The sequence below is a fragment of the Hemiscyllium ocellatum genome, chromosome 12 (assembly GCF_020745735.1).
Source record: "Hemiscyllium ocellatum isolate sHemOce1 chromosome 12, sHemOce1.pat.X.cur, whole genome shotgun sequence".
NCBI classification, from domain to species: Eukaryota; Metazoa; Chordata; class Chondrichthyes; order Orectolobiformes; family Hemiscylliidae; genus Hemiscyllium; species Hemiscyllium ocellatum.
This window is the reverse complement of record NC_083412.1, coordinates 62,048,654-62,111,166: the sequence shown is the minus strand read 5'-3', so window position 1 is coordinate 62,111,166 and position 62,513 is coordinate 62,048,654. Positions and strand designations below refer to the sequence as shown.

General features: G+C 39.6%; 1 protein-coding gene across 1 annotated transcript; it reads right to left on the bottom strand.

Moving 5' to 3' along the window:
* Positions 1-9,555: 9,555 nt before the first annotated feature.
* On the bottom strand, positions 9,556-45,968 carry casr (calcium-sensing receptor). Its single transcript, XM_060833098.1, has 6 exons — positions 45,772-45,968; positions 34,245-34,551; positions 30,279-31,175; positions 16,719-16,949; positions 13,715-13,838; positions 9,556-10,986 (listed from the first exon to the last, which is right to left on the bottom strand). The coding sequence occupies exons 1-6, from the start codon at positions 45,966-45,968 to the stop codon at positions 9,575-9,577; spliced, it is 3,168 nt and encodes a 1,055-aa protein (XP_060689081.1). The 3' UTR covers positions 9,556-9,574.
* Between the last annotated feature and the right edge of the window lie 16,545 nt (positions 45,969-62,513).

Here is a 62,513-nt window from a genome sequence, read left to right as displayed (position 1 = left end):
ATGCAAAATACTTGTTTAGTATCTTCCCCATTTTCTGTGGCTCCACACAAAGGCCACCTTGTTGATCTTTGAGGGGCCCTATTCTCTCCCTAGTTACTCTTTTGTCCTTAATGTATTTGTAAAAACCCTTTGGATTCTCCTTAATTCTATTTGCCAAAGCTATCTCATGTCCCCTTTTTGCCCTCCTTCTTAAGTATACTGTTACTGCGTTTATACTCTAAGGATTCACTTGATCTTTCCTATCTATACCTTACATTTGCTTCCTTCTTTTTCTTAACCAAACCCTCAATTTCTTTCATTGTCCAACATTCCCTATACCTATCAGGCTTTCCTTTCACTCTAACAGGAATATACTTTCTCTGGATCCTTGTTATTTCATTTCTGAAGGCTTCCCATTTTCCAGCCATCCCTTTACCTGCGAATATCTGCCCCCCAATCAGCTTTTGAAAGTTCTTGCTTGATATCGTCAAAATTGGCCTTTCTCGAATTTAGAACTTCAACTTTTAGATCTGGTTTATCCTTTTCCATCACTATTTTAAATCTAATAGAATTATGGTCGCTGGCCCCAAAGTGCTCCCCCACTGACACCTCAGTCACCCACCCTGCCTTATTTCCCAAGAGTAGGTCAAGTTTTGCACCTTCCCTAGTAGGTACACCCACATATTGAATCAGAAAATGTTCTTGTACACACTTAACAAATTCCTCTCCATCTAAACACTTAACACTATGGCAGTCCCAATCTATGTTTGAAAAGTTAAAATCCCCTACCATAACCACTCTATTATTCTTACAATTGGCTAAGATCTCCTTATAAATTTGTTTCTCAATTTCCCTCTGACTATTAAGGTCTGTCAGAAAGATTAGGAGCTTCAGAATACAACATCTATTTCTGTCACACACTTTAAAATCTCACATTTCAGAGAACAGTCTCAAGACAGTAAAGAGCATCAGGAAAGCAAAGGGACAATTAAGTTCAAAAATTCACTATCAGGTACAGAGCCTGAGAGTTACTAGAGATGAATCCTAAAAAGAGAGAGTGAAGAACGGTGAGGTTATTCCCTTTGGTCGATAGAATAGAAAAGCAGATTTTTGAAAAAATAATGTGTGGAACTTGGAAATGTTGATGAGCTGAGAGATTTGGGTGCACTTTTACAGAGAATATTAGCATGAGATACATCAACCAATTAGGATGATGGCCTTTTTTGCCTTTAGTGCAAGGGGATTTGAGTACAAGAAAAAAGAGGTCTTGTTACATTGCACAGGGTTTTAGTGAATTCACACCTGAAATACAATATCAACTTTCTGTTGTTGAGGGTTATTAATGTTCCATTTCTGAACACAGTTAAGGCTGAGATGGACAGATTGTTAGTCTCTCAAGGAATCAAGTGACATGGGAAATAGACAGGGAAGTGGAGTTGCAGTCCAAGATCAGTTATGGTCATATTGAATGGTGGGACAAGCTTGATGGGCCTTATGCTCTATCCTTGCTCCTATTGCTTGTGTTCTTATAGTTTTAACTTTAGATATGATAAACTTCCATGTAACTCGACTCATAGCATTATGTAATATCTTATAATCAACAGCATTCTTTATCTTTCATTGTTGATTGTCCAAGTAAAAACAAAATGTAAAGCATTGCAAATACAGCAAACCTACATTTAAAAATAACACATAGCAGGCCAGCCAGCTCCTCAAGAAAAGAAAATTTCATGTTTCAGACAAGAGTCTTTTGAACAAGAAATATTTCAAGGAAGGATATTTGTCTGAAGTGTAGCCTATATTTTCTGACCGGAGCTATCAGCATGAGACCAGCAGCACAGCAGTTGAGAGTCCCTTGTTTGCGTATTGCTAGTACAGTTTGGGGCAACTCAGTGAGAATTATGAGCGTAGCAATAACTAGGATCAGCTGATACAGAAATAAGTAACAGTCTTCTGTTGCAAACAGGTCTGAGATTGCAAATATTAATTTCTGAATTTGGTAGGTGCTTATTTAGGGAGTTATTGCATTTTCTACAAGCTACAGTAATTGCTCCTCATTGTTTCTGTTGAAGTTTGGGTACTAGCAGAATTTCAGTTCTGTCCACCTATACCTTTTTAGCAGTTAGGAATTCTCAGGATTAATAACAGTGTTCGCAACTGGCACACTGCAGTGAGCCATTGCCATAGAGGAGTAGGAGTATTATAATATGCAGCAAAGGACACTCAGTGTTTGCTGCATAAGACCCGGCAGCAATTGTTATAACTGGAGATATCTTTCCTGTGTCACAAACTCTGCCTCAGAGACTTAACTCTTTCTTCTCCATGTTTACATAAACTCTCTTGAACAAGACTTGGAGGAGCTGGTTTTGGACTGGGGTGGACAAAGTTAAGAATCACACAACACCAGGTTTTTTTGAAAGCACTAACTTTTGGAGTGCTGCTTCTTCTTCAAATGGTTCTTCCCAGAAGAAGCAATGCATCAAAAGGTAGTGCTTCCAAATCAACCAATGGGACTATAACTTGATGTTGTGTGATTTTTAACTCTCTTGAACAAGTGTCTGTCCCCAGCGTATGTCAATTAATCAGCTTTCCTTTGTTTCTACTTCTTCAGGCTAGTATTCATCATCTGAGTGAAAACATCAGCATTAATGAGCACACCCCATCCTGTGTGATTAACCTTCATGAATAACAATGTGCCATTTTATTGCACAGCGTATATGAATGCAATATTTACAAAGTTCAAACAATCAGTCTGTTATTTTCTAACATTGTATATGACCTGGGAGCTGACACATACCTTACCATCAGCAATTCTTAAACACCTTCTAAAGTTTACTTGAGGACATAGAGCAACAGAAGTGATTGTACAGAGGCATCGTGGCACTGAATGGACCCTCATTTCATGTCACCTTAGGCAATTTGGTGGTACTTTATTTGTGCTACTGTCCTGAGAGACAGCAGTATAATGTAGCCACGATCACCAGCAAGTCTTTTGGTCTTCATCATAATTTTCCTCTGCCTGAGCCATCCTTTGCTGTGGGAATCTGTCGGACAGAAAGGCTGAAAATTACCCCTTGGCATTAAATAAAGACAGAAGTGGGCAGAGGTTAATCTCTGTACAGTGCTTCACAGTGATGCTGCGATAACAGCAGAAGCTCAGTCAATAACCGGATTCTGGAAAATACCATTACCTCCCACTTCCCAGGATAAAAGCTACATTTCTTTCCAAAAGCCAGATGGCCTTTACCCTGAAGTGCAGCGTACTTAATGTTGGAAAAGGACTGTCTGATACTGTGCATAATAGAATCATTTTGTGCAAATTTACCCTGCAAGAAAATAGAGGAAATGAACATAAAGATAACAGATTGAGAGTGTGTCACAATTCACAAAGGAGTACTGAATAAAAGATGTGGGGATATAAGATTATTAAATTGGCACAAGTTGTCTCAGTCTCATAGATGTATGCAATTTTTAGGCAGCTATAGTTCAAGGTGCTGAATTAGAGACCCTAATGATCTGATTTCTCTGCACAGAAGCTGCCAGACCTGCTGAGCTTTTCCAGCAATTTCTGTTTATGTTTTTGAATTGCAGAAAAGTTGCTTAAAAACGTTGTTCTGTTTCTTGGGGTGGGCAAGTAAAAAAAAATTGACCTGCTAAGACAGAAATTGTAGCAATAGTTTTAGAAAGAGCAATCAGTAATTTATCTATTCTAGTGCCCGTTTTTATGCTCTTCAATGTTTTCTTGTCTGAGGTCTGCCTGGTGAGAGGAGGACACATGTCAACCATGAATTAATGTTATGAAGCTTCCAAGTTATAATTCATAGGAGGTGTAAGTACAATTGCGACCTCACATTATCATTGGAAACTTGACATGGCTATAACTATGGTCCTCTGGAAATTAAAAATGAAATGATTTACATGGTACATGCTTAGGTTTAAGGTCTGCTCTTAAGGAACTACAAGGGAATTCACAAATGTAACCCTGGTCATTAGAGTCATAGCGTCAAACAGCACAGAAACAGACCCTTTGGTCCAACTAGTCCATGCTGAATGTAATCCCAAACTAAACTAATCCCACCTGCCTGCTCCTGGCCAATATCCCTTCAAACCTTTCATATTCATGTACTTAACCAAATGTCTTTTAAATGTTGTAATTGTGCCCACACCAACCATTTTCTCAGGAAATTCATTCTATATGCGAACCACCCTCTGTACAAAAGATTTGCCCTTCACATCTTTCTTGATCTCTCTCCTCTCACCTTAAAAATGTGGCCCCTAGTCTTGAAATCCCCCATCGTAGGGGAAAAAAAACATCTACCATTAAGCCTATGACCTCATGATTTTCCAAACTTCTATCAGGTTTCACAAAAGGTTGGAGGATCTGAGCTACTGGGAGAGGCTGAACAGGCTGGGGCTGTTTTCCCTGGAGCTTTGGAGGCTGAGGGGTGACCTTATAGAGGTTAACAAAATTATGAGGGGCATGGATAGGATAAATAGATAAAGTCTTTTCCCTGGGGTCAGAGAGTCCAGAACTAGAGGGCATAGGTTTAGGGTGAGAGGGGAAAGATATAAAAGAGACCTAAGGGGCAACTTTTTCACGCAAAGGATGGTGTGTGTATGGAATGAGCTGCCAGAGGATGTGGTGGAGGCTGGTACAATTGCAACGTTTAAGAGGCATTTGGATGGGTACATGAATAGGAAGGGTTTGGAGGGATATGGGCCGGGTGCTGGCAGGTGGGACTAGATTGGGTTGGGATATCTGGTTGGTATGGACGGGTTGGACCGAAGGGTCTGTTTCCATGCTGTACATCTCTATGAATCTATAAAAGTCATTTTTAAAGAAGGAAAAATGATAAACCGGGTAATCTAGGCACAAACAGATAAATGAACCTCAGTCAAGATTCCTAAATGAATATCATGAGTCATTGATTCTAAAGAAGAAAGCTGATCAAAGAATACACAAGTGAACAGTGGTAGAAAAAAATTCAAGTGCTCCAAAATGTTTTGATTCTTATAAAAAACTATTTGTCAATAAATCTGTATTTAATATATAGTTATCTAATTACCAATTTTACACATTTAATGTTGAAAATACAATTTGCATTTATATAATATTAACAATTTTTTTTGTTACAAAGTCATTACGTGTTCTTATAAGTTTCAAATATAAATGCATGGAAATAATTTCAGCTGCCAATGTTTGTCATAACTTCACATGGCTCAAAATTCTCAAACTCTACTTTTCCCCTGGCTAACCTCATAATGGAAGAGACACAGTTTCACTATCTGATCATGTATTTTAAACAAGCATTATCCAATTGCATAGAATTAATGTACTTCAGTTTCATCTTCCAACTCAGCTTGTCTCATTGCGGCATCCATTCTGTCACATCCTACAGATCTGAAATTGTCAATCTGCAGAAACAAAAAAAACAGACTTTGCACATCATATAAACTCTAGGTGAAAGTGATAGGGGATAATTTCAATTTTATGCCATTTGTCACTGTTGCCTCATCAATCTTATAATTGCCAACTGTTCCATTAATTGGTGTCATACCCCTTCATTACTAACGCTTCATTAATGTTAAACTGCTCTATTCTGCTGTCTTATCGTTCTCACATTACCATTACTATTGTCACACTAATGTCACATTACTTCAGTATCAGACTGGCATTGATAGAACACCATAATTACCATTGCAATATTCTGCCTTTGAATCACCACTATCATTAGCTGCTATTCTGTTTCACCTTTTATTTCAATCTCACTGAATCACCAATGACTTATTATAGTCTCATGAGTCCTGACTTTCTCCCACACTCATTTGAAGGTTGCTGGGATGGCTGATGAATCCAATACCTGAAACGCAGGCTCTGCCAAGGAAAGGGCAAATACTACTGGAAGGGGTGAGTAAATGGCTTGTTTGGAGTTTTGCACGGTTCCTTTGATGCCTCGACTTTGCCACAGCACATTCTCAATGACATTATTTGACATATTCAGTGCTTTCTGAATGAACTTTACGCATTTTGGTCAGTTACATGTCTCAGTGGATATGTTTAACCCCTTCAGTGATGTTTAGAAAAAAACCCTAAAACATTTGTGATGTCCTCCTAGGGGTTTCCTGCCATGACCGAGTTATAAGTGGGGCAGTTGCTTTGGGAGTCTGATGGCAAGCATTCAAATGATATGTCCCTGCCAGCACAGCTAATTCAAAGTATTTAATACCTCTGTGTCCATGTTGGCTCAGGAGAAGACTTTGCTGCTGGATCACTTTTCTTGCTATTAGATTTGGAGGATCTTGCAAAGGCACAAATAATGGCATCTCCCAACTGTTTTGAAGTGCCTGCAGTACACAGTCCTAGTCTCTAGACCAACCAACCATAAATAAGGCCTTTTCTGATTTCACACAAGCCCTTGACTCTGTCAAGTATGAAGACTTTTGGAGTCATTTCCTCTGACTTTACTACCCTCAGAAATCAGTGTAGTCTGTGATGTACAAGGGCTGTACATCTCACCAATGGAACCACATCAATCCTATCTCGATGACATTTGCATTTGAACAAGGCTGTGATATTGTACAGAGTCACTTCTTTTTTTTTGCTGCAATATTACAACTCACCTCTAGCAAATTACCCACATGCATTAAGATCAGCTATAGAACAGAAAGTAAATTGTTCATACATTTTTACTGCTCACATTGCATCTTGCCATGAGATTTAATTCCTGGGCTCTCTGTACATCTTGATCTTCTTTCATGTTCTCTCTTCCTTTCTTGGTGTTACCGGCTGCTGATTATAGCTTTTTAAAGTGAGTTTTATTTTGCTATTGTCAGTATTATAATATCACAGGATCACAAATCTGTCTTAGCATCAATAAGTCAAAAGCAGCATTGGCCTTCATACTGGAACTGAAAAATAATTTAATTCATGTTGCAGGACTGTGCTGGTGTCGCAAACTAAAGTAATATTGCACTCCACATAGATGACTTTCAATTTTTTAGTGACTGAAAATGGCCATCAGTTCCAAAGCACTAATTCTTTTCGAAACACCAAATGTCATCTGTCAGTATGAATTGCAGTCATAGAGTCATACAGCATGGGAACAAACCCTTCGGTCCAAACAGTCTATGCTGACCATGTTCCCAAAAACTAGTCTCACCTGCCCATATCCCTCCAAACCTTTCCTATTCATGAACTTATCCAAATGTCTTTGAAACGTTGAAAGTCCACCACTTTCTCCGGCAGTTCATTTTCTCTGTAAAGAAAATGCTCCTCATGTCTTTTTAAAATTTCTCCTCTCACCTTAGAAATATGTCCTCTCTTTTGAAGTTCCCCACTGAGCAAAAAGACCCTTATCATTCACCATATCTATGCCCCTCATGATTTTATAAGATCATCCCTCAACCTCCTATGCTCCAGTGAAAAAAGTCCCCTGCCTTTCATCCTATTTTTGTACCTCAAACATTTCATTCCCAGCAACTTACTGGTAAATCTTTTTTGAACCGTCTCCAATTTAATAATATCTTTCATATAATGACCAGAACAGTACACTCAGTTCCCCAAAAGAGGCCTCAGCAACGTCCTGAACAACCTTAATATGACATCCTGACTTCTATTCTCAAAGGTCTGAACAATGAAGGCCAGCATGCTAAACACCTTTTAACCACCCTGTCTAACTGTGATGCAAATTTCAAAGTATTAGGTACCTGAAGCCCTAAGTCTCTTTACATTATCCATGGTCCTACCATTAATTATATAACTCCTGTCCTTATTAATGCTACACATTTATCCAAATTAATCTTAATCTGCCACTCCTCAGTCCATTGACCCAATTGATCAAGATCTCTTTGTAATCTTAAATAACCTTCTTCACTGTCCATTGTATCACCAATTTTGATGTCATCTGCAAACTTACTAACCTCTTAACTTCTCAACCAAATCATTTCTATAAATGAAAAGCAAAAATGGATCCAGTACTAATCCCTGGGGGACACCACTCATTACAGGCCTCCCTCTGTCTCCTTCTATAAAGCCAATTTTATATCCAATTGGCATGCTCACCCTGATTCTCATGTAATCTAACTTTATTAATTAGGCTAGCATGCATAACCTTGTCAAAGACTTTATTATAGTCCAAGTAAACAACATCAACCACTCTGCCCTCAATCTTTTTGGTTACTTCTTTAGAAAAAACTTAATCACGTTTATGAATCTTTTATACCTGGACCCAATATACCGGCCACTGCAACGGACAGCTGGAACTGACAACCGGAAGCGGCAGATTCAAACCATTACAAATGCCGGAGGAAAGATCACAGAAGCGCTTCACAGGAGGCTCCCAAGCACTGAGGATGTTACCTAGACAGGGGACGAAACGTCTGCAACACAAATTCCCAGCTCGGCGAACAGAACCACAATGACAAGCACCCGATCTACAAATCTTTTCACAAACTTTGAGTCCTTTTTCTCTCCAGAAAACGTATTTTATGCCTCTTGAACAATTTTGGTTTCCTCTTCAATGACTTTCCTTGGTAACTTAATCCACAATGGTATTACCTTGAAAATGGAAAAGTTATTTCTTCTCAATTCTACCTTCTTAATTATTTTGTCTGTGCCATCTTGGAAAATAACCGTTCAGCATTTCTCTTCATAATTTTGAAGACTTCAATATGATCTCATAAAAGTCACCTTTTTGCATAGAAAACAAACCCAACCTCTGCAGCGTCTCTTCATCATTTAAATTCCTAATACCCGGAATCAAATTTGTCCCTTCCTGCTCTTACAGCATGGATATTGTGGAAACACTAAATTACAACTGAATTAATAAATGTAACATGAGAACAATAACCATGGAAACACAGAATGATAACCCATTATCACTGATGACATTGTTTTGCTTCCAGAGCCATATTTCTACTAAAGCTCACTTCAGATGAACTTTAACACACTGCTGTTGCATTTCTGTAGCGTAACTGTCATGATAATGCTAAATAAACAACTTGTTACTGCAGCAGTTCTATAGCATGGGTGCAACTCATTTTTGTAATAGCATAAATTTCCTTGATGGATATCAAAAGATTCTCTGTGTTTTTGACAGGTCATCACTCATTATTTAATTATGTGGATTCCCTTAAATATATTGACCCAATATATCATCTTGCAAATATACAGAAATTTACACAATCACAATGTTAATGATCTTTCAAGTATACAGGGCTTTTTAGTCTCTGTTATATGGCAAGCTTTGAAAGAATAAAGATTTAAAATTGTGGATCCAGAGTCCATTCCAGTTAATGTGATTGTTTCATTCTGTTTATATCCTTGTGACATATTCTGAAGCATTACTGAAAAAATCCAAATGCAAGCTTCAAAATATGTATGTCATTCTTATAGAAAATCCAGGACTCTCCTGCCAGGACGAAGCTGCTCTTCTAATGTACCTCTCAGTTTCAACAATATTTGAATGTTCTGAACTGGGTAGTTTTCTAGGTATAATTTTGAATTTTCATTTCTGATGCAAACCAGAAAAAGCATAATTTACATTTTGCACCATAATTTACAAAAATCACTGGAACAATCTGAAATATTACATCGTTAAGAATTTATAGCATTATCTACAATGATGCCATCAACAAGGTTTCTTGAATTTATTGAAGTGTTGGAGGATATATCTTCAGTATTTTTGGCATGTTCTTTGCTACCATCCAATGACTCAAGAGTTCCTGATCCATTGTTTCCCATCGTCTTGCACCGTGTATCATTTCCTGTATCACAATTCTGAAGAGGGATCAAAACATTATGCTTCATCAAAAAATCATCGCTGTATTTGGCTTCCATTGAATTTCTCCTCCTCATGCTCCTGCTAACAGTTGCGTACCTTCCAGTTTCCTCAAAGCTCAGGGATAAAGTGACAGTTCCACTTCCAAAACTGACCTTCTGCTTGCTGCATCTCTGCATCTCCATGGTTATTTGCTCATCATGGGCGCTTCTGCTACAGATTGAAGATGTTGGAGAGGAGACAGTGGAACCACCAATACTATTAGACCTCTTACGAGACAAGGTGCCACGCCGCAAAGTTGCCTTTGCTGCCACTTTAAAAGCATGGGCAGCCGTACTACATCTCACTTCTTCAATTGTATTTCTTGATGGTTTAAACAAAATTATATAGCATTTGTTAAAATAAATGCATCCAAGTAACCCAAAACTTGATGCAAGAATAGCAATGACTTCTACAGCTGAAACAAATTTCCCATAAGTGCTGACATAAGCAGGAATAAATGAGATCCAGACTATGAAAAATATGAGCATACTGAAGGTAATAAATTTGGCCTCATTGAAATTCTCTGGGAGTTTGCGAGACTTAAAGGCAAAAAAGAAGCAAATGGCAGCAAGGAGGCATGTGTAACCAATGAGGAAACCAAGTGCCATTAATGAACCTTCATCACACGTAATAAAAATGATTTCATCTTCTAGTTCATGGTTTCTGTAGCTTGAAGGGGGTGCTGTGTAAAGCCAGATAACACAAGTAACTATTTGCACTAGAATACAGAGGAAAACAAGTAAGAATTGCAAATTGAGGCCCACCCACTTTCGATGGAGGCTGGTTGGGATCTTGGCCTCAAAGACTAATAATACACGATTTGTTTTCACCAGAATGCAAGAAATGCACAGCACGAAACTGATTCCAAAAGCGGGTTGACGCAATCTACAAGTCCAATCCTTAGGTTCTCCAATGAAGATCAATGAGCTGGAGAAACAGCAGATTAAGGAAAAGAGGAGGAGATAGGAGAGTTCTCTGTTAGTGGCTTTCACAATAGGAGTATTTCTGAACTTAATGAATACTCCTAAAACAAAGGAAGTCATCAGTATTCCTAGAATGGCAAATATTGTCAGGGCAATTCCAAAAGGTTCAATCCATGACAGGTATTCAATCTCCTTGGCTATGCATGACGTATGGTTCTCATTTGACCAGAAATCATTGGGACATTTTGTACATGCACTTGCATCTAAAGGAAGAGAAGAGATGACAAACATCGAGTATAGTTAGTTATTTCTTTGATACAATTAAACTTTCAAAGCATTAACTCTTTACTCAGTGCAAGAGTATATTCAGTCCAGTTTGCCTTGCTTTCATGTTATTGCTACCTTATCTAATCATTAGTGTAAGGATTACATTTCCTCATCTTTTAGCTGGGTTTTAAGGTTGAATAATATTTTAATGTGATTTAGTTGGTTCACCGACCACCTACTTGCATCACAATAATATCATTCACCTGCTCTTCGTTATTCACATTTTAATCTATAATAAGTTCTGCTTGGCTCTCCGGTCTGTCCTCACTAAATCTTCAAATGTTCTGCATCCCAATGCATTTATTGCAAATGAGTCATTTTTATTTACAACTTTATTTACAGTTCCTTGTAAGGCTTTTGTTTGTGTTTTCTGATCTCCACTTGTTTTATGTCTCAGTTTGTATTCTTTCCTTCTTTGACTCTAAGTTATCTGTGCATTTCACATCTGTTTTCTTCAAAGTTGTTAGTGTGATGAATCCTGGTATTTATAAGCTTTTTTAAATATTCTGCAGAAGCCAGCATTCTATGAGGAAGTAACATTAAGGCACACTCAGTTTCAAAGGGATGTTGCATTTGGATGTTCCAAAATAAATCAGTTACATGTAATTCTTCATAGAAATAAAGATGGTAGTGGTTGCACGGTTTTCAATAGGTCACTTAGAATAGTTCACTGGTCACTGAAGAGGAGCTCGTAGCTTATAAGCAATGGGGAAGTGAATGAGTTTGTGAGTAAGAGAAAGGAAGAGAAAGACAGAATCCGTGTTACACAATGCTGCTGGGAGTACAACTGAATTACATGGATTTTGTTTGTCAGGGCCTCAGTAAGACTTTGCACAACAGTTGAATGTCTCAGTGCTGTTAGGTCTGAAGAAGAGGTTCAAGGAGTTAATAGGGAACTAGAAGTCAAGTCAAGGTTCTGGAAATATCCCAGGAACTGTGGACATTTAATAAGAAGCAAAGTATCACTAGTACTACCACTTCACTACAGCTAAGACTGGATGTTGTAAAATACATAAGTTGTATTTGCTGGATGTGACTGAGCAAGATTAGAGCTGAGGAAAAAATTGAGAGGAGAAGCTAGATTTTGTTGAAAAGCTGGAGTACAGCCTGTGATGAAGTATTGGAGTGCAGTTTCTGGATTCCAGGGAACTATCGATTCAGGAAGGGAGAGTGATTGACCAGAACAGAACTTTCATTGAGGCAGCCCACAATGAAACTGAAGGGAATTGCAGGGCCAGATTAGCAGAAAAGAAGAAATGAAAAGTGAAGAATTCCTTGTTAAGTTTCATGAGATTTGATGACCAACCATGTCATCACTAATTTATGGGGGTAATTGCAGAACAATCCTGCATTGGTTACATTTGCTATTTTATGTGCACTATGGGGTGCTTAATCGCAGTCCATTACTCATATTTTACCGATAGTTGATTCTGGGTTTTAGAATATAAATTGATAGATTTAGATGCCATCTATCAACCCCTCAGAAAATGTTCAGGAAATGACATCACCACAAACCCCAGGAACCCCATCCAGGAGAAAGATATAAATAGAAAGCAGGAGACAACAGCTTTGCTTCACTTAGAGGTCGCCACTCATGTTACCGAGCCAGGTAATGAAACGTCTGGATATCAAACCTACAGCTCAGCGAGCAAACCTACACCCTCAACCTCAACCTGAGCTACAAACCTTGCAATATAAATTGTACATGCATTGCAGATTATATTACTATTCAAATGTTTATTGTTATTTATTAAAAACAAAGGAATCTTGTGGCTTTATTCCCTTTGTAAGTCCCCTGGAACCCCTGCTTTTATCCACTTTAATAAAGAGGTTACTAGTCTCCAGACAGCTCGTAACATAAATTTGTACACGAGAATAAAACAATGGTAGAATCTTTGGTTAATGTGGAGTATTCTGAAATAAATTCTTTAATTTTACTATATTTCTTCCCACCTTTAAATAATTTGTTTGGAACAGATTTATATACTTAAACAAACCAGCATAAATTTCAAGCGAGCAGAGTGCTTGCCCAGCTACAGCCCTGCATTAATATGACATTAAATGAGCTATAGATATTAATGGGTCAGGTAAGGTTAAATTTATAAGCCTTTATTTACATTCTGCAGAAGCCAACAGAATATAGGGGTCACTTTCACATTTGTAAATGCCTATTTTTCAGGTGCAGCTGTGTTTTATTTCTTCTCTATATACTTTGGTAGTTCTGTCATAAATATAAATAGCATTGCAAAAGCAATCTCCTTCAGTCCCTACCAAGGAGTTAAAGACTATTGGGGCCTTGCAGAAATATAGAGTTGAGGTTAAAATTAGACCCTAGATTAGAATGGTGCTGGAAAAGCACAGCAGTTCAGGCAGCATCCGAGGAGCAGTAAAATCGGTTAAAATTAGACCTGCCATGATCTTATTGAACGGCAAAACAGATGCAAAGAGCCAAGTGGCCTGCTCTTTTCCTTGTTTATATGTTTTCAATGTTCATAAATATATTTGCTGATCCTTGCAGAGATGTAAGTGCATGTCAGTTATACTATCTGCATTTCAGTTTACATGTTTCTGAAGGCAGAACTCTCTGAGATTTGAACATATATGCTGGACAGTTGTTTCAGTTACGGGCACATGTACAGTAATAAAACTAATAGTTTTGCTTACCACTTTCATCACTAAACTCTCCTTCTGCACATGCTACACACTCAAAACAGCAGGTAGGCTCCCCTTCAATTATCCCCTTCCTGGTGCCAGGCACACAATCACGACTGCAGTTTGAAAAAGGCACCTAGGAATGTAAATTTTAAAAAAAGAAGAAATATTGAAACATTAAGCAGATTCATTAAAATTCTTTCAGTCGAATTTATAATTATTGTGGGAAGTTCCCCATATAAATTCACTGCCAGGTTTTTTTCCCTCTATGGATCCATCACTCAATATTTAGTTTTTCCATCAAATTTCTTTCCATTGAAATAAGTTCTGACATATAACATTATTCCTTTGCAGCAGCTTTAGCTCTATTTATTCTGCAAGTAGATTAGGTTGCTATTCATATGTGACATTTGTCTATACGCAATTCCTTTGTAGTTGTAATTCAAAGCAACTGCCTGCATGTACATTTTATGTATATGCAATTTAGGCGAAGTTGAAATTGGAATTGTTCCATTCAATTCTGTATGTTCCCTATTGTTTTACCAAAAGTCTTCACAACCTGTCACTACATTGCTAACCAATATCGGAAACTCAGAAGTCAGTTGAGCTGCTGCTACGGATGTGGTTGTTTGTTAAAACTGTGAACAATGGAACTCTTGGTTGAAAGTACTGGTCAAAGATTCTTTTCTTAATCTTGGTAAATTATCTCCAAGTGGACTTCTACCATTGAAGAAAATTCTATAAATTAAATGTGGTGTTCACAACTTCATCTTACAATTTAGAGGCCAAATCAAGTATGTTCAATCTGGGAGTGATCAGTGCATTGAGGAAAACTGATGTGTTTTCAGATGATACTACAGAAGGGTATTGCATAGATAAGAAATAGGATGCAGTCAATGATAGTTTCTTGGGGGACAGTAATCATACCCTTACAGGAGGTGGAGAAGAATCCATTGTATGTGATCTGGCAAATATTAGATCAATGCGGAGAATGCGGGTAAGTGGAGTTGAAATGCCCATCAGCCATGATTGAATGGCGGAGTGGACTCAATGGGCTGAATGGCCTTACTTCCACTCCTATGTCTTATGGTCTTAAAATGCAACTAGATGAGAACAGCTCACCCAGCTGGATGACAGTGGAGAGGCTTCAGAGGAAGATGATGTGACCAACTGTGCTAAAAGCAACAGATGGATTGAGAAGGAGGTAGAGAGTCTGTTCACCTTTGTTGCAGTTACATATTATGACATTTGTCACTTTGATATGGTGATAGGACATAAACTTGTTTGGAGGGATTCAGACATATAGTCCTCAGAAATTGATTGAGGAGGTAACAACATGTTCTAGGTCTTTTGGAAGGAGAGAAATATTGGAGGTGGGATGATAAGTTGCAAGGATAGAAGGATCAAAGGTTGATTTTTGAGAAGAGAAGTGAAGGTGGAATATTTAAGTATCTGAAGATTGAGAAATATTCACCATGTGAGTTAACATGGAGATGAGCAGGGAAACTTGGGCACTCAGAGGTTTATTGAGAAAAAGGACCAGACAGAAGAAGGTGGATCTTGTGGATAACATAAGCTCAGAGAGGACATGATTGGAGACAGGAAAGAAAGAAGAGGAAAATGTGAGATCAGGGCTGGAGCATGGAAGAGTGTGAAAGGAAATTTGGCCTTTTGGACTCGAGTAAGGGAGGGAAGTGGCTGTGGCAGCTGATTTGATGGTTTCTCAGATTTGGTAATCAAGAAGTTTATGAGCTCTCATTTGTTGAAGGTTAGAGTAGAGGTGACAGGAAACAAAATTTGAAAAAATTGCAGAGGGGAAAATAAGTTGGGATTACTTTTGGATTCCAGGTTGATTCTAAAATAATAAACAGTATTAGGAGATGAGAGCAGAACTTAAAGGTGCTTCATGTCATCCAGTCAGTATTGAAAGTGAATGGCTAAACCAGGGAGCACAACCAGGGTGAAAGGTGATAATCGTTTTCATGGTTAAGAGGATTTCAAATGTCAAATGAACTGTAGAAATATTGTGTTGAATGGGGAACCAAAGGCTAAATATTTGAGATTTTGAGTTTGGTGTTGTAAGTGAGAGACAAAATAAAAAACAGTACAAACAATATATTATAAACTGTGTCTGAGTATTATCCCAGTCTGTATTATTAAATACTGATGTGGTTTGAAATTAACTTTCAACATTGTTTGGAAATATAAGAATAGTAAATTAGTAATATTATTAGTAGGAGCAAAACAACTAATTATATTTGAGAGGTAGTGATAAATATAGCTATTATACAAACAGCTGAATAGTAGACCAAAACTTGTGCATTGTTTTAAAAAAGGCACATTTTGTTGAAGCTTTTCATCTTGCATTCATCAGGACAGTTTGCAAGAATGCCTACTCTAACAGGTAAATCAACATCTGTACTACACAACAGGAGGGTGCTGATTGGTTGAGACATTGGTTCTAATTCGTAGAGACATTGTGATGGAGTATGCACCAATGATTATTGACAGTGACTGCCAGACTTTATTTAAATTTGAAACTGGACCTAATTTGTTTAAAATCTAAATAAAGGCTGATAGTTAGCTGGTTTAATGCTTTGGTGCATTCTCCACAAGAATGTTTCTACTATCAAAGTTCACTCACTAATCAGACAGCACTCTCCTCTCATTCTGTATAAATGTTGGTTTTTCCCCGTATTGGTATTCTTGCAAATTGTCCTGATGAGTGCCAGATGAAAAGCTTTGACAAAATGTACATTTATTTCAGCAAAATAGCTATTACATATTAATCTATTAACTAAAATGTATTCAGATATATTTTCCCTTGTATAGTGTTAAAAGGATAGCTATTTACTAGTCAACTATAGACCAGTGATGGTTCAGTAGAAGTATTTTTCTTTAAAGTGGCAGCTGAAGAGATATATTGCAACAATCAATGAAAATCATGAAATTTTACATTTGACAAATTGTGTATTGAACAAGAATAAAACAGAGGATTAAAAAAATGACCACGTACCACTTTTGAGAAACCACCCCACAAGATTCTCTTCTCATTTATGTTGAGTCTATCACTTGGTTTAGCATCTGCATTGTAGTTGCCAACTTCTTGAAACACTACAGATTCATCCTCATGGGACAACTGCCAATTGATAATGGTATAATTTCCTTTAAGGTCACCTTGATCATCAAAATCAACCTGCTCGCCCATGCTGTTTGTAAACTTCAAATGCAGCAGATGGTTGAGAACCTAGTAGACAATTAAAAGACTTTGTAACAAACCTTGCACATGTAATTCATTCAAGCACACTGGTCTGTAGTGTGGCTCCATATACTTTTTCTTAAAGTTTGTTTATTATGTTATCATGACAATGCTGAGAAGGAAACAAAGACAAAACAAATGAATATTAATAACTACCATTTGCCTCTCTCCTTTGCTACTGTCTTCACTGATGCCCTCTCAAATTCTTTACATCCCTCTGATTCTGTTTTATATTTGTTTTCATTTTGACTTCGTTATTTCTCTCTCTCCCTTAAAGGATCTGAGGTGCTAAAAACAGTGACTTCAATCAATTTGAGTAGACTCCTGTCAGGCTAACTTAAAGTTCAGATTTTATTTGATAAATAAACTGAAATGTATAAAGAAAGTAATTGCACACTTGGAATCTATGTTTCATTTAAAAAAACACAATCGTTTAAATAGAAAATGTGGAAGTTTGATGGCTAATTGTGAAGAATAAAAAACAGACTCTAGAAGAAATGCAGCAAAACTATATTTCCTTCAAGCAAGAAGTAAAAAAAGCAGATTCTGTCACAGCCTGGTCTCAGTGAATATTGTGCATAACAAACTTTCTAAATCAAACAGGGGATCAAAGTTTAAAAAAAGGGTAACGTAGGAAAAACAATCACATAATCAATATGTGTAATTTGTAAAAGTTATGAATTATTAGATTTCACTGTTTTGTGATTGATCCTGATTGGTGACAGTGAGTGGAGGAGCATGGACCACTCTCTCACTCCTTTGAATTTTCTTTCTCTGTAAGTAAATGGTAGCTATTGGTCCAGACATTTGATAATTTAGGATGGTTACCCAAACAGAGAGTGATTATTTGAACCAATTGTAAAAGTACTACAGAGATCTGGCTCCTTGGAAACTGTATTTCTATTTATGTAGGATTCTACAGGATAGAAAGCACAGAACAGGCCATTTGTTCCACCCAGTCAATACTAGTATTTACGTTCTACTTCTGCATCCTTCCAACTTTGATTTTCTAAATCTGACACCTTAACCTCCATTCTTTTCGAATGATTGTCTAGCTTTTTCTTAAGTGCATCTTTACTATTCACTTCAACCATTCCTTGCGATAGTAAATTTCATATTTCCAACACTCTCTAGGTAAAGAGGTTTCTTCAGAATTTGCTGTTGGATGTTTGGTGACCGTCTTTAGATTACATTTAAGGTGTGATTCACAGATTTCGTAATAAGTTGTGGGATTTAATTCATTACATCTTTCTTTCCTGGAAACTGATGGTTATTCATCTTACCATTAATCACTTCTTAAATAATACCCATTTAACTCTAAGGTGTTATCTAGAGAACATTCTATAGCATCATAACCATGGGTCACCTATGGAGATACCAAACTTTTTAATTAAAATGTATGTGTAATTCTTTAAACAGCTACATACAGCCAAAAATTGACAGCAATTGTAAATTCAGTGGCTGCCTTCAGAGAATGAATCTGAACTGCGTCTCTTATTTTTGTGTCTTTAAAGACTGGTCTGCAAGGAGAAAGAATTGTTGTTAAAACAGGGATTTAAAAGAACGACTGCACAATTTCACAGCAAGGAATTTGATTCCTATTGTGAACTCTGTTTCTGTGTCTTTAGGTTCCTGTAATGTACAGATGATCAGAAGCCAAGGAGTTGTTTATTAGTGAAGGTGATTGATTCTCAGCTGGCTTAGCAGATAGGAACTGGAAACAAGTTGCAGAAATGTAGACATACGGAGAGGGGAAGACTGTTGTTCTCCCCAACTGAAGCTGCCTGTTAGTTGCTATAAAAAAAATTCAGTTTTAACTTGAAGAAAACTAGTTACCTTTTCTGAGCTAGTTGTTGTAAGCTGTGAGTTTTGAATTGATTAATCCAAGACATTATTCAAATGAATCAGTCATTATGTACTTCTCACAAGCAGTTCCAGAGATAGAGAAAGACAACTGAAAATACCAAGTACCTGGCCAGCTGAAGTAGGATCACCTCAAATTCAGAACAAAGAATCTGACTGACAAAGAAACTGACTTCCATTTTTTATCTAAACTAATAATCTATTTTTCATATTTGTTTATCTGAGTATGTGTAAAGGAGGGATTTATTAGGGAATTAGTTTTAGTTAATAATATTACATGCTAATAGTTTATATCTAGTTTCTTGTAGCTACGTAAACTATTTATAGTAAATAATAATTCTTATTTAGTACAGAGACTTGATCTATGGCTAATATCAATCTTTGTCCAAAAATCATGTAAATTGGTGTACAATGCATACATTTGGTATGACTTGGGTAAAGTCGGGCTCTATTTACAATGCATTATCCCAGTGGATTGTATAAATTGTCATAACTGGCAAGTGTCAAAGAAGCTTCAAAAGGAGAACATTCACTATAAAGTGCGGCACAGTGGCTCAGCAGTTAGCACTGCTGGCTCACAGCACCAGGGTCCCAGGTTCGATTCCTGCCTTGGGTGACTGACTGTGTGGAGTTTGCACATTCTCCCTGTGTCTGCGTGGGTTTCCGTTGGGTACTCTGGTTTCCTCCCACAGTCCAAAGATGTGGAGGTTAGGTGAATTGGCCATGCTAAATTGCCCCATAGTGTTAGGTCAATTAGTCAGAGGGAAATGGGTCTGGGTGGGTTACTTTTCAGAAGGTTGGTGTGGACTGGTTGGGCCGAAGGGCCTGTTTCCACACTGTAGGGAATCTAATCTAAAAAAAATGGAAGCTGTATCCTCCTCAAGATAAATTTGCATTTCCTCCCTTTCAAGAATCACAAGGCAGGAGTTAAAAGAGTTTAAACCCTTTGAATATGTTAGCAGCTCAATACCGAGTGTGTAGACTAGTATGCTGTGAAGATCATAGCTCTGAGAACAGCCATTTAAATACCCCAGCACTACAAGTAATGCACAGGGAAAGGACTCTTTCACACTCTGAATGCTACCAGTCAGCTACTACTGAAAGTAATCAGAACAAAAGCATTTCAATCGATCTACAAAACTAAGAATCTTGAAATTGACTGTTCAGCTCCCAACCAAGGGTGGCATGGTGGCTTATTGGTTAGCTCTGCTTGCCTTACAGCACCAGGGACCTGGGTTTGATTCCACCTTTGGGCAATTATATCCTTGGAGTTTGCAAATGCTACCAGTAACATCCACTGTAATTGTGGTTCTGTTCGCCGAGCTGGGAATTTGTGTTGCAGACGTTTCGACCCCTGTCTAGGTGACATCCTCAGTGCTTGGGAGCCTCCTGTGAAGTGGTTCTGTGATCTTTCCTCCGGTATTTGTAGTGGTTTGAATCTGCTGCTTCCGGTTGTCAGTTCCAGCTGTCCGTTGCAGTGGTCGGTATATTGGGTCCAGGTCGAAGTACATATTGATTGAATCTGTGGATGAGTGCCATGCCTCTAGGAACTCCCTGGCTGTTCTCTGTTTGGCTTGTCCTATAATAGTAGTGTTGTCCCAGTCGAATTCATGTTGCTTGTCATTCCAGACGTGATGGTACAGAGAACATTTAACGGAGAATTCAGCACTAAGGTATACAGGAAAGCCACACACACAGACCAAGTCCTGAACTACGAAAGCAACCACCCCAACACACACAAAAGAAGTTGCATCAAAACACTATTCAAAAGGGCCACAACACACTGCAGTGCAGAACTGCAAAAAAAGGAAGAAGAATACCTATACAATGTATTCGCCAAAAACGGATACCCGCGCAATTTCATCAGCAGATGCCTAAGGGAAAGACAACGGAACGAGGACATGCTGCAACCCAAGGGACTAGCCACACTACCATACATCAAGAGCATTTCCGAACTGACAGCCAGACTACTGCAACCACTAAGACTCATAACAGCACACAAACCAATAGCCACTCTCAGACAACAACTCACCAGAACGAAGGACCCAATCATGAGCAAAACCAATGCAAGGACTGCACAAAACACTACATAGGACAAACAGGAAGACAGCTAATGACCCGCATCCATGAACACCAACTAGCCATGAAATAACACGACCAGCTATCCTTAGTAGCCACACACGCGGATGACAAATAACATGAATTCGACTGTGACAACACTACTATTATAGGACAAGCTAAACAGAGAACAGCCAGGGAATTCCTAGAGGCATGGCACTCATCCACATATTCAATCAATAAGCACATCGACCTGGACCCAATATACTGACCACTGCAGCGGACAGCTGGAACTGACAACCGGAAGCGGCAGATTCAAACCACTACAAATGGCAGAGGAAAGATCACAGAAGCACTTCACAGAAAGTTCCCAAGCACTGAGGATGTCACCTAGACAAGGGAAGAAGCATCTGCAACACAAATTCCCAGCTCAGCGAACAGAACCATAACAACGAGCACCCGAGCTACAAATGTTCTCCCAAACTTTGATCCACTGTAATGGCCACAATATTCGAGTAACCACTCTTCACAGAAAATTTAAAAGTTTCTGGGTTGCATAATTTTTTTACATAAAAATTTATTTATAATTTCTAATCTGTGTATGTGTTGTGTTCTTATTTCTTCTTGCAATTAGTAATGAATAAACTCACTATTTTTACCAACTCAGGAAAGCCTGGTTAAAGTGTCTCCTTTTAAAACTTAAGTTAGTGTGGGCCTGAGAGAGATGTATCCATAAGCAAAGACATTGTGTTAGTCTTGTTGCAATAAACTGAGGAGGCCGGTGAATACTTACTGGCACAATGCCAGGTTAATTTGAATGTAGTCTAATTACTGACTGCCCCTTTTAATTATAATCTGATTGTTCTTTTTAATTTTAAACTCTGGGTGATTCTGCCTTTCTTTTCTAATAACTCAGTCATCTGATCTAACCACGTGGTCTTTTCCTGCCTTTTGAGCATAAATGCTTCCTCAAGCCTGTCAGACTCAAAGCGAATGCAGATTTGGGGTGCAGCCTGATCAGAGCAATAGACAGTGTTAACATGTCAACATTAGACATTAAATGTGACATCCTGACTTGAGATGTCAAACACATTTAAGTTTGAGACACACTAGTCCACAAGACCGTATATTAACATTATGTATCATATATTTTCTGCTCGGCTGTGATACACAGCTAATAATTTTCTAAAATAATAAATGGGAAGAAAATGTTGAGCTCTGCTGAACTTATTTATATTTATAGGGGAAAGTGAGTCAAAACGTGTGGTGCTGAAAAAGCGCAGACTCCCCTGCTCCTCGGATGCTACCTGACCAGCTGCGCTTTTCCAGCACCACACTTTTTGACTCATTTATATTTATAACAATTAACTCAGTTGGCTGCATGGCTGGTTCACAATGCAGTGCAAACCCAACAGTCCAGCTTTAATTCTCCCACCAGCTGGAGTCATTGTGCAGATCCCACCTTCTAAACCTTCCCCCCACACCTGAGGCAAATTGTCCCTCAGGTTAAACTCACTTCTGGTTATCTCTCCATAATGAGAGAACAGTCCTCTAAGATTATCACAACTATCAACATTCAGAATGCACCATCAGCCTCACCCTCAATTTGATAGCATTCCCCACCCCCGGCTATTAATGTGTGTTAAATTAACAAATAGTAAAATATCGCCAATGATGTAAATACAAAACAAAATAGAAATGCTGTCAACATTCAATGAAGCACATTATCCAGACACAAAAGAACTGCGGGAATCAAAGTTAACATTTCAGGTCCAATGACCCTTCTTTAGAACTGATGGTAGCTAGGAAAAGGATGGTTTTTATACAGAAGATGAGGTGGGGAGCAGTAAACGATAGTTGGAGATAGAGCCCAGAGAGACAAAAATAATTGGACAGAAAACAGAGTGGTTAAATGTCATCTGGGGGAATTCTTTGAGGAGGTAACAAGCAGGATAGATAAAAAGGATGCAGGGGGTGTAATATATTTATGATTTTCTGGAGCTATTGGATGAGTTACCACACATTAGGATCCTTATTAAGATAAGAGCCCCTGGTGTTGGAGATAGTATTGAGTCATAATCATTTATTATCTTGGATAGAGGATTGGCAATCAAGTAGAAGATTGAGAGTTGGGATGAGAGAGCATTTTCAGGATGGCAACCTGTAACTAATGATATGCCATTAAACTAAATATTGGGTTCAGTTGCATGGAAAATAGTGGGAAAAGTTAAAAAGGGGAAGACTATTCAAGTTTTCAGAACAAGAGAGCATGAAGAGCTCAAATTTAATTTCAGGCAAAGCATATAAGAAGGGGGTAGGCAATGCAGGACTGAGGGTGTTGTACTTAATTGCTGCAGTACATGAAACAAGATAAATGAAATTGTAACACAGATTGAAATTGGCAGGTATGATCTTGTGGGAATCACAAGTGGCTGCAAGGGGCTTAGAGCTGGCAAGTAAATATCCAAGAATAAGGAAAGGACAGGCAAATGGGCAGGGAGCGGGGTTGCCTTGTTAGTACAAAATGAAATGAAATTGAAAGCAAGAAGTTATATAGAGTCAGAAAGTATAGAATTTGTCTGTAGCGTTGAGGAACAGCAAAGAAAAAATCTCACTGATGGGAGTCATGTACAAGCCTCCTATCTGTAGTCAGGATTAGGGAAAGAAAATAAAACAGGAAATAGAAAAGGCATATAAGAAACGGCACTATTACAATGATCATGGGGGACTTCGATATGCAGGTAAACTGATAAAATCACAAAATGGGTACAAGGTAGTTTTTTGGGGAGGGGCTTGTGTTAGAGCCCACGGGGGAATAACTCATTCTGAATTTGGTGATGTGTAATGAGGCAGACTTGATTAGAGAGCTTAAGATGAAATAACTCCTAGGGAGCAGTCACCATAATGCAATACAATTCACACTACAGTTTGAGAGAAAGAACTAGAATCAGAAGTAACAGTATTATAATTGAGTAAAGGTAACTATAAAGACACGAGGGAAGACCTGGCCAGAGTTAATTGGAAGCAAGCCGAACAGGGAAGATGTTGGAGCAGCAATAACAGGAATGTATTAATTTTAATTTAAGTATCTGACATGTGAACGTTTCTTTGTACTCATGAATGACTACTTTAATATGGTCCTGCATTGAGTTCCGAATGGCATACAAATCAACTTGGGAACGGATTCAAGTATGGAACCTGTTCACGACCTGGGGACTGTTTGTGCTGGCACTGGAGACAGATCAGAGAAGGTTCACTAGATTGATCCAAGGTATAGAAGGACTGTCTTAAGAGGAAAGGCTGAATAGATTACATCTATGCACCTTGGAATATAGAATAATGAAAAGTGATCTTATTGAAACATACAAGGTTTTTAGGGGACTTGACAGGGTGGATGCAGAAACGTTATTTCACCTTGTGGGAGAGTGTAGAGGGCATAAACATAAGAAGTTGCACAGTTAAGACAGAACTGAGGAGGAACTTCTTCTCTCAGTGGTTTGTGAATTTATGCAATTCATTACCACTGAGGGCTGTTGAGACTAGGTCATTAAGCATATTCAAGGCTGAGATAGATCTTCAATCAGTAAGGAGAATCAAAGGTTATGTGGAAAAGACAGGAAAGTAGAGTTGGGGATGAGCAGATCAGAAATGATCTCACTGAATTGTGGAGCAGACATGATGGGCTGAACGGCCTATTTTTGCTCCAACATCTTATGGCCTTATGATCTTAAAGAGAGAAATCCCAATTGAGTTCCTGAAAAAGAGGCCGATTAACAGATACCCTCAGCAGATTTGAAACCTTAAGGGAAAGAACAAAAAAGGATTGTTTCCACCTGAAAGATTCGGCTGATGAGCATGGTTAAGACTTCTCAACTCACAAATTTCAGAACTGCTTAACTGATGATAAAGTTAGCCACAGTAAATTAAGACAGTGCTTTAGATTCAGAAGTTATAAAAGCTAAACTAATAAAACTGGAAAACAAATTAGCAATGGAATTACTTGCCAATGCCAAGAAAAGGGAAGTAATTGAAATATTGGCAAAGCAATTTTGGGACTGATGGAAATGCAAAGAGTACTAGACACACCAAGTGGTGAATCCCCTGAGTTAGTAAAGATCCAATTCCAATTCAAGAAGTTCTGAATGTGGAAAATAGTTGAAGCAATTTGAGATAGAAAAAGAATTTAAAAAACAAGATAGTGATGAAAATCTTGAACGTCTGAGAGAGGAGAAAGGGAAAAAAAGAGTAATTCAGAGAAGGAAAAGGCCCAAAGGTTCAGAATTTAAGAGGCTGAAACTAATGATTTAGGAGATGAAAAAAGAGAAGAAAAAACAAAAAGTGGAAAGAGGTAGAAGTACTGTCTTAAAATTATGCAGTTTCAGAAGGAAACTTCAGATGCAAAAGAAGGTTCTAAGGAGAAGAGTTCTAGCTATAATCTAAAGAGAAATATATAATTTGTATAAGCCCCACTGGATTTGAGCTAAAAGTTATGAGGCCATTCTTTCTGTCATTTGAGGAAATAGCCATCAAATGAAGTGCTGAAGGGAAACTGGAAATTGCCCATTCAAAGCAAGTGGGCACGGCCACTCTTACCAGTTGTCATGGTGGTATAAATGCCACAGTGTGGTCAGAATTAGAAAACTTTGCATTCACCAGAAGAACACCAGTGCAACAATCTAGACTGAAAGTCTTAAAATATTGTGTGCAATTCTGGTCTCCTTCCTGTCAGAAGGATGTTGTGAAACTTGAAAGGGTTCAGAAGAGATTTACAAGGATGTTGCCAGAGTTGGAGAATTTGAGCTATAGGGAGAGGTTGAACAGACTGGGGCTTTTTTCCCTGGAGCATCAGAGGCTGAGGGGTGACCTCATAAAGGTTTATAAAATCATGAGGGGCATGGATAGGATAAATAGACAAAACCTTTTCCCTGGGGTGGGGGAGTCCAGAACTAGAGGGTATGGGTTTAGGGTGAGAGAGGAAAGATATAAAAGAGACCTAAGGGGTAACTTTTTCACACAGAGGCTGGTACGTGTATGGAATGAGCTGCCAGAGGCTGGTACAATTGCAACATTTAAGAGGCAGGCATCTGGATAGGTATATGAATAGGAAGGGTTTGGATGGATATGGACCAGATGCTGGCAGGTGGGACAAGATTAGGTTGGGATATCTGGTCGGCATGGGTAAGTTGCACTGAAGGGTCTGTTTCTGTGCTGTTCATCTATGACTCTATGTGCACAGAAAGAAGATAGATTATCTTTATCTAATGTACTTATAAGTCAGAGCCTAGTATGTCTGTGGTACACTGGTAAACAGTATTCATGTATAATAAATAGTATTAATTTGAAATGCAAGCCTGCAGACAGTTCTTGACTTTGCCTTCTCTTCAACAAACCCAAACACATAGACCAGCATCAAACCACACAAAAGGCAGCACCGACCAGAGATTATTCTGCTTATAACTTATGGTACAAGCAATTCCTGGGTTGTGAACAAGTTCAGTTCTGGAGTTTGCTCTCAAGTCAATTTGTATGTAAGTCATAACACAATGCAGGACAATATAAAATATTCATTCATATCTTTATATGTCAGATCTTTAAAATCACACCCCTGCAGGAAATCACATTTGTAAGTATGAGTATTTGTAAGTTGGACATTTGCAAATCAGGGGTCCGCTGTACAGGAAAAGATATGGACAAGGAGTAAAGCATAAGCAAGTAGTTGTAGAGTTCCTATTTCACAGAAAAAACATTTTCTTGTGAATGCATCAGAAATCCAATTGAATGTTGCAACAACAGGATTGATGCAAACAAAATCCCAAAATGAATAATTTTAAGTAAACTTTGTTAATCATTCCAATAATGACACCATTAGTAAAACTGAGGTTTTTTTAAAAATGCAATAGCAGCAGCTCATGTACTTCTGTTGGTGAATTTATTACTTAATGAGGAAATGAGACCTACAGATCCGGAAAAGCAAAGAATTGATCCCTAGTCTGTGCTTTCATTGAGCTCAGTTTCATTGGATGTGACAGGTGTGTTCATGAGCTAAAGAACAAAATCAATCCAACGTATTGATTCAGAACTTTCCAGAGCAAAACTACATTACCATGTTGGTATAATATACAACTGACACAATTACCCTGGATTAGGCCATCATCATGCAAGGTTTCCAAAACATCTTTCTGTCAAGTTAAGGGCATCACTACGAGGTAACACATATGAACAAACATAGCTTGGCAGAAGAACACCAATTGCCTGAAATAAAGGTGGCGCTGCCCATATAATCACAATACAGGTTACTCTGAGTGAAGAAATATATGATTTTACTGAGACTTTGCTGTTATCACTGTGTTCATGTGATGGTCTCCTGACAGATTGACGGATATCTGTTGTCAGTGATTTTCTGTCCAATATACAGTTGATCAAACTTAATTTGCTATCTGATCTTCAAAAGGGAAATATAAATCTCCTTAAAGTTTGGAAATGACTGTAAACCTTGACAGACATGTGAAAAAACATAGGGGATTATAATAAGCTGTGCAAAAACATGCAGGTTAGGTGAATTGGCCATGCTAAAATTGCCCATAGTGTTCTGCAATGTGTAGGTTAGGAGCATTAGTTTGGGATAAATGTAGAGTAGGAGGAGAATGGGTCTGGGTAGGTTACACTTCGGGGGGTTGTTGTGGACTCGTAGGATTCTATCTGTGTCATAGAAACATAGAATTAGCATTTGGCCATTCAGCTCATCAAAATTGTCTAGCCATTCCATCCCTTTTATCTAACCCTTCCCCATTGGTAATCAGAAATTTATCAATGTCTACATTATGTATACTTACAAAGACTGAGCTTCCAAAACTCTCTGTGAAAGAGAATTCCAAATGTTCACAACTCATTGAGTAAAAATGTTTATCCTCATCCCAGACCTAAGTGGTATTCCCCCTTATTTTTAAAATGTGCCCCTTGGTTCTAGACTTAATAATCAGGGGAAACATCTTACTTGCATATATCCTGTCTATCCATTTAAATATTTCATAAGTTTCAATGCAATCATTTCTCATTCTTCAAAATACTACCGGCCCAGTTTACCCAATCTCTCTTCATAGGACAGAGTACAGCACAGCAGGTACGGCAGCACCCGAGGAGCAGGAGAATTGATGTTTCGGGCATAAACCCTTCATCAGGAATGAGTTCTCATTAATAAGCCCTGACGAATGGCTCTGACCCGAAAGGTCAATTCTCCTGTTCCTTGGCTGCTGCCTGACCTGCTGTGCTTTTCCAACACTACACTCATGACTCTGATCTCTAGCATCTGCAATCCTCACTTTCTCTTCATAGGACAGTCCTGCCATCCCGGGACCAGGTCTGGTGAACCTACATTGCACTCCCTCTCTACAATAATAGCCCGGCTGACAGTTGTTATTCTAGTGTAAATGGGAAAGGGCAAACAGGGCCCCTGCAGAATCTCCAAGGTAACAGAATTGGAAGGAATTGCTTGGGAAACTTAATTTTCCTCTGGGCATTTCCCCTACTGGAGACTTCATACTGAATATATAGTCTAATTCCTGAGTGACTATGGTGCCAGACGAACATCAGCGCCCAGCTAGTTCCCCAGACCCCAACACTCGCAGGGGGTATGTCACTCAAACACTACCCAAGGACCTGAGGCAACTCTGCAACCCACCGGACCCAACCCAACTCTTCCGTTCCCATGCTGGACCTGATCCAACAGCCCCCATTGCTGGACCTAAAACCCCTCAGAACCGATGCCTCCTGCTTACCTCAGCCTGCCCTAAACACTGTACATTTACCTGGCTTCCTAGTCATCATCCAAAGGGCATCCTGCCCATACCTGCCTACTATCCTCTGCAACTGGTAACCTACTCCTAACCGAGCACCGAATCTCCCAAACCATCCTGTACCCTACCATCACATTTACCATATAGTTATTTTTAATCAAGCCATTCAGGCATGTTATGAGCTGAAAATGTGTTGCTGGTTAAAGCGCAGCAGGTCAGGCAGCATCCAAGGAACAGGAAATTCGACGTTTCGGGCTAAAGCCCTTCATCAGGAAAAAAAAATCTCAAACAGGCATGATATGACAGGAACTTGAACCTGGATCTTGTGGCCCAGAGACAGGGACACTGCCACTCTGCTATAAGAGACTTTATACTTACCTTATTTGCTTGCTTTTCAACAGCAGCTGTCAAAGTGGCTGCGTGAGATTGCCACTGTCTGGAAAATTTGCCCCAATGTATTTCCTGAGATAAGGAGACCAAAGCTGCATACAATACTCAATTGTGGTCTAAACAAGCTTCTACTTAATTGAAGAAAACTTCACTACTGACTTGAATCCTCTTGTAAGAAAGGCAAGCATTCCATTAGCCTTCCTAATAGCTTGCTGCACTTGCATGTTATCCTTCAGTAACTTATCAACAAGGATACCTAATACATTGACACTTTCCAACCTCTCACCATTTCAGAAAGACTCTGCACATTCCACTAAAGGAATAACTTCACATTTTTTTCACATTATATTACATCTGCCATGTTCTTTCCCATTCATTAACCCTGTCCAAATCGTCCTGAAGCCATTTTGCATCTTTCTGATAACATACATTCCCACATAGCTTTGTATCATCCAGACATTTGCATCTCCATGCATGGATATCAAGCCAATCAAATCCTCCTCCATTGTTCCTCAGGTGACTGAGAATGTTCAGAAAAATTACATGCAGCCTTTCCACCTTCCATAGTATACTGGATGTTTGAAATTGACTACAGTGAGTCAAACAGCTGTTGAAGCATTTGGTGATATCCAAGAAAAAGGACATGATGATATAAACTACATTTAGATGAGGTAATCAGGCACAAACGTTTCCACATTCCAAAAACATGGTGGAGCACTGTTGCCTTTGGATCACACAGATCAGAATTAAATATTGGATGATATGGAGTTTTGACATGGAACCCATAGCACATTAAAATATGAGAAGTGAGGAAGAACAAAATTTACTGGATTGATCAAACATTTTCCATTCCATTCCTCATTATCTAAGGTCCTACTGCTAATGAGCAGTTTAGAATTATTCATAGCTGTAATGTCCAAACTATTCTTACACTGGGCAGCTTTTGAATAGAAAAAGTGAGGACTGCAGATGCTGGAGATCTGAGTCAAGAGTGTGGTGCTGGAAAAGCATAGCAGTTCAGGCAGCATCCGAGAAGCAGGAGAATCAACGTTTCGGGCAAAAGCCTTTCATCAGAAATGGGCTTTAGCCTGAAATATCAATTCTCCTGCTCCTTGAATGCTGCCTGACCTGCTGTGCTTTTGCAGCACCATACTCTCAGCTTTTGAATAGAGTTTCAATTAAGATTATACTTGCAATAATTCATCTCCTTTACCTGCCATGCTTCAACTTTCTTTATATCGGGACATGATCCATTTGCAAAAATACCCTTTCCTGGTTTGCAGTCATAGATGTCCTGCAGAGCATGAGCAATTGAATATACTGCTACATATACATTGTATGAAATACGTAGGTGAGTATAATCCAGATAAGGAGTTTCCACACTCGTGATATTCTCTTCTCCGGTGCATGGAGGTCTTGATCTTGTCCTTGTGGAATGCTGCACTTTAACATTGCCATCCTGTGTTGCTAATCCATGGGTTGGTGTTTTTGAATTTTTTAGCTGTGTTAGGGATTCATCAGTGAAATAACAGTTAAATGTTTCTTCCCAAAATTCCTTGACAAATCCATTGTCAGACGATCTGCTGGGATGGACTCTTTTTAAAAACTCATTGAATCCTGGGATGCGGCCTGCTTGGAGTGCAATTCCAATGGTTCCACCAACAACATGGAAATACTCCGGTTTGGCTATCAATGACGAACTCGCCCATGCTTCACTTGCCAGCCAAATTCTACCAGTGATGTTTCGTCGAACTATCTCTTGTATCAGTGGTTCCAAGTCAGGGCCATTTGAGAAGACAACAATCACTCTGGCTGAGGAATTCTGAATGATATCTGCAAGCTGTTCCACCTGTTTCTGGGTATAGTACTGAGAAATAATCTCACTGAAATCTATGCAGATATCCCGTTCTTCAGCTTCTTCCCGAAATGTATCTATCCCTGGACGCCCATAATCGTCATCAGCGGCTAAAGTGCCCACCCAATTCCACTGAAAATGCTCAATAATCTCAGCCATGGCTGTAGCCTGTTGCTCATCATTTGGGATTGTGCGAAGGAAAGCCTTGTATTCGTTCTTGTTGCTTAAGCGCCTGCTTGAGGAGGCATAGCTGACCTTCAATAGAAACAACAAGTGTTAGCAAGGGTCACCTGTGCAAAAGCTAAGCAGTCATAAATCAAAATTCTCAAATCTTTGTGCAACAAACATTTGAGTTCTTAAGTCTGTAAGTTTGCTCACTGAGTTTGGAGGTTTGATTTCAGACATTTCGTCACCATGACTAGGTAACATCATCAGTGAGAGTCTCTGGTGAAATGCTGGTGGTACGTCCTGCCTCTCTATTTATAGGTCTTGGCGATATCATTTCGGTTCTTTTTTTTAAGGGAAGATAGATAGGATCTCAGTCGGTGTGTTTATTGATGGACCTCTGGTTAGAATACTATGCTTCTAAGAATTCTCGTGCGTGTCTTTGTTTCGCCTGACCTAGGATGTGTGTGTTATCCGAGTCAAAGCAATATCCTTCTTTGCCTGTATATACAGAAAGTAGTGATAGTAGGTCATGTCTTTTGGTGGCCAACTGGTGTTCATGTATCCTGGTGGCAAGTTTCCTGCTGGTTACCCTTCAGTAACTTCAAATCTGCTCAGTGTGGTATACATGAAAATGTATCAGGATTGCTCTATTATGTGCATATTCCACTCAACTTATTAAATCACAAGTTATTTTCCTATTGAGTATGAGTTTTAAGAGTCTCTGATATAAACAGAAATGTAATTGTCCGAAACCTTACTGTGAAAAATGCACACTTCCAGCCTCCAGCATGAGAAGGAAGTACTACCACACATTCCACAAGTGAAGAAATATTATCACCTTATTTACACTGATCCATTGACACTAAGAACAGATGTCCCCAATTCTTCTGAACATACACTTTCCCGCATCCTGTAGCAAATGTGTCACATCTAAGGCTACACAATTTCTTAGTCCCAAAGTCCATTCATTAATGCTGGTGATGTGAGTTTTCTCTTGACATGGGGTTGCTGTACACTAACAGTCAAATTCTGGCCAATTTTAGATCTTACAATTTCATATCTTACAAAAAAAGTTTTTATATTCTGATCAAAGGTTATCAGCCTGAATCATATCTCCCAGTTTTCCCATTCCATTGATGCTGCTAGAGCTGCAGAGTACTTTCAGCATTTTCTCTTTTTATTTCAAATGTTCAAATGTCTTTGGTTCTCTTCGGTGGTTAGTTGTTTCTAGCCTGTCTTTGTGAAATGGGCCTGTTTTTGTGAAATGGACCTGCTTACCTTAGTTGATCACTGCAGTTTGATTAGCTACACTTTCAATGGACTAGAAAAATGTATACTGCTAAAACCTTATACTTGCATCATACTTCACTAGTGCACTATATTGAGAATAGATATCTCAGATGGAGTTACAATGAAGAAATTCAGGAAAACCTACATACCAAAAAGTGTGAAATCTTACTTACAAATGCCACTGCTAAGCCTGTTCTCATTTGTCTCTCAAATAGCTTCAAATTGTTCAGTGTACTTTCAAGAAACTGAATGTAAGATCTTATCCTTTAGATCAATATGTATAAGATTAAGTGTTGCTACTTCTTGTAAAAGTTACATCTAGTGTGCTATTAGTGCTATTGAATTTCAACAATTGTGTAGGAATCTGAATGTTACTAAATCATCAATTTTAGTAATACTACTAGATATTAAGATTTGTTAATTATGATCAAGAAGACATCATAAATGACCTGAAAGTTTTATTACTATTCATCCCACATGTTAGAAGAATGGGCACTTGAATTTTAAACTATACAGAATTCTGGGATCACTGAGGGTGATTTTAATTTTGCACAATAGTATAAAGCAAATTGTAGTGAATTAATCACCCATTATATACCATGCTTGATCCATAGTTAAAACAACTCCTTCTAATTTATGCTCTCTTGCAGGGAGTGAAGGGCAGGATCTCTGAGCATGGGAAATCAGGAGCAGTACATGTCAAGGTGGAGAATTGAGGAGTGCAGGAGCTGTCTTGGTGGGGATTCAGGGTGGGTGCTCTGAGGGTCTGTATGAAGGGTGCAGGGGCTGTGAGGATGATAGGGAGGCGTGGGGCCGGTGAGGATTGTGGAGAGTCAAGGGATGCAAGAACTGCGAGGGTGAGGAGTTGTGAAGACAGAGACTTTGAGGGTAGGTGCTGGGGGGGGGTAGTAGGAGGTGTGAGAGTAGGGAGTGGAAGAGTGGGGTCTGTGAGAGTGGAGCATGAGCTGTCTAAAAATAAGCGAAAAGATAAATAAAATGATGAAGATAATGCTTAAATGAATTTTATATAAGAGTGTGCACAATGATATAAAGAGACAGTATGGGGTTTTGTTGAGAGTAATCTGAGTCTGTGCTGAAAAGTCATGAAAACTAGAGGTGTCTGATTTCTGACCAATAGAAGGACCACTATTGTGGTTGCCTCCAGTACAAATCCAGATCCAACCAGTTCAAAACTACTGAACCCCAGTAGATCCTATACCAGTTTTGTATTGGTTTCATACTGGATTATAGTGGCTTTTCCTGTTAGTGAAAACAGCTCAGAGGGAATATTAAGGCCTCTAGCTAAGGAGGGAAGCAGTTAAACAATATCATCAGTTCCATTTCATTTTAGATTATGCAGGTAGCTGAACTACATTCTTTGTTAAAGGAATTCACTGAACAATTACATCTAGCTATTCTGTCAGACCAATGAATTGTCTAACAAGTTGGCCAAGAAATGAAACCATTCAACCCAGCAAATCCAATTCTATATTTACTTCAATGGCTTTTACTGATTATTTATTTCAAAACCCTGCTGCAAAATGAAGTCCAGTATGTATTTTCATAAAAAGAATATGAGCTTAAAGTTTAAAAATCGATGTCACTACTAATCACTCATGAAAGAATGTTGATATTAACGCAAAACGTCTTCTAATCTGTTATGTTTTTACATGTAAGACAAAAGATTGAACTTAAATTTGACTAGACAGTTGTTAAAATGTGGTATTCACAAAGAGCTGGCTGTTTGTCTACAGCTACATGTGGTCTCCTTCACAAACACACATACATACACTGGTTCCAGAAACACTTGTTCTCCACAGTGTACACACACTCACAACCTTGTTCATTGTCACTAAGTGCACTGACCTGTGGAATGTGAAACAACCCCAGCAGATTGGCGACTGCAGTCGAAATTCCAGATCCCGTTGCCCCCACAACTGCTATTGTCGATGGGATGTGATCAGAGCAGTTACAAAACTCATCCAAGTTCAGTGAGTCAATTTTATTCTGGGCTACAAAACTTAGAGTTGCTTCCAGGCCTTTGGACACAGTGTTGCACGTATCAAATATCCTGTATCCGAGAGTGATATTTGGTAGAAATTTCATACTATTGTTGATTTCCTCAATTGCAAATATCATTGCCTGCAACCACCGGAATCCTCTGAAGTTGTACCTGCCAATGATAATTGAGACGTAGTTATGATATTCTTATCCACCTTTTCAACCAGTCTAACTGTGGCCTTTCCATTGATCAGTCTGTAATCAAGATGGACACAAGGAGAGATGCCTCAGCCACAATACAAACCCATTGCAAAAATAGTTTTCTTAATGGAATTGTTTACAGCTTAATGACTAGCATTTTTTAACAGAAAAGAAAAAAGAAAGGTTGCTTTTTTGTGTGTTTTTCACATCCTGAAGACTTCCTGAAGTGCTTTACTACCAATGAGGTGCATTTGCTGTTATAACGTAGGAAACACAGTTGCCAAATTGTATATTGTAAGATTCTACAGACAGCAATATAATAAAATCTAGATAATCCATTATTTTTAGTAACATTCTCCTGTTCTTCTCCAGAGTAGTGTCATGCAATCGTTTAAGTCCATGTGTGAAAGCAGTTGTGGCCTTAGTTTAAAGCCTGATCCAAACGATGGTACTTCTGACATTGTAGTCCCTGTACTTAGGAATGCACTGAACATATTGTTTGCACAGCATTTTGAGGTGGAACTTGAACCCACATGCTCCTACCTTTGATGCACACTAAACCACAAGAGACAGTTTCCAGATGCAACTTTCATAGAATCGTAAAGATGTACAGCACGGAAACAGACCCATCAGTCCAACCCGTCTATGCTGATCAGATATCCTAACCTAACCTAGTCCCACTTGCCAGCACTTGGCCCATATCTCTCTAAACTATTTCTATTCATATAGCTGTCCAGATGCCTTTTAAATGCTGTAATTGTACCAGCTCTGGGAGCTCATTCCATCCACACACCACCATCTGTGTGAAAACGTTGCCCCTTAGGTCCCTTTCATATCTTTCCCCTCTCATTCTAAACCAATGCCCTCAAGTTGTGGACTCCCCACCTGAGAGAAAAGACCTTGTCTATTTATCCTATCCATGCCCTTCATGATTTTATCAACCTCCATAGGTCACCCCTCAGCCTCCGATGCCCCAGGGAAAACTGCCCCAGCTTATTTAACCTCACTCTATAGCTCAAGTCCTCCAACCCTGGCAACATCCTTGTAAATCTTTTCTGAATGCTTTCAAGTTTCACAACATCCTCCCCATTCTCATTATTAACTAATTAATTAATTGTAGTTAATACAAATTACTTTTATTTACTCATTGCTGAAATGGGTCTGACTAATTATGGTTAAGACTGATTTTGCAATAAGTTAACAAAATGTAATGATTCAAGGATGGGAAAATTTAAAATGAAAAAATGTTGCGAATTAAATTGCTTTGGTTGTGACTGGAAACTTTTACATCGCAACCATTATCAATAATAGTCTCTTTTTACTGTTCACTCCACACCTACTGTCTTCAGCAAATAACGACAGTTTTCGCGAGGGAGCTCCATCTCCACCCTAAGGAGTTAACTGTAACCACATGCCACTTCTCATTTTATTCTCTCAAGTATCGCTTGCACAAAAAGACATTTCCACATGAATAATTCATGGCTAGGTTTCAAATATTTCAATATAAATGAGATAAAAACCCTGGACAGGCTGAAAGGGATTTCAAATACCAATCCATGGACACTTTTTCCAGCATGATGAAAAACTCTATAGGTATTATTGAAACAATACCAATCATGATGAGAGTGTCATTTGAATCTAAGAAAGTACCAGTAGATTCGAAATTAATGTGTTTCCCAAAATAGAAGAAAAACAGGCACGGACAACTATTTCAACAGCACCTTCCAAACCCACAACTTCTGCCATTGAGAAGGACACAAGTACCATATACATGGGAACCACTCCTTCATATCCCCTTCTAGCCACACACTCTACTGACCTGGACTCTTATTTTTGTTTCTTCATCATTACTGAGTCAAATCCTAGAACTCCCTCCCTAATAGCATTCTGCGTGCAACTTCACCAGGTGGCAGCAAAGATGACTTGGCCAGCAGGGTTATACCTATATAAGAATAAAATTATGGACCCAGGAGTCTAATTTCTAAAGTTGAAGAGGTGGATTCAATTCCTGGGAATAAGCCATTAGGAGTATACAGTAATAAGATAGTAAGCAATAATTAATATGGATTTAGCGGAGAGAATCTTGCCTGTCCAGCCTGGCCAGCCTTTTTGAGGAAATGGCTTTCCCAGGGGAAGGTTCTACAACTCCACAAAGACATTCCACAAAGTCCTACAGAAAACAAAATTAGTGAAATTCAAAGTTGTGGAAGTCAGAGGAAAAACTGGGAATGGAAAAGAATATGACTGAAGGTTAGTATTCAATTCATTAGATGATTTATGGGGAGAACTATGAATTCAGATTCTTCAGAAGTCATTGTTTTGACAAGTACTGTCATAGAAACAAATATAAAATGTCATGGCAACACTTGCTCCACCCATTAGCACCTGCTTGACTACTTCATCTTCCAGGAGAAAGTGAGGACTGCAGATGCTGGAGATTAGAGTCGAGAGTGTGGTGCTGGAAAAGCACAGCAGGTGAAAGGCTTTTGCCCGAAACATTGATTTTACTGCTCCTTGGATGCTGCTTGACCTGCTGTGCTTTTCCAGCACCACACTCTTTACATCATCTTCCAAATGAGGGATCACAAGGATGTTAACATCACCTGGATATAAGTTGAAGACTTTTGGACCATCCAATACCTAAACATGACTACAATCTACAATAGATTGGCCCAAAAACACAGAACACTACCTCAGGACATTCTGTGATGATGGACTCAAGTTTTTTTGCAAAGGAAGACCTATTCAGTTAATGTCTCACTGACAACCTGATGCCACTCAATGAACAGAACCATAGAATGTTCCCAACACTTGGCTTGTCCTTAAATACATTACAAGCAGCACTGGCACAGATGCCTTTGATTTCCTCACCAGGAAATTGGTTTGATGAGAATGATCAGGAAATCCAAGAGCTAAAAAAACTCCAAGTACAAGGCTTTCCTGAACTAGAAGCACCATCAAACTTCAAGGGTAAAAAATCAGGTCTACAGACAAATGAAAGCTAAGGTCTACTGTAAACTTCTGACTTAAAGTATAAACGATGGGTGGAAATAGAGCAGGACATACAGTAATTCACAGACAACTGTGACATGTATGTATTCATCAGCACAATCAAGACACAAACTCACATCACACTCTGTTCTGAGAACGAAGAATGGAATAACTTTTACAAAGGACAGATAGGCAGTAAGCACACATTGGAAGTAGTGCTTTGAGGATCTCCTCAACCAGGACTCAGTCCTCAACGTGAGTGTCTTCAACCACATCCCACCGCTTCTAACTACCCAATGTTTCAGCAGAACAACTATTTGACATGAAGTTGGAAAGGCCATCGAACAGTTAAGAACCAATGAAGCCACCAGTGCAGCCAAACAGTGGAGAAGATCCTCTGCATGACAATGTGAATCATTCCCCTCACCTGAAAGGAGGAGAGCACACTAGCAGACTTCAGAGTGGCAGTAATTGTGAGTAGCTTCAAGAAAGGAATTGACTGATTGTGATAACTACAGAGGGCTGTAGTTACAGTGAAGTTAATGGCATGAATCTCCTTCAATTGTATCTTCCCCACCATGGCTGAAGAGCTCGTAACAGAGTCAGAATGCAGACTCTGTCCATCAAGAGGCACAGGAGCCATGATCTTCACAGCAAGCTGGGCAAAATGTAGAGAGCAGCGGCAATATTTATACATGGACCCTTTGATCTCACAAAGGTCTTCAACGCTGTTATGTGGGAGAAATTTGTCTGTTTGCAGAAATTTGTCACCATTCTCCACTTGCTCCATGAAAACATGAAACAGATCCAATAAGTGTGCAAGTTGGGTTCAAGCATGGCTGCATCATTGTAGCAATGCTCATTTCTATCTTCCTCACCACAACACTTCACCCCACATCCACAAAATGGAGCTAAGCTACAGAATTATGGGAAATTTAAATCTAGAACCAAGATCACCCAACTTCCATCATTGAGACATAGTGAGTAGATGACACATGCAAAGGCTGAACTCCCATTCAGCATCAATAAACTCTTGGAAGTATTTAGGAAGAGTGGGCCTCAGGTTAAATATCTAGAAGACAAAGGTCCTCTATCAACCTACTCAGGAAGAAGGGATTATGCCCAAAATGGCGATTCTCATGCACCTCGGATGCTGCCTGGCCTGCTGTGTTTTTCCAGCACGACATTCTTCAACTCTGGTACTCCAGCATCTGCAGTCCTCACCTTCTCCTAGCACAGTCTTTGGCCATCTGAGGACCAGTATTTGTTAACCAAGACCTCAAACCTCAAACATGGCACTAAGCACATGTTCTACAGGGCTGTCGGGTTACCTGTCCTCTTGTATGCATTGGTGCAATGGACATTGTTTAGCAGATACCTCAAGCCATTGGAGAAATAACATCAGAGATGTCTCTGCAAAATCCTACAAATTCAAGAGCAGGATAGGTGCTCCATATAAATGTCTTCTCTCAGGCCAACATAGAGGCATTGGTTATGGCCAATCGGGTAAGCCACATTATCCCAAACACAGCTCTCTACTCAGACAGAATGTCCTCAAAATTACCATAAAGTTGCAACATCCCCACCAGCTCATGGAAATCTTTTCCTTAATACCATCGAAACTGTAGAAGAAACACCTGCAAAGGTGCAGAGAATTTTGATTGCCCCTAACAGTCTCATGCACAAGCTAAGTGAAAATGGGCTAACCAGTTTTAAACATTCTCAACGTCCCACCCTCCCAGCTCGTACGATCTGCCCCATGACAACAGACTGTGTGGATCCACTATTGAGGTCAGGACCCACAATGGAAGAATGTCATCCCCATTCCCAAAGGGCTACCTATGAAGAAAGAAGAAGAGCCTCTAATTGACACAGTTGACCATGATTCAGAAACTCAACATAGTGAAATTTCCTGATGGGATTAAACAAAAAAAAAGGCAATGAAAGAAACCCAGCGCATTAGATAAATTACACATGGCACTTACTGTTTCTGATTTAAATAAATGCTTGCACTGAGAAAATGATCAATTACTTAATTGTGATTTAACTTAACTGAGAATTACAAAGGTAAAAGATTTCAGTGGAAATGGGGCACAATGAACTAACATGATGGGATTTCCATTCAGTTGTTTGGTTTTGCGGTAACCTTTGTAGATTTGATAACTCAGATCTGTGCTGAGATGAAACATCAGTTGCTATGTGTGCAGGAATTTTATTTACAAAGGTTTTTTTCTTTAATGGCTGCTCCATACCTACAGTTGTAACTCCAAGAAATTTCTACAATGTATTGACTTTTCTTTGAGTGCACTCAGGTATAACTAGTTAAGCACAATGAGCATCAGTAGTACACAGACTCACATAATTTAACACAGAACATTTGACCACAGATAACATTACATCTTATGCCAATTCCACTGGCCTTACAATTCCATTATGAAAGCAAAGCTTAGTCTGGCTGAAGTTCATACAGGCTTCAAGTTTCTTAGTGCTGTTGTCTTGTTGGCGTAGAAAGGTAGGAAGCTGGAAGAACACAGCAAGCCAGGCAGCATCAGGAGATAGAGAAGTTGACATTTCAGGTGTAAGTCTTCTTCAGGACTGCGGCTGGGTGTAGAGAGAGCTGCAGATAAAAGGGGTAGCAGAGGTGGTGTGGTGGAGTGGGGTTAGTTGAAGACAGGTAGAGGATATGACCTGGTTGGTCAATGGGAGGAATGAATCCAGTTGGTGTTGTTCCTCCAATTTGCAGTTTGGTTTGTTATGGCAAAGGAGGGCAGCCAAGGACGATCATGTTGGAAAGGGAGTGGGAAGGGGATTTCAAGCAACACTTCAAATTCAGCCTGGGCAGCTTACAGCTTGGAGAACTCAACACTGAGTTCTCCAATTTCAAATAACCTCCCTTCCCAGCCCGTCCCCAACCCTTCACTCCTCCCTGCCACCAACCAGATTCCTTCCTCCCATTGACCAACCCTCTGCTTATCTTCACCTATCCCCACTCCACCATCCTGCCCCACCACCCCCTTTATCTGCAGCTCCCTTTACACCCACCCCTAGTCCTGAAGAATAGTTGCACCCGAAACATTGACTTCTCTACCTTCTGATGCTGCCTAGCTGGCTGTGTTCTTCCAGCTTTCTGCCTGTCTACTTTGGATTCTAGCATATGCAGTTTTTTTTGTCTACATTGTTGTCTTGCTGGTGGGCAGTATCACCAACATGTTCACTTCAAGTTTCATCTGTGAGTGGTGCTATTTATAAGAAAATGAATAATAATAAAGATACTTGACTCCTACATCATCCTTAGCCAGAGCAGGTGTTGCTGTTTTAATGGACTGGTGAAACCCTTGGAATCCAAACAAGGCTATAGCAAAACCAAACAAGGCTATAGCAAAACCAAACAAGTGGTTGGATGTTCCATCCTGTGAGTTGACATTAGCAATGAGCTTCTTTATGTTTGTAACTCACTTAGGAATTAAGTCATTCAATAATTTTGTAAATCCAGAAAATGTATTTAGATCAGAAACAGTAAATGGGAAATCACAGATGTTTGGGATACTCTGTTCACTGTTCATTTTCCTAGTTCAACATCACTCCCCTAACTAATATCCTCTGTTTTTCTCTCTTTCAGATGGGTCATTATCCAACTTGAGGTTTTACAAAAAATATCAATTGCATTAAGCTGTGTAATAGCCTTTCATTAGATTACCTACAGTGTGGAAAAAGGCCCTTCGGCCTAACAAGTCCACTCTGATCCTCTGAAGAGTACCCCCCCCCAGACCCATTTCTTTACACTTACTCTTGATTAATGCACCCAACACTATGGACAATTTAAATGGCCAATTCACCCTACTTGCACATCTTTAGACTGTGGGAGAAAACCAACGCAGACACGGGGAGTATGTGCAAACTCCACACAGTCACCCGAGGTTGGAATCGAACCAGGGCCTCTGGCACTGTGAGGCAGCAGTGCTAACCACTGAGCCATCGTGCTGTCCCAAATGTGGTAAATTTTATGTGGAAAATTATCAAAAGCTTTTGAGAAATCTCAATATACTTCCACCAGATTATACAAAACCCACTTCTCTCAAAAAAGATCAACTAGCTCATCAATCAGAATCTGCTCTTTCTGGCAATGATCGAAATCTTCATTAATCATAAGAAAGTCATTGAATTCACAGTATTACTATGCAATATTGCTAATTTATAGTAAATCACAGTATATTGTAATAAAATTTCACTAGAGTACAATATACCTGAATGAACACTTAGTAACGTATATACAGCTCACTCCAAACTCATAATAATTCAATATAGTGCAATGTTAGATCATCAATACACAGTATAACCAATTGAGGATTAAATAAAGTGTAATCCACTTGAGCACTCAACAACTCATACTAAAACTTTTTGAAACTATGTTAATTCAAATTCCAACTCAGTAAGAATTCAATCTGCAACCGAAGGAGAGCTCAGTAAGGATTCAATGCTCATAAACTAAATTATTGAGAAATCAATTAGTTTTAGTGATCTGAATCAGCATTCAATTAAAGAGAGTGTAATTCAATAACTTGTATTGTAATTTGATACAAACTAATCATGCAACTCATTACTTTATAAAGTTAAAAGTCACACAACACCAGGTTATAGTCCAACAGGTTTAATTGGAAGCACACAAGCTTTCGGAGCGACGCTCCTTCATCAGGTGATAGGACAATCACCTGATGAAGGAGCATCGCTCCGAAAGCTAGTGTGCTTCCAATTAAACCTGTTGGACTATAACCTGGTGTTGTGTGATTTTTAACTTTGTACACCCCAGTCCAACACCGGCATCTCCAAATCATTACTTTATAGTGCACCTCCAGTAACATATGCTGGCAATTTTCCAGGACTTATGTCTCTAAAATTAGCAAAGTTCCAGTGGCAGAGTCAGAGGATTCCCAAGGATATTCCCAACATTACTGTAATCTAATAAAATGTCAGCATAAAGCAATGAGATTCAATATTTTACAGTTTTCTGTAATGCGATAACAGTACTTGTGGCATCAATGAGATTTCAATCACTCACATTGTTAGGAAATGACAATTTCATAGATCCCAATGTAACTCAATCAGAAGCTAATATATTATTACATCTCAGTAAGTACACCAAAATTCACATTGAGGCTCAATGACAATTCAGTAACTTACTGCATAACTGAATGCAAATTAAATCAATCACAATATAAGTCAATCATGTAGTCCAGGCTGTGCGGTGTGATTCTGATATCTGCCTGTGATACTGATAATGCACAAATAGCAAATATGATTAATTTCACCATGTCTCTATTGCTCTTACAATAGCTTACAACAGGTTCATTTCACCCAGCATCCCATGTTTATCGACATACATTGGCTTCCTCATGTTTTAAAATTATTATCTGTTTCTAACATCCTCCAGAGCCTCATTCCCTCCCTAATTCTTTAATTTCCTTCAGTCTCCCAACACCCCTCTAATACTGACCTCTTTTTCACCTCTATTTGTCATTACTCTACCATTGGTGGCTATACTTTCAGCTGTGTAGGCCATAAATTCTGGAATGTGTTGAAAATGTGTTGCTGGTTAAAGCACAGCAGGTCAGGCAGCATCCAAGGAATAGGAAATTCGACGTTTCGGGCATAAGGGCTTATGCCCGAAACGTCGAATTTCCTGTTCCTTGGATGCTGCCTGACCTGCTGTGCTTTAACCAGCAACACATTTTCAACTGTGATCTCCAGCATCTGCAGACCTCATTTTTTTACCCATAAATTCTGGAATCCCCTTTATAAATCTGTTCACTTCTCTATCTCTTTTCCTTTAAGATGCATCCTAAAACTTCTCTAACCAAGCTTGAAATGACCTGTTCCCAAACTTTGTTTCATAATGCTCCTGAGGAGCACATTCAGATGTTTTACTTTTGTCAAATAGCTGTATGAATACAAGCTGTTATTGTTGGCTAGCTAATGAGGCCTTAGTCCACATTTCTGTGAACAGCAATTAGATCTTAGAAATTGTGATGCTCTATCAGACTTCAGTTCTAGCTTAAGTGCTGGAAAAGCACAGCCGGTAAGGCAGCATTCAAGGAATTCCTGATGAAGAGCTCGTCGACTCTCTTGCTCCTCAGATACTGCCTGACCGGCTGTCCTTTTCCAGCACCACGCTTCTTGACTGATTTCCAGCATTTGAAGTCCTTACTTTCTCTTAATTCTAGCTTAGCTAAGAATAGAAAAACTCAGCAATATCTCAATGAACCAAGTTCATCAGGGAGCTGGGAATGATAATATTACCAGCTTACACTAACACTCAGTAAGATCTCAAGTGTTTTTTATTATTCTTAGAGTCACGGAGATGTACAGCATGGAAACAGACCATTTGGTCCAACTCGTCCATGCTGACCAGATATCCAAACCTAATCTAGTCCCACTTGCCAGCACCCACTCCATATCCTTCCAAACCCTTCCTATCCATGTACCCATCCAAATGCCTTTTAAATGTTGCAATTGTACCAGCCTCCACCACTTCCTTTGGCAGCTCATTCCATACACACCACCCATTCTTGTTATATTGTGATATATTACAAAAGACTATTTTAATTTTGTTACTAAAGTGTAATGATTATGTGCTATCACATAATCATTACATCCTAATTAACCTTAACATTGTTCAACAAGATGTCTCATAGTGCAACGATACTAAAGCATTATTTTATAATTAGTGCAAATGTTTTGTTGAACAAAATATTATTATTGGGCCATCCATCTCTGCTCTTTAATGGACAATGACATATGAAAACCTATAATCACTTTTAGCCAAGTTGCAAATAAAATTATATTTCAAATAGTTTATTGGTGGTGAAGCACTTTTGAACACCCTGAGAGTATGAAAGGCACTTTTATATAATGTTCTTTCTTTAATCTTAATAAAGCACAATGTAATCCAATGTGGACTTTACAAATTATATTGATTAGTATATCTAAATGTAGCTTAATATTTGTGTAACAAAAACTCCATACCTTTTCATGCATCACAATGAAATATTCCGTAAGACAATGTAATCTATGTGAAATGCCATAAATCAGTTAAAATTTGTATTAAGTGTCTCAGAAAGAGTTGTGAAATATGAATTTTATCCCTGAAATATGTTGGGCTTTTAATACTTGAATAACAAAATTTTGAGTATGATATGATTTGTTAAATGAGATATAGCCAAAGCACATTAGTAAATAGGGAGAAAGATACATTTTTGGACAGAGGAGAAAAACATAGCTACATCTCAGGAAATCCCGACATAAATGAGAAATGTCACTTACATCTCACTGAGTCTTGCAGTAATTAACTAAGATGCAGATGAGGCTTTAGTTCACAATTATACTCTTCTGTGAGGTCTGTGTTCAATCTCAGAAATTACTGCGGGGATCCAGTGAGATTTCAGTAAAATGTAATTATATAACAGTGACATATATATGATAGCTGAGCACCTTCCAGTGAGTATCATATTTCAGATTAATCTTAGTAAATCACTGTAGGATTAAGTGAGATTCAAAACTTACTGTATAAAATCACAATAGGCCTAAGTAGGATCTCAGTTAAGACTCACATTTAAATCACCATATAACTGAATTAGATTGCAGTTACACATCAATTACAGTTTCAGAATGAGTCAGAATGTTAGACATTTTATATATGTCATATATAGAGAGATAGCAATATCACAGTCAAATTGATAGTAAACTTCAGTAAAAATCAATGTATACAATTGAACCAATGTACAATCATAATTATGTTTCACTCAACTAATATGACTCCTTAAAATTAAAATAAAAGTTACATATTTGTAACTACGGGAGATCAAAATGGTGTATATTCAGTGAAAATTAATTTGCAACAGTATCTCAAAAAATTGTAGTCTAACACAATAATGCAATTCAGATTTTCATTGTCATTCATCAGTGAAAAGCTAATAAAAGGGTGTTTCAGAATTGGAGTTAAAGTAGTTGAATGGCCAATCTCACAGGAAGAAGGTATGATATTTTTATATTTTCCCTTATGTCAAATGAAAGGAATACTGTTGATGATTGTTTTAAGAAAGTCTACTTTTATATTTCCAAATACTCCAGTATGAATGAAAGTATGAATGTAAACATATGTTTTAAGTAAATGCATTTGAAAAGTTTGTTGTACTTGAGGTCCTACCTAATACATTTAGTTGCCTCTGGTCTAGATTTTAAGTCTTGATCCTTTACAGCTACTCCAAAGTGTATTGGAAAAAGACCTCCGAGTATAATGTCTCCCTTCTTTTGTGCTCTTTGATTTGGCCCATATCCCGAGACACTGTAAGATTGTAGAAGAGTAAATCCTAGGAACAAGAGATGGTAATAATAGTGCCCCATTGTACAATCCACTCTTGCCGATTTCTTTACCAAGTCAAAAGGTTGCACTCCAAAAAAAAATCACTTAGAGAAAAATCATTGAGGCTTTTTGCTTATCTTTGTAATGGTGAGGGATGACACAACTGTAGAATTTTTGAAAGATGAAAACTGCTGCCTTCTTGAAGTCTTCCATCTTGTAAAAAAGGTTATCTCACAGTCTTATAGCTGATGAACAAACAATTCAGCTTTGTTCCATTTTCAAAGATTCCTTGGGGAAAGAAAGTACAGAAGTTGAGTAACTGTAAGCTTGCCTTTGGAATTGCAAAACATAAGCTTTTATTCTTGCTTTCAACCCTTTCTCATTTTAACCTATGAAACCCATTCACTTTGTCTTGGCCTTGTGAAGTATGGTGGAGAAGACTGAGTTTTTCTATGATTTCTGATAATATCACACAAAACTTGGTTACACAGGAGGCAACTGGCAGAAAAAACATGGCTACAATGTATGTGCACATACTTTACCACAATTGTCAAGGAAACCCTCATAACAAAACACTTTGAAAACTTCAGTGCTATCTTCTGAGTTTTCTTGTTATAATCTGAAAATTTTACTTGCATATCTTTTTAAAGTATACTTTCATTTTTAACAACCTCAGCCTGAAATTTGTAAGGGTTTGAGTCTCCAGATTTGTACTCTCAGCTAGCCCAAATTCTGAGGGTGAAGCCCAGGATTCATATCAGTATGGTTCATGCTGAGTGCTACTGGATTCTGAGTTAGTTTGGAACACCAAGGAAATTAGGAACCCGTACTTTTGGAAGGTTTCATTGATTCCAAAGATAGAATGACATGACAAACCCGCCATGAGATCTGTTTAATTGTATATGTTGTGGAACAACTATTTTATATTCTGTGCTATAGTACTTACTACCTCCTAATACTTTGTTGACTCTTGTACGAAATTTGTAACATGATATTCCCTTCATCAAATATGAAGATGATCTTTCCAATGCTAGCATGATACATAAAAAACAATAAAACACTCCACTTTGATTTATGAGGAAATACCTCAAGTTGCCTGTGACTTGAGGAATCCATGGTTTATTAATCCATGGTATCGGTATTTGCTTTGGAAAATGCAAAAGCAAATGTGTGACAGAATGAGACAGCGGATTGCTTAATTAGCATAGAGTGCTGCTGAGATACCAGAAAGATGGAAATGCATTTCTATTTATATAATTTATTTTCTTTCAAGAGATTTTGCTTTAGTAGAGACCTCATGATGAGATCACACTGTGGAACAGTGATCAAAAATACACAATCCTACTTACAAGATTGTGCAATATTTCTAGCATAATTGACACTGTTCAGAAGACAAAAATAAATTATGCTTAATTTAAGGAAAGACTATTCGTAGTTCATATGTAAACCCCGAAAAGAAATGCATCAAGTTCCAAAACATCTAGTTATCCATGATCATCACGAATCATACTTGATTAACTTCCTCTTCCTATATCTCCCAATGTCCCTAGAAATATAGGAGTATGCATGATCTAGAAGGTTATTTTCAATTATTGTGCCAATTATCAATGGAGGTTTAGGGTGTAGGTTTACTCACTGAGCTGTAGGTTTGATATCCAGACGTTTCATTACCTGGCTAGGTAACATCATCAGTGGCAACCTCCAAGTGAAGCGAAGCTGGTGTCTCCTGCTTTCTACTTATATCTTTCTCCTGGATGGGGTTCCTGGGGTTTGTGGTGATGTCATTTCTTGTTCGTTTTCCGAGGGGTTGATAGGTGCCATCTAGATCTATGTGTTTGTTAATGGCGTTGTGGTTGGAGTGCCAGGCCTCTAGGAATTCTCTGGCATGTCTTTGCTTAGCCTGTCTCAGGATAGAAGTGTTGTCCCAGTCAAAATGGTGGGTTTTTTCATCCGTGTGAAGGGCTACGAGGGAGAGAGGGTTGTGTCTTTTTGTGGCTAGCTGGTGTTCGTGTATCCTGGTGGCTAACTTTCTTCCTGTTTGTCCTACATAGTGTTTGTGGCAGTCCTTTAATGGAATTTTGTAGATGATGTTGGTTTTGTCCATGCGTTGTACTGGGTCTTTTAAGTTTGTTAGTTTTTGTTTGAGAGTGTTGGTGGGTTTGTGTACTACTAGGATTCTGAGGGGTCTTAGTAGTCTGGTTGTCATTTCTGAAACTTCTTTGATGTATGGTAAGGTGGTTAGGGTCTCCGGCTGTTTTTGGTCTGCTTGTTGTGGTTTGTTCTTGAAGAATCTGCGCACTGTATTTTTTGAGTATCCATTCTTCACGAATGAAACAAAAACTAACAAACTTAAAAGACTCAGTACAACCCATGGACAAAAGCAATGACATCCACAAAATTCCATGCAAGGACTGCCACAAACACTACGTAGGACAGACAGGAAGAAAGTTAGCCATCAGGATACACGAACACCAGCTAGGCACAAAAAGACACGACCCCCTCTCCCTCATAGCCCTACACACGGATGAAAAAAAACCCACCATTTCGACTGGGACAACACATCTATCCTGGGACAGGCTAAGCAAAGACATGCCAGAGAATTCCTAGAGGCCTGGCACTCCAACCACAATGCCATAAACAAACAAATAGATCTAGATGCCATCTATCAACCCCTCAGAAAATGAACAGGAAATAACATCACCACAAACCCCAGGAACCCCATCCAGGAGAAAGATACAAATAGAAAGCAGGAGACACCAGCTTTGCTTCACTTGGAGGTTGCCACTGATGATGTTACCTAGCCAGGTAATGAAACGTCTGGATATCAAACCTACAGCTCAGCGAGCAAACCTACACCCTAAACCTCAACCTGAGCTATAAACCTTCACAAACCTTGCATGAATAGAGGTTCTCATAACTTTGTCCAACAATCTCAAAAAATGGAGAATATCTTCCACTGCTAGTCTTCCCTCCCTCAGGCCCAGGCTTCATAGAAGCTAAGGATGACTTTCTGGAAATCTGTGCTCAATCTCTGAAATCATAGATCTTAAAACCCAGCCTTATTTTTTCACTTGTATTACACATTTCTTTGCAGTTTTAATGATGGTTACTTCTAAAATTTTTAAACTCTCGTAAGTGACACTTCATATAGACAGTTGTCATTTATTTTGTACTCCCTTTCTGTCATCATATAAACCAAAGGAACTATTGGTGAAATAGTCGATTGCTCTGACTGTCTAGAAACAATGTGATAAGAAAATTGTTAATTCAACACTTAGCCAAGTTAACAGGCCAAGTAGATTATCTGCCTTTTATAGAACCATCTAATCAAGTGTTTTCTACAATAAACACATAACCTGAACCTCCAGCTCACTCTCAAATGGTGAATGTCAACATTGTTACTGCTGAATCAATGGTGCTGGATTAATTGGCCACTTTATTGACAGTATAGCGAAAGAGAACCACAAAAACATGTGGTGTTAAATTATCTTTAAGCTGCTTTCCCAATTTCTTTCATTTACTTATCTCATATGATTGCAAACATTCCCTTAGGACTTTCCTGGCTACACAATATTGAATCTGGCAGACAGCACTGAGATTTACATTGGAGTGGGTTATTTTTAAATGAAGCTCTGGTATGGAAATGACACAAACCCCTTTGTACCTGGCAAGTGCAGATGGCCAAAAGTTCTACCCCTGCCCCAGCTGTAAGAACTCCACATCCTGGACATGCCGTGAAGTCTGGCAGTTCAGCAAGAGAGGAACCTGAGACAAATACTTCTTTACCTTTGTTTTCAAGGAGTGTTTTGGGTGGGTGGAGGAGCCGAGGGGCACTGATGGTCACTCACCATATTCTCCCTCCAACATATCTAGTCCGTCACCATATCTCACCCTCCAGTACAACTGGTCCCTAACCCTATCTCACCCTCCAACTTGCCTGGCCCCCACACCATATCTCACCCTCCAACATACCTGGTCCCTCACCATATCTCACCTATATCTCAGGGCGAGATATAGTGAGGGGCAGTACAACAGGCCCCTCACTATATCTCGCCCTCCAGTACAACTGGTCCCTAACCGTATCTCTCCCTCCAACACACCTAGTCCTTCACTATATCTGACTCTTTAGTCCTCCTGGTCCCTCACCACATCTTCCCACTGCCTTACCCGTGCATCCCAATTACAACTTGCTTTTCCTGCCACAATTAATTCCCCGTTACCAAGACACACTCCAATTCAGCAACTGACGTTATCGCGGTCTCTATAACTGATCGATAAAGATAAATTCTTACCAGACCATAGAGCTACTCTCTCGTTAGAGAGACAACTGGTGGTAGTTTAACCTAAGGGTCATCATACTTCAGGCAGGGGAAGAGGTGAAGAAGGATCATCCTTCATGGTAACATCAGCCAGTATGGGAAATGAGGAGAAAGTGAGGTCTGCAGATGCTGGAGATTAGAGGCGAGAGTGTGTTGCTGGAAAAGCACAGCATGAGGCAGCATCTGAGGAGCAGGAGATGATGCTTCCTGATGAAGGGCTCCGGCATGGGACGTTGATTTTCCTGTTCCTTGCCCTGCTGTGCTTTTCCAGCAACACACTCTCGACCCAGCGTGGGAAAAGAGCCCACATTGTTGGCATCACTCTGTAACACAACCAGCTGTCAAGCCAACAGAGCTAAATAACCCCTCCAGAATTAAGGTCTGTTGGGTAAGCCAGCAACAGTCGCCAGTGTGAGGACTGAACCCATAACCTTGGCATTATGAGCACCATACTCTAACCATCTGAGCTAACTAGTCCAATCCACTATTGCACCAAATAAGCCAATGTATCAATCGGGTTGTTTGTTTTCCATTAGTATAATACCAATCAGTTAACCAAAAACAACATGGGTGGTAAATGTACAAAACAAAATAACCAGAATATGATCACACACATAAAGGTCACATGGAGAAAGGAGCAGTTCTTGCATTTTATACAAGAGAAAAATGATACCAAATAAAACTACTTTGTGACTGTGGTCACAGAGTCGCTTCTAATGAACTAAACGTTTCCATGAAACAGTATAAGTTAAAGAAAACTCAAACCAGAAATAAAATTAGTGTTCAAACATTGTTTGAAGTTACTGTCTATGGAAAATACTGTCACCTGAGGTCTTGAAAATGTTGTCATCTTGTAACAGAAGCATGACCATTTCTCAAAGCTAGAACTGTTCCAAGAAGTTATATTGGATGCAACAGACTGTGGCAACCTCAGTAACAAAAAAGGTAACCATAGTAGCAGCAAAGGTCAACTACGGTAGGTACAACAGTTTCTAAATACTTTTATCAAACTTAATACAACAGTGCAGCCAGCTAGAACAGAGGTAGACAACTGCATCATCAAACACAAATATTGTGAACGACTCTAAGCAAAAAAGGCAGGCTGGAGGCACAATCCAGTTTCCATTGCCACTTCAATCTGAATCATTTCATCTTTCTGTGTTAAAGGTTACGGTATGAGTTCTGCAATACACACATTAGAATATAGGGTTTATTTGGAATTGCACATTTGCTCCCCCAGTAAAAACTCACTGTAGCGGCGAATCTGTTGAAATTAGAGTGACAGAGACATAGCACAGAAAAACGCCCTTTGGCCCATCAAGTCTGTACCAATCAAAAACAACCACCTAACTTTTCTAATTTGATTTTCTAGCAGTTGGGCCATAGTCTTGTATGCCTTGCATTGCAACTGCACATTTACATACTATTTACATATTATGAGGGTTCTGCCTCTACTATCATACAAGCAGTGAGTTTAAGGTTTCCACCATCCTCTGTGTGAGAACATATTCGCTCACATCCCCTCTAAACTTCCTATCCCTTACCTTAAAATGTAAGTCCCCTGGTCATTAATGCCTTCACCAAGGGGAAAAGTTCCTTCCTATATATCCTGTCTATGCTCCTCATAATTCTATACATCCCCCCTGTTGGGATCCATTATTAAGGTTAGGCCCCTCAGTCTTTTCCAGGGAAAACTGTCCAGTCTGTCCAATCTCTCTTCATAACTGAAACTTGGTAAATCTCGGAACCTGGTAAATCTCCTCTGTACCCTGTCCAGTGCTATCGTATCCCTCCTATAATATGGACTCTGGAACTGCACGTCATACTCTATCTGTGGCCTAACCAACATTTTATACAGTTCCAGCATAAACTCCCTGTTAACCTTCTTAATCATCTTACCTACCTGTTCCTACTACCTTAAGGGATCGATGGATATGCACACCAAAGTCCCTCTTATCTTCAGTGCTTCCCAGGATCCTACCACCATTGTGTATTCTCTTGCCTTGTTTGTCCTGTCCAGTTGCATCATTCATATTTATCTGGGTTAAATTCCACTTGTCACTGAACAGCCCACCTATACCGTCCTGCAATCTAAGACTTACTATCTGTACTTTTGAAAAATAACAAGAATTTAATTATCTTGAGGGGAAATGTGTTTTATTTAAGAATTAATATAAAATCCATGATTCAACTGTGAAAGGATGTGCTGATCTGTGAAAGCAATTTCTTTTCTCATATTTGGGTTGTGACATTATATATTGCTCGTCTCTAATTGGCCTCGAGAAGATTGAGCTGCCTCTTTGAACCACAGCAATCCGTGTGCTCCAGGTAGACCCATAATGCTGCTGAGTGGAGAATTTCAGGATTTTACCCCAGTGATACTGAAGGAACAGCAATATATTTCCAAGTTAGGATGATGACTAGCTTGGAGGGGAACTTGTAGGTGGTGTGTTTCCACGTATCTACCACCCATGTCCTTCAGGATAGAAGTGGCTGTGGGTTTGGAAGGAACTGCCTAAGTGGTGAATTTCTGCAGTGCATCTTTTAGATGATACGCACTGCTGCTATCGAGTGTCAGTGTTGAAGGGAGTGGATGCTTGTAAATGTATATGATTATAAATATATGACTAATAGTAAGACAACCAAATATTCCATTCCTGACTGAAGCACAATGAATGTGACTATGAAGGAGTCCTCTGTCAGTCTGCACATTGTTGGTTTGCCTGGTGTCAGCAGTCACTGCACTCTGCAACCACTCTTGGAGAATACGGAAACCGTCAGAGATACCAGTTGACTCCTCACAAACGTAATCAAAGTTGCCAGCCTTAGCAGGATTATAGGATGCTCAAATGACTGTCATGCAGATGCTTGAGATTTGGACTCTACTGAGGCGAAACAGGAAACCACCTTGGATAGGTTAGCGGACAGATAAGGGCTGCCAAAGAATCACTATTCTACCACATTCTGCTGTCCGTCAGAAATAATGGACCTCTGCAAGGGATAGTGGAGGTGAGTTTTCACACATTAAAAGGGACTTACATTTTACCAGAGCGGTGAGGAGAGGAGTAGTGAAGCGAGGGCTGCCGGGAAGGGTGAATTTTCCCACATTAAAAGGGACTTATCTCAGGAGTCGGGCCTGCATTTTGCCAGAGCAGAGAGGGAGGAGCGAAGAATTTCTGGGAAGACATATATTTGTGTGGTTGCGTTACCCGAAACACTACTCGGGTAGTGTCTCCCACCCATCCTCCTCGTCTAACCAATAAAAAAGGACCTGTGCACCAGATTGGTAAGGTAACAAGTTTGTTTTATTCCTTATTTTTTCATCAGGCTCTTTGGGAATTTAGAATAGTGGGAATGGAGGTTAGGGTAGTTGAATATTCCTCCTGCAGAATGTGGGAGATAAGGGTCACCACTAGTGTCCCTGCTGACTACATCTGCAGGAAGTGCACCCAACTCCAACTCTTCAAAAACTGCGTTAAGGAACTGGAGCTGGATGAACTTCGGATCATTCAGGAAGCAGAGGGGGTTATTGAGAGGAGTTACAGGGAGGTAGTCACTCCTCAGGTACAAGAAAAAGGCAAATGGGTTACAGTCAGGGGACAGAAAGGAAACCAGCAGGCAGTGCAGGGATCCCCTGTGGCCATTTCCCTCAACAATAAGTATACCGTTTTGGATACTTTTGAGGGTGGATGACTTACCAGGGGAAAGCAGTGGGGCACAGGCCTCTGGCACAGAGTCTGTACCTGCTGCTCAGAAGGGAAAGGGGAAGAGGAGCAGAGTGGTAGTCATTGGGGACTCCATAGTTAGGGGGACAGATAGGAGGTTCTGTGGAGATGAGAGAGACTCATGGTTGGTATGTTGCCTCCCAGGTGCCAGGGTTCGTGATGTCTCTGATCGTGTTTTTGGGATCCTTAAATGGGAGGGGGAGCAGCCCCAAGTTGGGGTCCACATAGGCACCAACGACATAGGTAGGAAGAGAGATGGGGATTTAAGGCAGAAATTCAGGGAGCTAGGATGGAAGCTTAGAGCTAGGATGAACAGAGTTGTTGTCTCTGGTTTGTTGGAGTAAAAAGTGAGGTCTGCTGGAGATCAGAGCTGAAAATGTGTTGCTGGTTAAAGCACAGCAGGTCAGGTAGCATCCAAGGAACAGGAAATTCGACGTTTCGGGCCAGAGCCCTTCATCAGGAATGAGGAGAGTGTGCCAGGCATCGTCGATCACGTCTGGGGGAATCTTGTCTCAGTCGGTTCCCTCGAACTCAGCACTGCCCTCCTAACCTGCAATCTTCTTCCTGACCTCTCAGCCCCCACCCCACTCCAGCCTATCACCCTCACCTTGACCTCCTTCCACCTATCACATCTCCATCGCCCCTCCCCCAAGTCCCTCCTCCCTACCTTTTATCTTAGCCTGCCTGGCACACTCTCCTCATTCCTGATGAAGGGCTCTGGCCCGAAACGTCGAATTTCCTATTCCTTGGATGCTGCCTGACCTGCTGTGCTTTAACCAGCAACACATTTTCGTCTCTGGTTTGCTGCCCGTGCCACGTGCTAGTGAGGCAAGGAATAGGGAAAGAGAGGAGTTGAACAAATGTCTACAGGGATGGTGCAGGAGGGAGGGTTTTGGACTCGTGGATAATTGAGGCTCTTTCTGAGATAGGTGGGACCTCTACAAGCAGGATGGTCTTCATCTGAACCAGAGGGGTACCAATATCCTGGGGGGGAAATTTGCTAAAGCTATTGGGGTGGGTTTAAACTAATCCAGCAGGGGGATGGGAACCAAAATTGTAGTTCGAGTATAGAAAAGGTTGAGAGTAGGGAGGTCCGAAATCAAGTTTCAGGGACGCAAGATGGCACTGGCAAGCAAGAAGTTAGTTTGAAGTGTGTCTACTTCAACACCAGGAGCATCTGGAATAAGGTGGGTGAACTTGCAGCATGAGTTGGTATCTGGGACTTCGATGTTGTGGCCATTTCGGAGACATGGTTAGAGCAGGGACAGGATCGGTTGTTGCAGGTTCCAGGATTTAGATGTTTCAGTAAGAACAGAGAAAATGATAAAAGAGGGGGAGGTGTGGCATTGTTGGTAAAGGACAGTATTACAGTTGCAGAAAGGATGTTTGGGGACTCATCAACTGAGGTAGTATGGGCTGAGGTTAGAAACAGGAAAGGAGAGGTCACCCTGTTGGGAGTTTTCTATAGGCCTCCGAATAGTTCCAGACATGTAGAGGAAAGGATAGCAAAGATGATTCTCGATAGGAGTGAGAGAGACAGGGTAGTTGTCACGGGGGACTTCAACTTTCCAAATATTGACTGGGAACGCTATCGTACGAGTACTATAGATGGGTCCGTTTTTGTCCACTGTGTGTAGGAGGGCTTCCTGACACAGTATGTAGACAGGCCAACAAGGGGCGAGGCCACATTAGATTTGGTACTGGATAATGAGCCCGGCCAGGTATTAGACTTGGAAGTAGGTGAGCACTTTGGTGATAGCGATCACAATTCTGTTATGTTTACTTTAGTGATAGAAAGGGATAGGTGTATACTACTGGGCAAGAGTTAAAGCTGGGAAAAGGCAATTATGATGCGATTAGGCAAGATTTAGGAAGCATAGAATGGAGAAGGAAACTGCAGGGGATAGGCACATTAGAAATGTGGAGCTTATTCAAGGAAAAACTACTGTGTGTCCTAGATAAGTATGTACCTGTCAGGCATGGAGGAAGCTGTAGAGCGCGGGAGCCGTGGTTTATGAAGGAAGTGGAATCTCTGGTCAAGAGGAAGAAGCAGGCTTGTGTTAGGATAAGATGTGAAGGCTCAGTTAGGGTGCTTGAGGGTTACAAGGTAGCCAGGAAAGACCTAAAGAGAGATCAGAAGAGCCAGGAGGAGACATGAGAAGTTGTTGGCGGATAGGATCAGGGTTAACCCTAAGGCTTTCTATAGGTATTTAAGGAATAAAAGAATGACGAGAGTAAGATTAGGGCCAATCAAGGATAATAGTGGGAAGTTGTGTGTGGAGTCAGAGGAGATAGGGGAAGCACTAAATGAATATTTTTCAACAGTATTCACTCTAGAAAACGACAATGTTGTCGAGGAGATTACTGAGATACAGGCTACTAGACTAGGTGTGATTGAGGTTCACAAGGAGGAGGCATGAGAAATCCTGCAGAGTGTGAAAATAGATAAGTCCCCTGGGCCGGATGGGATTTATCCTAGGATTCTCTGGGAAGCCAGGGGAGAGATTGCTGAGCCTTTAGCATTGATCTTTAAATCGTCATTGTCTACAGGAATAGTGCCAGAAGACTAGAGGATAGCAAATGTGGTTTCCCTGTTCAAAAAGACGAGTAGAGACAATCCTAGTAATTATAAACCAGTGAGCCTTACTTCAGTTGTTGGTAAAGTGTTGGAAAAGGTTATAAGAGATAGGATTTAGAATCATCTAGAAAAGAATAATTTTATTAGGGATTAGATTAGATTAGATTACTTACAATGTGGAAACAGGCCCTTCGGCCTAAAAAATCAACACCGACCCGCCGAAGCGCAACCCACCCATACCCCTACATTTACCCCTTACCTAACACTATGGGCAATTTAGCACGGCCAATTCACCTGACCCACACATCTTTTGGACTGTGGGAGGAAACCGGAGCACCCGGAGGAAACCCACGCAGACCCGGGGAGAACGTGCAAACTCCACACGGTTTTGTGAAGGGTAGTCCATGCCTCACAAATCTTATTGACTTCTTTGAGAAGGTGACCAAACAGGTGGATGAGAGTAAACCAGTTGATGTGGTGTATATGAATTTCAGCAAGGCATTCGATAAGGTTCCCCACAGTAGGCTATTGTACAAAATGCAGAGGAATGGGATTATGGGAGATAAAGCAGTTTGGATCAGTAATTGGTTTGCTGAAAGAAGACAGAGGGTGGTGGTTGATGGGAAATGTTCATCCTGGAGTCCAGTTACCAGTGGTGTACCGCAAGGGTCGGTGTTGGGTCCACTGCTGTTCGTCATTTTTATAAGTGACCTGGATGAGGACGTAGAAGGGTGGGTTAGTAAATTTGCAGATGACACGAAGGTCGGTAGAGTTGTGGATAGTGACAAAGGATGTAGTAGGTTACAGAGAGACATAGATAATCTGCAGAGCTGGGCTGAGAGGTGGCAAATGGAGTTTAATGCGGACAAGTGTGAGATGATTCACTTTGGTCAGAGTATCTGGAATGCAAAGTACTGGGCTAACGGTAAGATTTTTGGTAGTGTAGATGAGTAGAGAGATCTCGGTGTCCAGGTACACAGATCCTTGAAAGTTGACAGGGTTGTTAAGAAGGCATATAGTGTTTTAGCTTTTATTAACAGAGGGATCGAGTTCCAGAACCATGAAGTTATGCTACAGCTGTACAAAACTCTAGTGCGACTACACTTGGAGTATTGTGTACAGTTCTGGTCACCGCATTATAAGAAGGATGTGGAAGCTTTGGAAAGGGTGCAGAGGAGATTTACTAGGATGTTGCCTGATATGGAGGGAAGGTCTTACGAGGAAAGGCTGAGGGACTTGAGGTTGTTTTCGTTAGAGAGAAGAAGGTTGAAAGGTGACTTAATAGAGACATATAAGATAATCAGAGAGTTAGATAGGGTGGACAGGGAGATCCTTTTTCCAAGAATGGTGACGGCGAGCACAAGGGGGACATAGCTTTAAATTGAGGGGTGTTAGATATAGGACAGATGTCAGAGGTAGTTTCTTTACTCAGAGAGTAGTACGGGTATGGAATGTTTTACCTGCAATAGTAGTAGATTCGCCAACTTTAAGTACATTTAAGTCGTCATTGGACAAGCATATAGACATACATGGAATAGTGTAGGTTAGATGGGCTTCAGATTGGTATGACTGGTCGGCACAACAGCAAGGACCGAAGGGCCTGTACTGCGCTGTAATGTTCTATGTTCTATGTAGAGCTATGGAAACTGAACAAGATTCTTTGCCAGGTTGATAGCTCTTCTATTACCTCTTCAAGCAAAATCTACCATTGTGAAGGGAAACCAATTAGGCCAGATCTCCCCTGCTGAGGAGCATCTGTATAAAACCAGATCCTCACAACATCTTTAAGGTCTCAACATGACCAACAGCAGCCTTCCCCTAACCTATTGAGTCCATTCCAGCAGAATCTTGTAAGAGCTGTATTAGGAATTCTTCCTCTCAAATAGGTGCGGTAGAGTGATGCATAAGGAATTAACAAAACAGAATTAGTTTTTATTTGCTTGGCATTTATTGTCTATCTCCAATTACCCTCCAGAGGGTGGTGCTGTACTGCGTTCTTGAACTACTGCAGTCTAACTGACAGAGGTACAACCCACAGTGCTGTGAGAAAGGGAGCTCCAGAATTTTGACCCTGAACCAACAGTGCTTGGAATTACAATTATCATTGGGTTATCTTTCTTGGGCTATTACGTGAATATTTCTGAGCTTTCATTGTAATCATGCAATTGATTTAGAAGTTGGCTCACACTTTCAATGTTGGAAATATTTAATCAATCTTGAGAAATGGCATGCAAGCAACAATGCATCTATAAAGTGCATCCAAATGGAGATCTCAGCTGGAAATTTGTCCCCCCTCACTGAGGGGAAATTTGTGCCCCCCTCCCCCCACCCATGCCCTAACAACAAGATATGTTGGGCAACAATTGTTTGCGCCAAAGTTCTTCAACACGGGATTAGGGAAAGCTTTAACAAGAGCTATTAATGCTGAGGAGCAGAGTTAAGGTTTCATGATACAGCTCCTCACACCTGTGTGTGTGTTAGTGGGCTGATGTTTTGGTGCAGACTAGTGTGATGAGTAAGTCACTGCTTGAGGACTGCCATTAGGCACTCCTGTATTGCAGATAAAGAAAGACTCTCTCTTTCTCTCTGAGTGGTGGAAACCAGGTAATCCAGTGAAGTCACCATCAAAAGGGAAACAGGACAAAAACCTGTCAAATAGCTTGCAAAGTCTAGAATTTTGAAATCAACAGCTTCACTATTACTGTAAGTAATTCTGTTATCTTCCAAATTAACAGCCAGAACATCCCACCATCTATTCTTCACTGAACCAAGACACTGATCTGTTTATATTTTTAACTGATATCTTTTACACAATTCCCATTTATAATTTGTCAGTATGCATGCCACACTTTATTATATTTCTCATATTTAGTACCTAATAAACTCAACTTTTCTTTAACTCAAGCATACTTGGTTAATTTGGCTCCTGTTAAAATATTAATATATTTGGATTGGGGAAACTGTATTCAGGATGGAAGAGAATCTTTGTTAGTTAGTCTTGTTGGGGTCAACCAAGACAGGGATTGAATTAAAAAATGGAGATAATTTATTCCGCCTCAGCCAAAAGCAAAAGATTTGGGGGTATTCCACACAGAACTATAGCAAATTGCAAACCCTCACCCAGGGATCAGTCATAGCACAGGATATTACTCAGCTTTCCTGACATTTGAATCTCTGTTTGCTGTTAGTGTGCAGAGACAGCTCTACATGCCTTGCAGTGATTTTATTCACCAGGTTCAGTTTAGCTCAGTTGGCTGGATCATTGATTTACTGAGCAGTGTGATGCCAACAGTGTAGGCTCAATTCCCAACATGAGTTTGAGGTTACCATGAAGGACTCTCCTTCACAAACTCTGCCCTAGCCTGAGGTCTGGTGGCCCTCAAGTTAAATCACCACCAGTCACTTCTCTCTCTGTCTAATGAGAGAGCAGCCCTAATGATCTGGTAAAACTATGGTGACCCAACCAATCAATACTTCAGGCTATTTTAGGGGTTGCACAGTGGCTCAGTGGTTAGTGCTGCTGCCTCACAGTGCCATGGACCCAGGTTTGATTCATATAAGATAATCAGAGGGTTAGATAGATTGGACAGTGAGAGTCTTTTGCCTCGGATAGTGATGGCTAGCACAAGGGGACATAGCTTTAAATTAAGGGGTAATAGATATAGGACAGATATCAGAGGTAGTTTCTTTACTCAGAGTAATAGGGGTGGAACACTGTCTGCAACAGTAGTAGACTCACCAACTTTAAGGGCATTCAAATAGTCATTGGACAAGCATATGGACGAGAATGGAATAATGTAGGTTGATGGGCTTCAGATTGGTTCCACAGGTTGGCACAACATCGAGGGCTGAAGGGCTTGTACTACGCTGTAATGTTCTTTGATCTGTGTCAAGTGTGTTATATTGCACCAAATGATTAGAGGCGGCTTCTGATTGTTGAAAAACCCAGGATTAATATTGAAGCATGAGTGAGGGAGATACTTTTTTCTTTTCTTTCAAGAATTCCTACATTTATACTGAAAGTGCTCCCAGGACCCACAAAGTCAAATGAATTGTTAAAGTTTTGTAAGACAAATTCATTATAATGCAGTGTGCAGTGATAATGTTTGTCACAGAGTGGCTAATATTTTGATAGTATATGCATCTCCTTTTCATGTCTATTGACTTGAGCCACAAAAATTAGCATTGATGGACTTTCATATCTCAGGAATATTAAATTTGTTGATGTCTCTCATTAGAAAGTCACCTTTGGAGTTGAGGAATCACAGTTATATGGGACTAAAGAAAAACACTGCAGATATTATAAATCTGAAATAAAAGCAGAAAATCCTCAGGAATTTAGACAGCATTTGTGGAGAGGAACAGAATTTACATTTCAAATCAATTATTCATTATTATTGATCTGAAGGACTCTGCACACATCTTGCCTCTAGTTATTTCCTATTTTTATTATTGCAATTATATGGGATTCACTTCTTTGATAATTTACAGGGCATCATTACATTTTAGAAATGTCTTTCATTGAAAGATGCCAGAAATGGTGAAATTTGTTCAACGGTACCCTTACAAAGCAGTTAGCTTACCTCATACAGATCAAAACGAAAAGACACCATATTGAATTTGTGATACTTTGAGAGACTGTCATGACTGTGTAATTGTAATACTGTATATTTTGTTTTTTTTTAATTATCAGAGGGAATCTAAAACACTAGCTGCTAGAAGTCTCTTGCCTCTATTCATTGATTCTTTAAAGCCAGGAAAAGCGAACTGAGTGAAATGTTATCTCAGTTTTAATCACATAGAGAGACTTCTAAAAAATTGATTAATCCTTGGACAACACAAATGGCCCTTCTCAAGATGTGAGAATTCAAAGTTTCTGTGAAAATGCAGAAATGAATCCCAACAAGGAATTCCAACATAATTGACTTAACATCTGAATGAATCATTGTTTCACAAAGCAGTTAGGCAGAACTCTTAAGACGAGAGACACCATCAGCAGGAGAAGGATTCTCAATGGGGATACAAAAGAAAGGCAATTCAAGAACTGCTGAACAAAACCAGAGTGTATTGGCTGTAACTTTCTGTGTTACAAAAGCAAAATGAAGGAGCTTTCACCCCTCCCAATGTCTGTATCTGTGGGAGAAGACATTGTAGCTTCTGAATTTTGACTTCAAACTATCCACCCCTCACCTTGGAAAGAGAAATCTTCAGACAAACAATAGGCCTGCAATGATAACGGATTGAACTTACTTTCATCTTTAAAATTACCTTTTGCTCATATCTACTTTTAATATTTGCATTGGTTTTTTTCAACTTGATAAATTAAAACAATAGTTTTGTAATAAATTAAACATTGTGTTTAAGACTAAAGCTTTGTTGGTTATTTTTAAATTGCAATGCTTAAAAAATTAAAAGGAAACTTTGAAACATCTTTATGAATTCATAGCTCACAGATCACTTTGCAGAATTGCCATTTGCGGTTTTGGAAATACGTATTCAATTTGCTGCTCAGGTGTAAAGCTGGTCTTGTATGCTGAAATGGTCATCATGGAGACCTTTTGAGTTTCATTTCCTTGAATGTCTCTTGTAAAGGTATACCAACAGTTGGAAGATGGGGGTGCTCAGCCCCATACTAGAAAGAACTAATCAACTTCCAGAGTTACAAAACAATTGCACTGTTCTAACTGCTGCATTCATAGGAACACTGGATCCCACAAGCAGGAGAATGCTTTGTCTTCAAGCTTGGTCCATAATCATAGCTGATCAATCTTTCTTACCTGCCTTTGCTGTTCCCGTGAGCAATTAAGAACTATCTTGATTCTGTAGTGTCTAGTTACTCTGACTACAGCCATGCCAACATGCCAAAATATAAACTTACCACCTACACATGTATCACAGATTTATAGACACAAAGCTTACAGCATGGAAGGAGGCCATGAATTCCATTTTCCACCCCTGAAGACT

Coding starts and splice junctions, on each gene's coding strand:
- casr (XM_060833098.1), bottom strand. CDS start 45,968: ATGGGGCACTATTATTACCATCTCTTGTTCCTAGGATTTACTCTTCTA. Junction 31,176..34,244: donor GGTTGTTTCACATTCCACAG/GTCAGTGCACTT, acceptor TTTCTATTGAAG/GTCAGCTATGCCTCCTCAAG. Junction 10,987..13,714: donor AGAGTTTAGTGATGAAAGTG/GTAAGCAAAACT, acceptor CTCTTCCTTTAG/ATGCAAGTGCATGTACAAAA.